The sequence below is a fragment of the Lactuca virosa genome, chromosome 6 (assembly GCF_052849685.1).
Source record: "Lactuca virosa cultivar CGN04683 chromosome 6, Lactuca_virosa_CGN04683_v6, whole genome shotgun sequence".
In the NCBI taxonomy this organism is placed as follows: Eukaryota; Viridiplantae; Streptophyta; class Magnoliopsida; order Asterales; family Asteraceae; genus Lactuca; species Lactuca virosa.
This window is the reverse complement of record NC_136431.1, coordinates 201,747,175-201,819,263: the sequence shown is the minus strand read 5'-3', so window position 1 is coordinate 201,819,263 and position 72,089 is coordinate 201,747,175. Positions and strand designations below refer to the sequence as shown.

At 33.4% G+C, this 72,089-nt stretch overlaps 3 protein-coding genes across 4 annotated transcripts; all 3 read right to left on the bottom strand.

Annotated features, from left to right (window-relative positions):
• Positions 1-4,595: 4,595 nt before the first annotated feature.
• On the bottom strand, positions 4,596-13,449 carry LOC145118776 (puromycin-sensitive aminopeptidase-like). The gene is made up of 30 exons (XM_079054450.1): positions 13,061-13,449; positions 12,874-12,961; positions 11,927-12,073; positions 11,761-11,836; positions 11,517-11,593; positions 11,112-11,225; positions 10,956-11,030; positions 10,750-10,857; positions 10,456-10,668; positions 10,305-10,366; positions 10,193-10,220; positions 10,012-10,098; positions 9,885-9,910; positions 9,740-9,803; positions 9,570-9,650; positions 9,419-9,466; positions 9,299-9,322; positions 9,116-9,184; positions 8,739-8,848; positions 8,575-8,655; positions 7,085-7,268; positions 6,850-6,998; positions 6,490-6,628; positions 6,266-6,412; positions 6,104-6,185; positions 5,837-6,012; positions 5,633-5,743; positions 5,210-5,326; positions 4,916-4,987; positions 4,596-4,809 (listed from the first exon to the last, which is right to left on the bottom strand). Exons 3-30 carry the CDS (start codon positions 11,987-11,989, stop codon positions 4,729-4,731), a joined length of 2,664 nt encoding a protein of 887 aa, XP_078910576.1. The 5' UTR covers positions 11,990-12,073; positions 12,874-12,961; positions 13,061-13,449; the 3' UTR covers positions 4,596-4,728.
• Positions 13,450-27,446: 13,997 nt separating this feature from the next.
• On the bottom strand, positions 27,447-34,480 carry LOC145120064 (puromycin-sensitive aminopeptidase-like). Its single transcript, XM_079055850.1, has 31 exons — positions 34,238-34,480; positions 33,441-33,518; positions 33,300-33,344; positions 33,000-33,140; positions 32,839-32,914; positions 32,599-32,675; positions 32,352-32,465; positions 32,196-32,270; positions 31,990-32,097; positions 31,696-31,908; positions 31,545-31,606; positions 31,428-31,455; positions 31,250-31,336; positions 31,123-31,148; positions 30,978-31,041; positions 30,810-30,890; positions 30,672-30,719; positions 30,545-30,568; positions 30,366-30,434; positions 30,070-30,179; positions 29,908-29,988; positions 29,655-29,838; positions 29,421-29,569; positions 29,203-29,341; positions 28,950-29,096; positions 28,779-28,860; positions 28,509-28,684; positions 28,309-28,419; positions 28,064-28,180; positions 27,769-27,840; positions 27,447-27,666 (listed from the first exon to the last, which is right to left on the bottom strand). Exons 1-31 carry the CDS (start codon positions 34,313-34,315, stop codon positions 27,586-27,588), a joined length of 2,943 nt encoding a protein of 980 aa, XP_078911976.1. The 5' UTR covers positions 34,316-34,480; the 3' UTR covers positions 27,447-27,585.
• A 10,627-nt stretch (positions 34,481-45,107) lies between these two features.
• Positions 45,108-59,710, bottom strand: LOC145122549 (puromycin-sensitive aminopeptidase-like). Of its 2 annotated transcripts, none has more exons than XM_079058138.1 (29): positions 59,581-59,710; positions 58,787-58,933; positions 58,622-58,697; positions 58,413-58,489; positions 57,896-58,006; positions 57,750-57,824; positions 57,543-57,650; positions 51,209-51,421; positions 51,061-51,119; positions 50,961-50,988; positions 50,768-50,854; positions 50,643-50,668; positions 50,503-50,566; positions 50,332-50,412; positions 50,202-50,249; positions 50,079-50,102; positions 49,899-49,967; positions 49,591-49,700; positions 49,429-49,509; positions 48,232-48,415; positions 47,998-48,146; positions 47,463-47,601; positions 47,222-47,368; positions 47,074-47,155; positions 46,817-46,992; positions 46,626-46,736; positions 45,997-46,113; positions 45,439-45,510; positions 45,108-45,347 (listed from the first exon to the last, which is right to left on the bottom strand). In XM_079058138.1, exons 2-29 carry the CDS (start codon positions 58,847-58,849, stop codon positions 45,267-45,269), a joined length of 2,658 nt encoding a protein of 885 aa, XP_078914264.1. In that variant the 5' UTR covers positions 58,850-58,933; positions 59,581-59,710; the 3' UTR covers positions 45,108-45,266. The 2 variants fall into 2 exon arrangements, with proteins under 2 accessions (XP_078914264.1, XP_078914265.1); XM_079058139.1 differs by having other exon boundaries at positions 46,817-46,971.
• Between the last annotated feature and the right edge of the window lie 12,379 nt (positions 59,711-72,089).

The window sequence follows — 72,089 nt, the reverse complement described above, 5'->3', positions numbered from 1 at the left end:
AACCAACCTCGTCCATATGATGTTTATGTACTCGTATCTAATATTAAATATATCTAAATTACAAAAATTGAGTGAAAATACATTGTTTTTGTTTGATATCATAATGCAATCATAGGTAGGGCAACAACCGTCTTTATTGGAAAAAAAGGTTCTTTTTCCAACCAAACTTTTCATCAAGGAGTTCACATAAGGGAATAGCTAAAATTGCTTTATAGTAAGTACTTCCTTTTACGATCCTTATAACAAAATTTACCAAAAGGTTAAAGGATTAAAAGCTTTTTGGATATGGATCCCACAAGACCATAACACATCTTTCACCACATAAATCATGTAGGCAACACCATCTTTCAACACATTGATGACGTATACAACACTTTGTAAAGTAGGATAGATTATGGTATTCTTTTTATAAATTATAAAATTCTTAAACAACCTCACAATAAAGTTAATAAAAATAAAAAAAAAACTCAACACACTTTGATTTATATAAATAAATTACTATCGATAGAACTGATCATCGAACTGTTGATATTTAGTTATGAAAGAGCAAAACATGTTAAACTAGACCCCTAAATTTATAAAAATGTAAAAATTTCTCCACATGGACGTTACCATCCTATGTGCCATGTCATGAAGGCAAATTCTTATCTACCTTCATCTAGGTGCTAGATGATCACACGAAGGATATGTGGATTTATAAAAAAACTAGTTTATAATCCGTGGGAACCACGGTTATAAAATTAATTAAATTTTTATAATAAATATTTATAATTATTAATCAATTATTTTAAATAAGTCATTTTAAATAAATTATTAATAAGAGATATATCAAATTTTTAAAGCTATTATAACTTCAAATTTAACATATAATTAGAAAATGTAAATTTGAAATTTGAAATGAGTTGTTTAATATATCTACATGACACATGGCATAATATTAATGAGGAGTTGTATTAGAGTGACACGTGGCAAAAGTAGATTAAAACTATTCATTTATTAGAATAGAGATATTATTTTATTATATTTATCATTATTATTTAGAGAGTAAATTACAAGAATGGTCACTCTGATTTTGGGCAATATCTTCGTCCATAACTTTTTTTTTTCCATTTGTACGATACAAGTGGTTTGAATTTGTTTTGGTTTTAGTTCCTACTAAATGTAAAAATATCAAATTTCTCTTACTATGTATTTTATTATTATTTATCTATTATTATAATAATAACATAAATTAAAACAAACTAAAAAATAAAATCAAAACAAAACAAAAAGAAAACTTAAACCTAATCAAAAGATTATAAACACTCCATTTGTCTATTTGTCTCACCGTCAATTCCATATAGCATCGTCGGAGATACCCTCATCCATTCTTCCTCAATCTCTTGTCGAAAACTATCATCGACAACTAGCACCAACATTTACTCTGCATCCTTCTAATGCATATGAATCCCTCCAACCTTACATCGTCGCCGATTCACCACCATTTGCATCTTGAAGCATCGATGATGTTGGTCGAGCCAACCATCTTCGGAAACCTTCTAACCCCACATTGTCGTTGCCCCTGAAAATCGATAAGAAAGATATCGAGAGATAGGGTTGTGACTTTGATGAATGTTTTATTTGTGTAGTGGTATCATTATTTTTTTCTACGGGAATCAATGGCTTTTTGGTATATTGGAGTGGTGTTGATAATTTGAGCTACATTGATGGTGGTCTATCCATCCTCTTCTTCCTTTAAGGTTTATTCATCACTCTAGTCGTGTCTTCTTTCAACTATTTTCTATCACTACAATCATGATCTTCATTCAACATTTATCTATTCTTGGAATCTCTTCTAAGGTGCATCTAAGTTGCCTAAACAAAAAATATTAAATCAAATAGTATAAAGATGATTTCTTTTCCTTATTTAGGGTCGTTTCAATTTGATTTTTTCTTATTTGGCTTCCAAATCAATTTGATTTGTAATGAATTCATTCATGTTGTTGATATTGCACCAACCTATGTTATGTCTGTTTGTTTTTCGTTGTAGTTCTCCTACCTAAAAGAACGATACATATTTTATTCAAAAGTGAATATAACATTTGACAAAATCTAATTTGATACACACTATATACATATGTTATTATAACATGTAATGAAAGCAGAAAAAAAAATAGTTTTTATAAAAAAATAAAAAATAATAAAATAATAAAAAAAAACTATATTAAGTGTTATAATCATATGTGAATAAAAAGTGTATCAGATTTTTATTAGAGCACATTCATGATGAGTCACATAAAAAGATAGAGGTGTAGAGAAAGATGGTTCATTCGGGGACAAGAGATAGAAGGTTCCTTCGAGTATGGTTCCTACGGGAACGAGAGTATGGTTCCTTTGGGGATAAAGAGTATGATTCTTATGGGAATAGAGTAGAGGTTCCTTCGGGGACAAGAGTTAGAGGTTCCTTCAAGGACAAGAGATAGAGATTCCTTCATAGAATAGAGTAAAGGGTCCTATAGGGCCAAAGAGTATGATTCCTTCAGGAATGAGATTATGTCCCTACGGGGAAAGAGATAGATGATCCATTTTGGGGATATAGATATATGGTTCCTGTATGAATCCAGATTGGTATGGTTATAGAAGTTAAAGAAAAGTTTCCTTGAGAGGAACACAATAAAAGAGTTCTTTGTAAGAACTTAGAAGTAATCCATGAAGGATTAAGAGTGAGGAATTTGTGAGGGACTCAAGAGTAAGGAATCTGTGAGCGATTCAAGAGTAAGAGAAATATTCAGGATCCACAAGGGATCACAGGAGAGAGAGGTAAGATCAGATGAGTGTGTGCAGTAATGTAGTAGGAAGTTGTTCCTTTAAAGTAGAGTATATGATGTGATTCTTGGGTCTAGATGAGAATAGAGTGTTGAGGCACTAGAGATGAAAATAAAGAGAGATGAAGAGTAAGCAGAGCATGTGAAGGCATGCTAAGAGTTAGAGCATAGATTAGAGAAGAGACATGTGACTGTTAGGTCTAGATGAGAACAGAGTGTTAAGGCACTAGAGATAAGAGTAGAGAATAGATAGAAAAAAGAACATAGCAAGAGATATGGAATAGATGGATTAGAGAAGAGACAAAGTTAGAGTATGGGAAGAGCATGATAAGAGGCTAAGAGAAAGAGATAGATGAATGAGAAGAGTAGCAATGTATGATACTAAGAGAAAGAGATCATATTATAGAGTATAAGATAGATAAGAAAGATGAAAGATAAGAAAAGATAGAATGATAACTCACCAGACACTACGTGTCTGATGTTGTAGATATGTTTATGTTTTGTAGGTTCGGGTGTAGTAACATCTCTAGTACCAGAAGAGAGGGCATGAGCACAAGGAAGATTTAGATAATAGGATGTTATTGATGTATTTCCTTGATGTTCTAATTTGTATGTAGATTTTTATTGTAAACCTGTGATTATTCGTGGGAAGTAAAGTGTTTTAATTTTAGTAGAATTTCATATTTGTAAGAAAACTCTGAAAATTCCCTTTAATTAGATGTATAAAAATTTAATAAAAATTTAGGTCGTTACAACATGTCAGTCGTCCACCTCTAGGTTCTACGTATATCTTGGCGATAATCTTGTATCCTAGTCTTATAAACAACACGTTGTCTCTCGTTCCATTGCCTAAGTTGAGTATCGGGGGATGACTAATGTGGTGACAGAAGTTGGCTTCGTTCTATCGAAGCTTTCTTGTCCACTTCCACGAGCAACTGTTGTCTTTTGGGATAATGTTAGCATCATGTATTTAGCTTCAAACCCAGTACAACACCAACATACGAAGCATGTAGAAATTTATTTACATTTTAGGGAACGTGTTGCAATTGGTCATGTTCATGTTTTGCATGTTCTATTATCTTATCATATGCATATATTTTTACAAAGAGTCTTCCTACATAGTTATTTTTAGACTTTAGAAACAATTTGAGTGTTCAAGAACCTCCTCTTCCAACTGTATGTTCCAACTGTAGGGTCGTGTTAGACTATTATTTGTTTGTTTATTTATATTGAATTCTTGTATGTAATGTAGGGATCCTTGTATAACTTGTACTTTATTTATATTGATATCAATATAAGCATAAATCCTACAAGGGTTTTCTACATCATCAAACAATATTAACTACCAATATTTTTGTTCGATCAGTAACATATTAATTGGTTTTGCTTGGTACAAATAAGAGTCTATTTTATGAATTGTTACATCACATAAAGAGCAAATAATTTTGTTTTATCCTAACTATCGAAGTCTTTCGTCACAAAAGCATTACCCTACCTTTTTTATTGTATCAATCTTTAAATAACTAACAAATAGTAGAAAGTTTTTGTCCATTTTTACACTATACTCAACCAATTAAGATTATCCACCAAACCAAACGGAACTAAAACGTCTTCGTTTACATGGGTTAATGACTTTTGTCATATGCATCCCCTATAACCATGATACATACATCATACATGATGCACTATGTAAAAAAGGACCTTGGTTTTTATTGGACCAAAAAGAACTAGACCAAGAAAAATAGCATTTCTTTTTCACCTGAAGATCTTGAACAAAGTCTAGGACAAAAGTTGTAAAATTATTCATGTTCTTGTCATTTCAGTGCATTTACCAGTACATAGTAACTAAAACATCATTATTTTAATTCAAGTTTTATATGATCACCACTTTGATTCTTTCATAAAAAGAAAGAAATGAAAGATTCTAAACAACCAAAGTCTTTGAGGCGATTTCATATACGTTTTCTGAGAGCCCATTAGAACACACAATCATCTCCAGCTGTGCCTGTTTTCCCAGTTTCATCAAGAATCAACAACAATACTTTCAATTTCTATTTTTTTCTTTTTTTGTTTATTAAAGCATATGATAATTAAAGATCAAGATTCGTTACCTTGGCAAGGTTTTGGCGGGTATCATCATATCGCTTCCATCTAGAAAAGGCTGAAACCATCCTAGACGCCACCTGGAACAAGACAAGGGTAAAATGGTAATTTCAACAACCCCAGAAGATTCGTATTGTAGAAGGGTTAGATACAAGAATGCAGCAATAGAAAGAAATGAAAGTAGATTGCAACATCTTGCATCCAGCCCTATTGTAAAATGCTTTACAAGGGTGTTTTAAAAATCTGATTTTGGTCTGACTCAAATGAAGAAAGATAAAGAAGGGTAATTAAGTCATTTTCACCTGAGGGTTCAGTTTGTCAAGCTGCACCACAAGGTCTCCCAAGAATTTGTAGCCTGAACCATCTTTAGCATGGAAGTTAACAGGTGATGCACAAAATCCTCCAATCAGTGAATGCACCTGTCCAAAATCAAAGTTCAAGAAAATACTTAATATATAATTAATATGTCAAATCCACATAAAAAGTCATTGCATTCCTACACGCCAACCAACAGGATCAAAGAATGTAATTACTCATTCCATTACCCTATCCATTCCATTCCTTCTATCATTCCATTTCATCCAACTAAACACACCATTAGTATGTTTTGACTTCTAAACCATTTGACCCATTTCTCTTTTTGCTTTTTTTTTTAATTCTACCTAATTGGCCCGTTATCATTCCTATATAAACTCAAGTCAACTCAATAAGACTAAAGTTGTGACCTTGTTGGGATTCCTTAGGTCAAATGCAGGATGATCCAAAAGTTTCTTAACATTCTCAACATTCCCAGGAATATCCGATGCAGATTGAAGCAAAAACCACTTGTTAACCACCTAAAAATCAAGAAAACAAAACAAACATATAAAAAAGATCCCTTTTTTTTTCTTTAATATATCCAAATTAAATTACATAAATCAACAATTTACCAAGTAATCATGCTGCCATTTGTCATAAAAGTCAGCCAAAGCATCTTCACGGGCTTTACCCGGTTTTTGAGCAATGGCTGCAAGAGCTGAGAATTGATCTGTCATATTTGTTGCACTTTTGTATTCATTCAACACAAGCTCATTGATTTCTTCATCTTCAAGAGACGCAAGATACCCTTTTTTTCCAAAAAAAAAAAGTCAAAATCAAAAACATCAACACTTGTCGATATAAAAAAAGGGTACTTAAGAGCAAAAATATAAATATACCAAGGGCAGTGTTCTTAAGAGCACGTCTTGCCATATTAACATGGTCAAACTCATACTTCCCTGAGCTCCTATTTTCTTTCACCTGTCAAAGTCAAACATGTCAACATTAATTCACACAATGTTTATATGTGGGGTGGGGTGGGTAGGAGGCATATTTTTTACCAGGTTTATGAATTCTTGCTTCAACTCCAAAGCAAGTTGTTTTCTAATAAAAGATTGAACAACATGAACAGCATCAGGGTCTGCTGCTTCCATCATGTCCATAATCTCACCTTCACCAGGGAGTGTTATTGTTTGTGCAATAAATTCCTAAATATAAATGAATTGATTTAGTGTTGAGTTACCTCAAATCTAGAAAACTACAAGAACTTCAAAAGAAACAATACCTTGTCTAGGCTCGAATCCAAAAGAATACATTTGATACCATGAACAAATTGTGGATCAAGAACCAATTTATTATCTTTTTGAAAGTTAACAACTTGGCTTAGCATCAGTTTCCTTGCCAATATTTGTCCAGCTTCCCAACTGACAATAATAATAATAATAACGGTTCAATGGCTAAATCAACAAAATGGTGAAAGTAATATTGTGTCTTTCTTACCGATTAAATAATAATAATAATAATAATAATAATAATAATAATAATAATAATAGTTTAATAAGAAAAACCTGAAAGTATAATGATGTAATAGAAAGAAATGAAAGTATAACACGCAAATATATGAAAGTAGATTGCCATTTATTACCGATTAAATTCATCTGAATCATGAGCAAGAAGGAAAAACAGATCGTTTTCTGTAAGATCAGAGTGTAGGTGAATAGGAGCACTATAACCCCTTAACAGTGATGGAATTGGTTTTTCAGCCACATCTGTGAATACAAATTCTTCTTTGGCCTAAATTTAAGACACGAAAAATGATTTAGTTAGTAGATGGATAACCTGTAAAAGTTTTTTTGGGGCCCTACGAAGTGTAAAATTACCTTTGTAACCCTGAGAACAGTAGTGTAGACAGGCTGACCACCAGATGTGATGGACACTAACTTCCCATCTTGATAGAAAGATGATAATGGCATATCTTTGCCACTCGAATCAAGAAGCCCCATAGCCACAGGAATGAACATTGCCTCTTTTGTGGGCTGACATGGCGTAGGTGGCACCGTTTGACTGAAAGAAAATAAAAATATAAATACAAGCTTTCTAAGATATTTTTTAGGAAAGTTATTATATTAGGAAAGTATAATTGATTTACAACTTTTTTCCCTATTTTTAAGAATCTGAATTAGACAGCCCACTTTTGTATCCAAGGTTATCGATAGCGATAGCGAGGAAATAGCAACAACCCACCTATACGCTACGTAGCGATAGCGATGAAATAGCGACAGCTATTTCATGTTTTGTGATTTCTTATAAAATTAAACACTATATTTACTTGCAACTATGCAGCAATCAAAAATAACATAGAACTAACAAGTACCAGTTCTATTAAGCTAACATTAAGTTCCAAAAGATGTTTACCATAAAAGATTGGTTAGTTTTAGACTCTAAAGTCTAAAATTAAGTTCTAATACCACAAAAGAATCGTTATTTTTAGACTCTAAAGTCTAAAACTATGTTTCAATACCACAAATCGATTTTGGTGAGGTGTGCTATTGTCGCTACTGTCGCAGAAGTGAGAAATAACCCGCCAAAATCGATTTTGGTGATTTTGGCGCCGATCATACAATCTTAGTCGATTAGAGGGGAAGACACGAAATTGACTGTACGATTGCCCGCCTAAACCTATTCCGAGCCTAATTGCTACGTTTCTTACCGATTTAAACAAAAAAAAAAAAAAAAAAAAAAAAATTTGCCGGACATCGCTACACACGCTATTGCCTCGCTACAGGCATCGTAACGACCCATCACAGCTACACTACGCTATTCGCTATAGCGAGTGTAGCGATCGCTATTAACAACCTTGTTTGTATCTAGCCCATTGTACTCATTTGTAGCCCATTTGTATTTTGTGGTATATATACTACATGAAAAGCATAATGCCATTTTATGGGAAAATGTTTTCATAACAAGTTGTAGATATTATGTAATATGATAAGTCGGACCAAGCCTTGTTTTCTTGTTTCATGTGTTGTTTTTATTTTTAATGAAAAAAAATTCAAGCATCGAATTACAGTTACGAATATAGCAACAATCTTTTCTAAGACATAAGATTTATTGTTGTTTTTAAAAAATCAATAAAAGATTTTTAAAAAAGTTCATAAAGCTCGTTAAAGCACTAATCTTGCTAGCTTTTTAAATAACCGGCTTACAAGCTACTTTTTGGTTTATCAAACATGTTAAACTAAAAAAGATTGAAAAAAAGCTAGTTGTGGCATGCCAAACATAACCTTAGTCACAGCTAGGATTTTTATGGGAGGGACAAAAATGTACTTTTGTCCCATTGACATCATCCCCACTCAAAGAAAAAACTTACCTAAACTTCAAAGAAAAGGTATGAGCTTCAACGTTGTAAGAAGATGTAACCTTCACAATAGGGGTACCAGCTTGTGAATACCTAAACACAAGTCATGATTGTTAACATAATAAATCTTTAAATAAAAACCATAAAAAATATATATATGGTAAAAAGTAAAATACCATAATAAGAAATTAGCAAAATCCACATTGTTAGCATCTCTCATAGCAGCAAAGAAATCTTCACAAGTTACTGCTTGTCCATCGTGCCTTTCAAAGTACAGATCTGTCCCCTAAAACAACAAACATTAATTCTACAACACAACTAAGTGCTAAAAGCAAAAAATAATAGTATACTTTCATTTGTTTCAGTATTATAGCATCCTACTTTTGTTTTTTCTATTATAGCATTGTACTTTGTAAGTAAAAAGACTTTCAAACTACAATGCTTTAATAGAAATAAATGAAAGTAGGATGCTAATTGAAGCACATTGCTATTTTCTACATTTAACCCCAAAAATTATCAGACTTGGTTCAGTCATTTAGCCATCTCTACTTACCTTCCGGAACCCTTCACTTTCTAATAAAGTTTTGTACATACGGACAACTTCAGCACCTTTTTGGTACACCTGTGAATATAAAATATATATACATAATAAAAAAAACAGAATTCAAGGTCTTTTTGTTTTTCATGTCAAAACAGAACAAATAGTAAACCAAGGGTGAGCATATCAGAAGCATACCGTTACTGTATAGAAATTGTCCATCTGGAGGAAAAAAGAAAAACAATTGAAAGTTTAGGGTAAATTTTGAAACTTTAATAGACAAAAGAGAGATTACAAAAACGGAAATAAGCTCCAGACCTTAATGTAAGAGTGAGGCCTAACAGGGTGAGCCATGGGTCCCGCATCCTAGAAAAGACAATGATCATTACATATCCAAAATCTGATAACAAAAAAAAAGAAAAAATAAAACAATATTTAATTGATGTCCAATTAGATTAAAGATACCAACCTGTGAAAATTGGTATATACGGAGCTTTGAAACATCACCAATTCTCTTAACTGTTCGACTGCCTAAATCAGATGAAAATTCCTACAAAACATGTTATAATCATTAAACACGTATTAATGATAAAAACATAATGATTTTTTTAAAAAAAAAAATCTGCAACAAGATCTTACTTGATCACGAAAAATGGTAAGACCTTCCTTCAAACTCAACTGGAACCAGTCACGACATGTCACTCTATAAAGATTTATAAAAAAATCAGAAAGATATTTCATGTTTTTTTTTGAATATGATCAATAAAAGTTTATATAAGCGAACCTGTTGCCAGTCCAGTTATGGAAGTACTGCAATATATAAAAAGGGTATATGTACACGTTATTATTTAAGCAATTAAAGAATATAAAACCTTTTTTTTAAAACACAAAATGAATTAAAAATCTCAAACCTCGTGACCAATACAACTCAAAATTGCAGCATAATCCGCATCTGAAGCCGTCTCCGGTGATGCCAAAATAAGCTTAGAATTGAAAATCTATTCAAGAATGAAAAAAAGATAAATAAAAAACATTTTTTATGCCGAAAAGAGATTAGTTATATAATTTACTACTAAATGTCTATACACATACATTCAAGCTCTTGTTTTCCATGGCTCCCCTGCCAATTTAAAACCACAAAAAAAATGTAAGTAAAGAAATTAAATCCGGATAACAAAACAAAATAAAAAGGGATTTTGCCTACAAGTTGAAATCAGGAACAACCACGATGTTGAAGAGATCAAGATCGTACTCTCGACCGAAAACCTAGAATAAGAGATGAAAAGACGAAAACACCCTTGAGTCAAGATGTTAAAAAAAGGTGGAAATGAGAGTAGGGAAGAAGAAAAACTAACATCTTCATCCCATTTCATGGCTGCTTTGAGAGAATACATGGCATGTTTGGTTTTTGGGAGATCTTGTGGTGGGGTCCATATTCTTAAAGCAACTTTTCGACCCGAGCATGTTATGAAAGTGTCATCTCTGCTCTCTAATTGACCTGCAACCAATGCAAAAAGATAACAAGGTTTCTTGAATGGATCCTCCCAAACAGCAAAATGCTTCCCACCCTGCAATCAAGAGCTTTTACTTCATGCAAAAAAAAAAAGAATGACTTAATTTGGTAAGATATATAAGAAGACAAGTTTCACCTCTAAATCTCCTTGATCAATGAGGTTTCCATTTGACAATAACACAGGGTAAAGTGACTTGTCAGCCTCAATACGAACAGTATATTTTGCCATAATATCAGGGCGATCCTGAAACCAAAATAATAATAATATTAATAAAATATAAAAAAGGGAGAAAGAATAACTAGAAAACAAATCAATATCAATAATCACTTGATATAAAGAACCTGAAAATAAGTTATCTTTCTGAAACCTTCCGCTTCACATTGCGTGCAGAAATTACCAGATGACTTGTAAAGACCCTACAATACAAAGTACAAACATTAATCAAATTTTAGCAAATCCCTAAAGAGAACAGAATTAAATACTAGTATCTTTTTTACCTCTAATGATGTGTTATGTTGTGGTGAGATTTCAGTAACAGTTTCCAAGGTAAAACTCCCACTTGGAGGTGCTTTGAGAATTAGATGCCGAGCATCTACATCATAATCTTCCTCCTGAAGTTTTAAAAAAAAATGTAAGCTTTAGCCTTGGGTGTTGTTTATTTCTTTTTTACTTAATGAACTTAATGTGGACATGACTTAATCTGGAAAAGAACGACTTAATAAAGAAGCTCAAGGAAATGAGGCTTTCAATATTAAGTACAACTTTTCAGAAATTCGTTGTATTTATCTTTTCGTAGCATTTCCAAAGTCTATCATCATTTTCTCAAATAAATAAATAAATAAACATCATTTATCAAGACAGGACTTAATGGGAAATCAAATGTAAACTTTAGTGTTCCATACCTTCAGTTCAATGGCATTAATCTTAACCGAAATCAGCTTGATATCAACCCCATCCAAAGCCAATGGAGCAGCGACACCTGTCAAAAGTCAAAACAACATCCATTCACTAAACAATCAAGAAAAGAATGTAACTTTGACTCTATTAAAGGTCTTTTCATTTAATTAATATATGTTATTAGAAGTTAATAGACTTATTTTGGAAAGAAAAAAGTGTATGTCAATGAAAATCACAAAGCATATATACCATCAACTCTAGGGACAACACTGATTTTTGCACACACAATTGTCTTTTCTTCACCCAATGAAAAGCTTAGATCCACCTGAATTAACAATTCATTAACAAAAAGACCATAAAGATGCAAACTTTAAAAAAAAAAATAACATGCATTTTAGTTGAACAAAGTACAAACCGTATCAAAGTAGTAATCTGGTAATTTGTAATCTTTTAGGAAAATCTCTTTAGGACCCTCCATTTTCGATTCTTCAACTGATTTTGACAAGGATCCGGTTGCACAGATGACAGAACAAGCGAATCTCCTACTCGTTTAATTAGTTCTCTAAATATCAAACATGAATTATTTATTAAAAAAATGTACTCATTTAATAACAAGAATCTTATGAGTTATGACTTATTTTATGTGGAGTCCTAGATCATATATAGTATATACAGGGTCAGTCCAAACAAATATTGGGCCCGGGGAGAGAAGAAAAAAAGGGTCCCAAATATCTCAATGCCAAATATAATAAAATTTTGAAAAAAAATATCATTTATAATAATAATCAATAATATCATCCAAACCAGAAATATAGTCATAGTATTTACAAAAACACCACCAATATTTACAAAAGACAATAAATTTCTAGCTTTATTAGATACAAAAATAACAAGATCAATTTAATCTAACATTTTTTTTCTCTATACATAATATTGCCAATATCTTTCTCTATCCATATATACATAACTTTCACCTAAAGTAATTCTTCAATAACTTTAGCTAGCTTTGAACAACTTCAAGGTAAACTTCTCTCTATAGATGCCTATTGACCTTAGGTAATTTTAAGTTCTTGAAAACTTCTAACTTCTTTAAACTTCTTTATACAGTTGTAGAGATGCCTCTACAAATGCAAGCTGTCAAATAAAACCACTATGTAACAAAAGTCATAAAAATGATAACTAAACTAAAATAAAAAATCTGATAAACAACTCCTCAAATTACAATATTAGCTTGTTAGGTGAAATATATGATACTGAGAAGTGGAACTCTGAAAGAATAAAGTCATAATAAAAACAGTAGAAAAATTGGAAGATAAAACTTTTCTTTAGATAATTATATACAAATATCTAGAAACATAATACCTGATTGAGTGGAAATTCTTAAACCTAAAACATTGATTATCAAAATTTTCTGAATAAGTCGACTTCAGAAATCTGAGAAACAAAAAATCTGATAACATAGAATGAGAAGCAAAAATCAGGAAAAAAAAAATCTGATACACAAACCTATAAGCTTTCAGAAACGAAAAATCTAAAAGAAAAATCATACCTTCTTAAATTCTTATCTGATATCACGCAAGTCGCAAAGATTCGAAATCAGCATAGAGAATCGAGAGTACGAATCATAATGAAAATGCGTGAGTTTGTGAGAAATAGGGGTTAGAAGCGGGGAAGTCGATTGTGACTGTAAGAGAGAACAGAGCGAGTTGGAAAGATGCGTGCGATTCATTTGATTAATTCTTGAATCCCCTTATCAGAGGTATGTCGATTCACGACGTCGAGGTGGAGATGTCGATTTAGTTATCAAGTATGTCGATTCGATTAATAATTCATAAGGCGCCCTGATTAGCTAATTCTTGCCTCCTTCGGTCTTTTCCTCCACAGACGCATTCAAATAGAAGCAGATAATTGTTTTTTTTTCTTTTTGCTAAATTGAGTTTGGACAACATTGGCCCCTAATAACATGTACATAAATTAAATTTATATATATACTATACATACCTAGAAATTTTAGGCCTCTTAGAGGTGTGGGTCCTGTACGGTTGTCCGAATCGCTCACTGTCTGGACCGACCTACATATATATAAAGATAGATGAGACTTCTAGCTTATGTGGGGCGCTAATAGAAGAAAAGATAAATATAGTCCCTCTACTATCAATATGTACAATGTAAGATAAATATAATCCCTCTACTATCAATATGTACAATGTAGGCTAATAGTAATATTAAACTAGTTATGTGTAAAGACTAACAGATGAGTAACGGTATGGGAATCGGCAACTTTTGTGTATATTTTGCAAAACAAAATACAATTACTGTAACGACCCAAAAATCAGAGATAAAAATTTCATTTTTATTATAGCTAAAACATTAATACCATTTATTCCAAACATGTCAAATCCTCATTAAGTAAAACATTTATCAGAGTTCGTCCCAAAATCATTCATTGCGGAATCATAGGTGTGTGCACTGCGATCAATCCGAGCTCTTCTTTTCCAAAACCATGATACCTGAAACCATAAACAAAACTATAAGCACGAAGCTTAGTGAGTTCCCCAGAGCATACCCCACACAATCCACATAACCACATAATCCATATCAGCTATAACAGCTACATAAACTATAACAATCGCATAAGCATGCATATACACATATAAAGATGTCATGGAAACCCTCCAAGGTCTTATTCACATACTCACATAAATCATATCAACTACACAAGCCATACATATAAACATATAGGGAAGCCATGGAAACCCTCCAAGGTCTTACACCGGGTGCCACTGGAACCCTCACGTGGTCTTAGCCCACTGCCATGGGAACCCCTGCATGGTCTTAACTAGGAAAGCCATGGGAACCCCCACATGGTCTTATTTCACTGCCATGGGAACCCCTACATGGTCTTAGCCTGGGATGCCATGGGAACCCCCACATGGTCTTATATCCCACTGCCTCGGGAACCCCCCGAGGTCTTCCATGCAAGCAGCACAGAGTCAACTAGCACACCGCATATCACAGAAATATCTAGCATACCACATATCACATAATAGCTAGCATACCGCATAACACATATAACTAATTGCCATGGGAACCCCCACATGGTCTTAGTCTACTGCCTCGGGAACCCCCCCCCCCCCCCCCCCCCGAGGTCTTCTATGCAAATGTCATATTAACATAACACATATTCAGCTAGCATATCACATATCATAAAATGGGTCGGCCTTGGTGCCTTAGACCCATTGGTATGGTGAGGAGACTCACATCTCAACTGCTGAACTGATAAGCTGAAATCAGACATATCCCACACGCTACTCCTTCTCAACTGCCCATAATCATCAGGTGATTAGCTTAACACAATCCCATAAATACCCTCAGGTCAACTCTGGTCAAAGTCTATGTCTGTAGTCAAGTTCAACAATCCATATTCACCTTGACTCATCGAGTGCAATTAGCCGCTCGTAGGGTCCCTTGCTTAACTCGTCAACTCGTCGAGTCACCCGAGAGACTCGTCGAGTTCCTTGATGTTTACAGCCGTAAACTCCCAACCGTACACTCTTGACCGTGAACCCTTGGTCGTAAACCCTTGGCCGTGAACGAGAAAACCCCCTCGACTCGCCGAGTCTCTAGCACGACTCGCCGAGTCCCCTTAGTCCATTATGTTTACGGCCTTTTTCAGTGGGACTCAAGGTCCCAAACTTCAGATCTATCCTCTACCAGTGATAATACCACGTAAAGTTGCCAACTTTACGTTCATACTAAGTCTCATAATGCCAAAACCACATCAACAAGCTTCTTACAAGTTCCAATGCATGAATAAGAATTGGGGTGCACCAAGAAGACAACTTTATGACATTTGGGACCTAAGAAGATCCAGATCTGGAACCATATCCATGTGATAGGTCCAGATCCAAACTTGGTCCCATTTTCCCCCAATAATGACCATAATCATCCAAATGGAGATCTAAGACTTCAAGGCTTGAGATGACGAACTAATACCTCAGAAAAGTGCCCAAAACGAAGTAGATGTTGGATCTGATGTTTCTCCCTTGCTCCTTCTTCCTTCAACTTGAAGTCCTTCCCAAGATTCACCAATTTATCTCATTAAAGCTCTCACTTCTCTCACAAGAGGGTGTGCGGCCGTGAACAACTTCTAGGGTGCAAATGGGAGGCTATGGAGGCTGTTAATAATGTTTATATAGGGGGCAAACCCTAAAATTGGGATTTTCCTTAAACAGCCCTGACTCGCCGAGTCGGCCTTCCGAATCGCCGAGTCTCTCCCAACCCGTGTCCAAAATACCTCGACCCTACTCGACCCGTGTCCAAAATACCTCGACCCTACTCGACGAGTTGGACTCCCAACTCGCCGAGTCCATGCATAACATTTCCCCCAAATGGTACTTTCTAACTGATACTCGAAACAGACGTTACAATTACGCCATGAAAACGGAGAAAGATTATTTAATTATTATTGATGCGAACCTGTGACTTATGATAATATATGTATTTAGAGATGGTGTTTGAGCATTTTACTAATGGGATATGACACATAGGTTGAAGCTACAATGTTTTCAATAAAAAAAATGTAAACCTTGCGTGAAACGTTTTAAAAATCATTAAAATATAGGTCGAGAAAATAAGCACGAAAACATAAAAAAAAATAATAATAAATAAATAAATAAATAAATACGTCGAAACGTAGACAAACTCAAAGGTTTCTGGTGTCTTTGTCCTCTCCGGTCACCTTCTTCGGCAACTCTCTGGTCACCTTCTCCGGTGAAACATGAATATTCCGACGAGTTCTTGGCAAAGGTCGCACAAATATGAAGCAATTCATGTCGGGTAAGAGAGTTTTAATGAAATTTTTACACATACACAAACACAAAAATTTGATTCAAACTCGAAATCAGAAAATCAAAACACCTAAAATCTAGGGTCTGTTCGTTCTTGAAGCTCCTACCTATAATTAGGTAAGAGAATTTTAGATGTGTGAATTTTAGATGTATGTTGTGTGGAACAAATCGATTTCAAACCCTTTGATTTCAAGGGTTTCGTTTCTGGGTTTTCAAAAACAAAGAAGAAACCCTTCGATTTGTGTGGAGTGTTTTCTTCATATGTGTTCTTTAAATCTGGTAACAATATGTAGAAAATGTTCTTCGTTAAGATCGATTTTGAGTCTCGATTTTGCCATCTTGTTCAAATGAAAACCCTAGAAAACGATTTCAGTTTTTGATTTCTCACACACAAACAAGATTTCAGTTTTTAGTTTTCGCGTTTCTGGGTTTTCAAAAACAAAGAAGAAACCATTTATTTCTCCATTAACAAGAACAATGAAGCTTCCATTTGCGATTTTCGACCTCGATCTTGGATTTTGAAGCTCGATTTTGGATATGAAGTGTGTTCTTCGTGTATGTTCTTCAAATCTGAACACTATATGTCAAAAATGTTCATCGTTAAGCTTGATTTTGAGGCTCGATTTTGCCATCTTGTTCATGAAAACCCTAAAAAATGATTTTAGTTTTTGCTTTTTCACACACAAACACGATTTCAGTTTTCAATTTTCAAAGATTTCAGATTTGACAAACAATAACACATATTTGATTTGCCAAGAACTCGTCGGAATATTCATGTTTCATCGGAGAAGGTGACCGGAGAGTTTCCGGAGAGAACATAGTAACCAGAAACCTTGAGTAACAGGTGATAGCCGGTCAAAAGGGTTATTGTGAACACAACCAATAAGTTCGATGGTATATTGGATACAAAAAAAAGGACTAAGGCTATGTTTGGCGTACAAGCTGAAAAACTAGTTGTTAGCTGAAAAGCTAGTTGATAGCTGAAAAATTAGTTGTTAAATAAAAAGCTAGCTGATAATTGAAAACTTATCTGATAAAATATAACCTTTGGTAAAACTAGCTGAAAAGCTAGCTGAAATATATAAAATTACATAAAATGACATGTAAGAGTATGTGTTTATATAATTAATTAATGGGTGTATTTGAAATTTTTTTAAAAAAACTCCTAAAAAACTAGTCTAAGTAGCTTTTCAAAAAGCTAGCTTATAAGCCACTTTTTGGCTTACCAAACACGACAACATAAAAAGGCTCAAAAAAATAAGCTAGCTATCAACTAGTTTTGCCCAACACATCCTTATCGACAATAAATTTTCTATCAACTAAATGTAATAATAATTATTTTATAGTTAATATAAATGACATAAATATTTTCAATAACATATAATTACCAAAAATGATTACCAAAAGTTTAATTGTATAATTTTATTCCGAGCAACGTATGAATATTCATCTAGTATTTATATATACATTTATAGGTTTTTATGATAAAAACGTTATAAGTTATAAACTGTTATTTATAACGTCATTAATACTCTTTTTATATAAAAATGATATCAATATCATTTTTATGGCAAAATATATAATTTTCTTATTAAGTTATAAGCGTAGAAAATCTATATAAAATTTAATACACTATATAACTTCAAATACACAAAAATTCTATTTTGTGATAAATACTTTGCTGTATATTATTCATTTGGAAGAATACCAACTTGTATATAAATATACCTTTATGTAAAAATCCATTTTTACAGAAAACAAAAAGTTTCATTATATACTCAAAATCACTTAAGTACTCTTTTTCATGCATGCAAAAACTACATACGGGTTTTGAAGTAAATGAGCAACTATTGACTCTTTCTCTTACTTGTAATCAACTAATGACTCAAGTAGATGTAATAATGCAGCCAATCTCACCTTTTTCCTTTCTGTTTCTCTAGTTGACACCTATGGAATTCAAACTCAAGTTTGCTTGACTTAATGGTTAAAGACAAGAAGAAAGGAGTCATTGTGGAGGAGCCCAAGTGCAACCATTGTGGAAAAATGAAGCAAGAAGAAATTATGGGACTCTCCCATGCATTAAATGCAAAAGAAAAAGACAAAGATGGCTTAATCATTTATATTAACTACTAGTTTATAAATTTCCTCTTGAGTTTTATATATTTATTAAGATCTCCATAAATTATGTGTCTTAATTCACAATCGCTGTTTCCTTTTATGAATTTTTGAATGTATATATATCATTTCCGGCATGCATAAAACGAACAAGAAAAAAAGGCTTAATCAATTAAGCACTTAAAAATTGACTTAATCTCAATGCTGAAAAGGAACACACATCCTCTGTCACATTTTGCAGAGGAAACCTTTCATGTTTTTCTCATCAGGATGACAATGGTTGGGAAGAACACTAACTAATGTCTCACCTTAAGGATTGTAGAAGCCCTATAAAGCTCTTCCTTTCTAACGTCACCAATACCATCCACATTACCTGCAAACCAAATTGAGGGTAGTAAAGAGAAATGAGTGAATCTAAGAAAGTAAACCAGAGGCTACAATCTTTCATTTGATGCCTCATCATCATGAGTCCCTAAACTACAATCACATAGTCCATCAATCATCCTGATATTCGTGCCCAAATTACATAATTTCCCCCAAATAGAAACATTGAAAACACCATTAAAAGAGTAGAAATGTCTTAATCTCATCCACAAATGCTTCACACTCAATTCGTACAAAAAAAAACTAACATTTTCTTCTAAAGCCGATTCACACTCAATTCGTATTGATCCCCGAACTTATTTTTTTGGCTTTATAGGGGCACAATGTGAGTTTTTGGTCTAAAAGGTCACTGAACCGACTATTACAGGTTGACAAGGACTAAAAGAGCAGGTCATATCCTAGTTTAGGGACCCATAAAGCCCGACAAAAACTTTAGGGACTCAACGGGTAAACCCTATAAATTTTATAGGGCATTTGTATCGTTTCCCCATAACATATATAAAGTAATACAAATAGCCAATCACAACAACCCTTCATATTTTCTTTTTCCTCTCTCCTCCATAGCAACTTCTTTTTAACACTCTCTTTAGCACAAGGTAAGGAGTGGTGTAGCATCCTTAACACCTCCATTAACACCTTCTTTAGCACCTCTCACTCCCTATATCCTAATCAAATACAGAAGGAGGCGACAAATAACACCACAATGTGTTCTTGTATGTCTTAATGGTTATTAATGGTGTTAAGAATCCCATCGTCATTGTACCAATGTGTATTATGGGAAGCCTTTGGTTTAGAATTGGTATGGATTAAGTATATTAAAAACCTAAAGTGGTATTATGTTTGTAACATCTGTTCCAGGTATTATTTAATTTAATTAAGATTTAGGGTTTCGGTGTGTGGACTTGGCGAGTTGGGAGTCCAACTCGTCGAGTAGAGGGCATTTCAAGGACGCGGAATCTACACCCTACTCGACGAGTTGGAAGGCCGACTCGACAAGTAGGCGCTGTAATGATAAAACCCTAATTTTAGGGTTTGCACCCTATATAATCTCCTTATGAGCCTTGAGGCTGACCTCCCATCAGCCTCCAAACCCTAAGAATGTTTGTGCTAACCCTAATCCCCATTCTCTTCCATTTTGTGAGTTAGAGTGACCTTTGAAGCTTAAGAAGAAGGAGATAGTGAGAAGATCCAACAAACCAAGCACCCATCCTTGAGCTTAATCATCTTGTGGACTGTTGTAAGTCTTCAAGACTCGATTTTTATTAAAGAATATGGCTAGATCTTGTGTTTACCCTTCATTTCCTACCCTTTCTTGTTGAATGCATGCATGGGATTCATAAAGTTTGCAACTTTATGAATCTCCAGAGAAAAATGGTCCCAAGGTGGGCTAGATCTGGTCTTTGGTTGAGCAAGGACCCCATGCAAGGGTTTTAGGGCATGTTTCCCTCTTTTGGCCATTTTGGATCTAGGGACATGTATTGGACATGCATGTCCATAAAGCCTCCATCTTTGGAACGTTTTGAGGAATAGAAACCTTTCTGGGAAGGAGGGATTTCAGATCCCTAGGGTTTTGGACCATATGGCAAAGCCTTGGAACTTTCCAACCTTTGTTAAGGGCCTTGGAGAATTTGGAACTGTTCTAGAGGGTAAAGTTGGAAACTTTATCCTTCTAGACACCTTAGGGTTTTAGATCTAAGCCCTAGAGTCCCTGGATTCGGTGTATCATCACAACAAGCAAAAGGAAGGGGGACTTGACGAGTTGCTCTAGGAACTCGACGAGTCGGGTTGGGTTTCCCCGCCTTCTAGATATCAAGTGAACTCGGCGAGTTGATGAAACAACTCGGCAAGTTGGCTAGGGTTTGACCAGGTCTTCTTGACTTGGTAGGAACTCGACGAGTTGCTAGATGCACTCGACGAGTTGAGGTCAACATGGAATGTTGACTTCGACTTTGACCAAGGTGGACCAGGGTTGACTTTGAGGGTAATTGTGGGGTTTTGACAAGTCTGTCTTATGATGCTCGTATGAAGTTGAGTTGGAGCAGCAGGTGGGACATATCTGATTCTAGTTTATCAGCACAACATTCGTGAGAGGTGAGTCTCCTCACCATACCAATGGGTCTAAGGCACCAAGGCCGGCCCATTATATGATGTGTAGTATCCTAGCTGAGTTTGTATTATGTGACATGATAGTTGGTATGAGCTAGGAAGTATGTTATTGGTATATGTGGTATGTTGTATGGAAGACCATGGGAGAGCCCATGACACTTGGATGTAAGACCATGTGGAGAGCCCATGGCTTTCCTATCAAAGACCATGGGAGAGCCCATGGCACTTAGGTGTAAGACCATGCGGAGAGCCCATGGCATCCTGGAGTAAGACCCTGGGGACGAGCCCACGGCATCCCTATCTGTTGTATGCATGGCTTATGTGATATGTGTAGCTGTTATAGCTAGTATGATATGTTGTATGTGATTTGTGTGTGGGTATGCTCTGGGGAACTCACTAAGCATTAGCTTACAGTTTGTGGATTTGTTTCAGGTACATCTGAGCCCAAGGGCAAGGGCAAGGCTTGATGGCGCGGCGTGCACTCTCTCACCAACATTTTCTGGGACACTCTGATGTTTTTAAATAAAGTTGTAACGAATGTGGATTTGAAAATAATTGTTTTGGGATTTCATGGTTTATGGAAATGGTTTGATTAATTAAAAATAAAAATTTCTTTTGAAAATTTGGGTCGTTACAATGTTGTATAGAACGTGGTGCGTACATGTGTAGTACGCGACGCGTACCATAAGTTCATTGTCCAAAAATAGGAAGTCGCTTCGAAACGCAACACGTCCCATGTCCATACGCGACGCGTAAACACATTTTATTAAGGGGCATTTTTAGTTCGTGTGGTTTGACTCCTCCATTTGACCGATTTCAATTGCATTACTCCTAGTTAGATAAATAACAAATAATTGGAGAGTTTGGGAGTATTCCGAAACTAGGGGTATTATAGTCATTTTTAGTAATATGTCTTGTATTGTATAAGTAGAGTTTAAGGTGGACTTTCATTGATGAAATGAGTGACCTGGAAAGTTTTGGACTAAAGTGAGTTACTGAGAGTACATATGCATATACCTTAGTTTATGTGTTTTGATGAGTTTTTTTTTTATAGTTTTCATTATATGATATTATATGTAAACCTTGATTGCAATATGGATTATATGTGTTATAACACCAAGATGTTTCGGTAAGCATTTCCATTCTTTAAATCCCTTATTCCAATATTAAGTAAGATTTATATTGTGACAAAATGGTTATATAATATATAAGAAATATTATAAATGTTTGAAAAATAATAAAATGAATATTATGATTACAAATAATATTTGAGTTAATATTATAAGAGAATACATGATATTAGCTAATATTATGAATTTTAATTAATTAAAAATAGTTTAAAATGACATTAAATTACCATAAGGGTTTCAAATGTAATAAACATAATATTATAAGAGAATACACTTAATAAAAAAACTCATGGAAACAAGATTTTTGGGGCCAAGATCATCTTGTGGACTTACTATGACTCAATCTCCAATGAAAATTTGACTATTCTGAAAAATCTCTATATTTTTTTGTCCTGATTTCACAAACACCAAACTTTTTCATCCATTGATTGGAGATTGATTCATAACAACTCCATAAGATGATCTTGGCCCCAAAAATCTCATTTCCATGATTTTTTTTATTAAGTACTTATTATGTCGAGTTAAAAATTCAAGATGGGGAGATGTCTTAGTCACTTTTTGGTCTCTAATGCTCCAAATATAGCACCGTAGCATTATTTATAAACATCCCTTTAGTCATACCGTAGAGTTACTTGTGTATTGGTGGAGTATTAGATCCATTAATGCTCTATTTCTACTAAATTCCGAGTGTAGATTTTGAGAGTAAACATAGAGAAATTGATGAGTTAGAGCCAAGATATCTGCGAGAGACTTAGGCACTTAATTTTGAATAAGTATACCTACATTTATGGAGTTTTGTAGTCGACTGAAGTGAATAAAAACACAAAGAGACGTTTTTGAGAGATAAAATATACAGAGAGATAAAAGCAAAAAAAAAAAAGATAGAAAAGAAAAAGTAAATGAAGTTCTTAAATGCTTGGGTTATGAAGCTTCAAACTTCTATGATTTTAACATCATAACGTAAGTTTATGAATAAAGTCATCTCTTCAATTCTTGTTGTTTTGGATACAAGAATCAAACTCATATTGAAAATATGTTTGATTTTCGATATAGAATTTATCAAGTATTCAATAATCATCAAAGTCATGTTCTAACTGGATTTTATTATATCGGACAGGTACTAAACTTACTTTTATGTTTTTAGTTCAAGTACGGATGTATAATACCTTATGGTAGCTTCATACTTGCTCAAACACTTTCGTATGATCAAAACCTAAAAACTAACATTTTAGTTAGTTTATGACCATTATACTTTGTTTTGATTTCCTACAAAGTATCTTATACTGAATTGTAAATGTATAAATATGCTTATGTTATTCCATGAAAGAACACATACATACATGTTGTCGCTAAAAGACCAAAAATAATAATACACTAAAACCGTCATTAAACCCTAAAAATGAGAAAATAATATATACACAATATATTATATGATATTGATGTTTTAAAGCATATTACATATAGTTACTTATATAAAATTTGAAATGGTTTGGGGTTGAATTAGTTTTATAAAACCTAAAATATCAAATTTCAGTTTTGTGTGTGTTTTTTAAAATGTATTAGAGTATGTTGTGTATAAATGGTTTATGTGAGATTTGTAAAAGTATTTTTGTATAAATGAATTTCATACAGTAAGAAATAGTAACATATTAGTTCAAGTTCATATGGTGATGAAAATCAAACCAAACCAAAGTATAGTACGGTTTTTATACTTTTAACGACACTTTGAATGTATTTTATGTATAAATGTTTTGGGAGTGTTATGTATAAGTATTTATATATCAAAATGAAGTTTATACAGAATGAAATACTTACATATGAGTTTGGGTTAATATGAATGAAGTAAATAACTCAAAATATGATTTTCCTATACATACACATATTTTTAAGACGTATCGAAACACTCTACAAATGAGTTGGGTATTTATGAAATAAATACATATTTTTTCTGTAAAAATGTGTAAAACCCGAGTTCTGATTGTGTTTTTCATTCTTTGATTAGTGTTTTTAAAGCCCAAGGAAAGGTAGAATTAAGGAGCGAAGCATGAAGGAATTAATCGCAAAGGAAGCTGAGTTTGGACTGAGGCGTAGAGCGCCCCTATAGTTTGGGCTTAGGCTTTAGGCCTCGGGATTTGGGCCTATTTAAGAGCACTAACCCTAAGGTTTCATCATTTTCACCCCGTCTTCTCTAGAACGCCTCTAATGAAACCTTAGCCTCTGTTGGAGTGTTTGGAGTTCATCATCTCCCCTAAATCCATTTTGGTGCTCATTTGGTGATTCTTTGTGCACTAGAGTGAAGGAAACAAAAAAGATTGATCAATGAAGCTTTGTATTTGAAGTATTCAACCTTCTTATCAATTATGACCCTTTGTAAGTCATAAATATCTAAACTTTATTGCATTTCATCCATAGATCAAAGAGTTGGTTGGGTTTTTTGGTCCTTTTTAGCACGTTTTGGTCCCTTGGTTTTACTCCATGAAGTTTGAAGAACTCCAGAGCTTGAGGATGATGTTTGGATCCAAATATGAGATATGAGCTTTTGGTGGAGTAAAGAGTGCATGAAAGAGTTCTTTTTGCTCCATGCATGAAGAAAAGTGAGTTTTTGGACTTTTCATAATCTAAGGTTTTAGATCTTGGTTGTTTGGAGCATCCTAATGATAAAGATGGAAACTTTATCCATTTAGACACTTGTGGGAATCAGATTGGAAGTTAGATCAACTATTGTCTTTTTTTTTATCATGTTGTTAGCGCCATATATTTAGTTTCAAACCCTATACAGCACCAACGTACCACTATGTGTAAAAATAAAATAAAATGGCAATGCAAAAATATGATATGCATGGTATGACTACCACCAGTCTTAAATATAACATCTAGTAAAAGGTTTTGTACATTTTTACAATATCTATATAGTTTTCACCTAGGCATGAGCAAACGGACCGAACCGACCAGAACCGGCCCGACCCGGGAACCGGCTTCGGCCAAAATCAAGAACTGAACCGGCCCGGTGGTTCTACCGGTTTCGGTTCCGGTTTTTGCTGGGTTTTCGATTTTGGAACCGGTCTGGTTTGACACGCTTCCTTGCGGGGCTTGTAACGCATTCAATTTTTAACCAAATCAAGCGTTTTTATAGTCTAAACTTAACTACAAAACCTAAACTACGTGTAGGAAAAAGATTCAGGTCAAAAAAACTTAAATTGGGTGAGTTATGCACATTTGAACAACAAAGTCAGATTACATTTAATTGCTGTAACATAAAAAAATTCTGATTTGACATCCTTTTTTGCGGGGCTTGTAACTCATTCAATTTTTAACCAAATCAAGCGTTTTTATAGTCTAAACTTAACTACAAATCTTAATCTACATGTAGGAAAAAAGATTCAGGTCAAAACAAGTTAAATTGAGTGAGTTATGCACATTTGAACAACAAAGTCAGATTACATTTAATTGCTGAAACATAAAAAATATTCTGATTTGACACCTTCCTTGCGGGGCTTGTAAATCATTCAATTTTTAACCAAATCAAGCGTTTTTATAGTCTAATCTTAACTACAAATCATAATCTACATGTAGGAAAAAGATTCAGGTCAAAAAAGGTTAAATTGAGTGAGTTATGCAACTTTCAAAATTTGAGTGAGTTATCCGGTCCGGTTCCCGGTTTTGGGCCGGTTCCAACGACCGGTTCTTACCGGGTCCCGGTTCCAAAAATTGACGAAATTATAGTATTGGTCCCGGCCTAACCGATTCCATCGGGTTCCGGTACCGGTTCTGGGACCGGTTCCGGGACCGGTTCTGGCCGGTTCCCCGGTCCATATGCTCATCCCTATTTTCACCAGATACATCATACATGATGCAATGATGCATTTAGTAAAACAGGTGACCTTGTTTTTTATGTTAAAGTGATCAAATACAATAAGTATAAAATGTATTGGGCTAATGCCATAAAAACCATCAAATTGTCCATAAAAACCGCACATTTGGGCAAAAATTGTCATAATTGCCCTCTTTTCCGATTTTACCCTTCTATGGCATTAGAGCATGTTTGGTTACAGACTAAGCTCAAATCCGGATATCTGATTGTAGCTCAAATCCAACATAACTAAGCTCCCAAGCTTCAACAAACCACAAGAAACTAAAGATCTAGTAATCGATTTCAGCTAAGATTCAAGTATTTTACAATTTCAGAAATCCCAGGTAAGAACTTCACATCTTGATTTGAAGAAGTTAAGAGATTCCCACTAAGATCAACATGAATGAAGTTGTAAAGGCATGAATTCAAGATCGAAATCACCTTCGAGCATATTTCCATGGAGATCAAGAACTTCAAGTGCTATCATGTCTTGAAAACCTTTCGGGATTTTCTTTGTGAGCGTGTTCATGGAGAGATTTAGATAAACAAGGTTGTTTAGCGTTTTAATGGATGGTTGAATTGGTCTAGAGAATAGGTTCCAACTTAAATCAAGAGATTTTAGGTTGCTCAGTTCTGAAATCCAATCGGGAATGGACCCTGAGAAGCTGTTTCCGGCTAAAGACAGATTCATTAAACTATTGACATTACTGATATTAGGTGGGAGAGACGAATTGAAGAGATTATCGGAAATGTCGAGAAATGCAAGCATTTCACCTAATTTGTTTGGGAATTTTCCGATAATGGAGTTGTTGGATATCGAAAGGGTTACCAATTTTGTGAGATTTGTGAATACATTCAAATCGATGGCAGCTGTTAGAGACAATGATGGAGGACCACGCCAGCAACATTACCATCATTGCACATGATTCCATTCCAGGAAGATGGGCAGCCATTGAAGTCGATTAACGCTTCATTCCAGGAATTAAGAACAAACCCAATTGGGTCATGCTTGATTTCTTTTTCAAACTCAAGTAATGCTAAAATATCCTGGGAAGGAAGCTAACTCATAGCAGGAACAATACACAAAACCAGTAATACAACCCCAACCCTAATCATCGTCTTCATCAAAAAAAAACCGAATGTAGCTCTGAACTTTTCTGAAAATTCATATTAACAGCATTCACAAGCACAATACGCTTTGAAAGTAGGTTTTATTTCCTTCCTCAAATGGGTAGACCTGTAACCAAACATCCTCTAATGTCATAGAAGGGTAAAATCGGAAAAGATGGCAATTATGACAATTTTTGCCCAAATGTGCGGTTTTTGTGGACATAAGAATGGACTTACGATATAACCGACCATTTCTTGAAAATTTGAGGGCTTTTATGGCATTAGCCCAAAATGTATTATATTTGTTGAAAAATTCGGACCATAAGGACTAGACCAAGAAAAATAGCATTTCTTTCACCTGATGATTTTCAACAAACTCAAAGGAAAAAGTTGTAAAATTATTCATGTTCTTACCATTTCAGGGGATTTTACCAGTACATAAGTAACTAAAAAACATCATTATTCTAATTCGAGTTTTATATGATCACCACTTTGATTCTTTCATAAAAAGAAGGAAAAGAAAAAGATTCTAAACAGCCAAACTCTTTGAGGCGATTTCAAATACGTTCTCCGAGAGCCCGTTAGAACACACAATCATCTCCAGCTGTGCCTGTTTTTCCAATTTCATCAAGAATTAGCAAAACATACTTTCAATTTCTATTTGTTTCTTTTTTTGTTTATAATAGCATATATGATAATTAAGGATCGTTACCTTGGCAAGGTTTTGGCGAGTATCATCATATCGCTTCCATCTAGAAAAGGCTGAAACCATCCTAGACGCCACCTGGATCAAGACAAGGGTAAAATGGTAATTTCAACCAACCCCAGAAGATTCGTATTGTAAAAGAGTTAGATACAAGAATGCAGCAATAGAAAGAAATGAAAGTAGATTGCAACATCTTGCATCCAGCCCTATTGTAAAATGCTTTACAAGGGTGTTTTAAAAATCTGATTTTGGTCCGACTCAAATGAAGAAAGATAAAGAAGGGTAATTAAGTCATTTTAACCTGAGGGTTCAGTTTGTCAAGCTGCACCACAAGGTCTCCCAAGAATTTGTAGCCTGAACCATCTTTAGCATGGAAGTTAACAGGTGATGCACAAAATCCTCCAATTAGTGAATAAACCTGTCCAAAATCAAAGTTCAAGAAAATACATAATAAATCATTTGATTTCTAAACCATTTTGACCCATTTCTCTTTTTGCTTTTTTTTTCCATATAAAATGATGAGTAATTTAAGACTAAAGTTGTGACCTTGTTGGGATTCCTTAGGTCAAATGCAGGATGATTCAAAAGTTTCTTAACATTCTCAACATTCCCAGGAATATCCGATGCAGATTGAAGTGAAAACCACTTGTTAACCACCTAAAAATCAAGAAATGAAACAAACATATAAAAAAGATCCCTTTTTTACTTCAACAAATCTAAATAAATTACATAAAACAGCAATTTACCAAGTAATCATGCTGCCATTTGTCATAAAAGTCAGCCAAAGCTTCTTCACGGGCTTTACCCGGTTTTTGAGCAATGGCTGCAAGAGCTGAGAATTGATCTGTCATATTTGTTGCACTTTTGTATTCATTCAACACAAGCTCACTGATTTCTTCATCTTCAAGAGATGCAAGATACCCTTTTTTTTCCAAAAAAAAAAAGTCAAAATCATAAACATCAACACTCACCAATATAAAAAAAAAGGGTACTTAAGAGCAAAAATATATATATACCAAGCGCAGTGTTCTTAAGAGCACGTCTTGCCATATTAACATGGTCAAACTCATAGTTCTCTGAGCTCCTATTTTCTTTCACCTGTCAAACATGTCAACATTAATTCACAAAATGTTCATATGTGGGGTGGGGTGGGGTAGGGTAGGGTGGGTAGTAGGCATATTTTTTACCTTGTTTATGAATTCTTGTTTCAACTCCAAAGCAAGCTGCTTTCTGATAAAAGATCGAACAGCATGAACAGCATCAGGGTCTGCTACTTCCATCATGTCCATAATCTCACCTTCACCAGGGAGTGTTATTGCTTTTGCAATAAATTCCTAAATATAAACCAATCAATTTAGTGTTCAATCACCTCAAATCTTGGAAACTATAACAACAAAAAAAAAAAAAAAAAAAAAAAAAAAAAACTTCAAATAAAAATACCTTGTCTAGACTCGAATCCAAAAGAATACATTTGATACCATGCACAAACTGTGGATCAAGAACCAATTTATCATCTTTTTGAAAGTTAACAACTTGGTTGAGCATCAGTTTCCTTGCCAATATTTGTCCAGCTTCCCAACTTCAATAATAAAAATAATAACAGTTGAATGGCTAAATCAACAAAATGGTAAAACTACATAACATTTTGTCTTTCTTACCGATTAAATCCATCTGAATCATGAGCAAGAAGGAAAAACAAATCGTTTTCTGTGAGATCAGAGTGTAGGCGAATAGGAGCACTATATCCCCTTAACAGTGATGGAATCGGTTTTTCATCCAAATCATGGAATACAAATTCTTCTTCACCCTAAATTTAAGACACAAGAATGATTTAGTTTGTAAGATGAATAACTTATAAAAGTTTTCAGGGGCCCTACAAAGTGTAAAATTACCTTTGTAACCCTGAGAACAGTAGTGTAGACAGGCTGACCACCAGATGTGATGGATACTAACTTCCCATCTTGATAGAAAGATGATAATGGCATGTCTTTTCCACTTGAATCAAGAAGCCCCATAGCTACAGGAATGAACATTGGCTCTTTTGTAGGCTGACCTGGCGTAGGTGGCACTGTTTGACTGGAAAAAAATAAAAATTACAACGGTAATTTATAAAAATAAAATGGAAATAGTGTCTTAAAAACTCACCTAAACTTCAAAGAAAAGGTACGAGCTTCAGCATTGTAAGAAGATGTAACTTTCACAATAGGGGTACCAGCTTGTGAATACCTAAACACAAGTCATGATTGTTGACACTATAAATCTTTAAATAAAAACCATAAAAAAAAATATATGGTAAAAGTAAAATACCATAATAAAAAATTTGCAAAATCCACATTGTTAGCATCTCTCATAGCAGCAAAGAAATCTTCACAAGTTACTGCTTGCCCATCATGCCTTTTAAAGTACAAATCCGTTCCCTAAAACAACAAACATCAATTCTTCATCACAATCAAGTGCTAAATGCAATAAATAGCAACATATTTTCATTTAATTCCTACTTTTAAAGCTACAATGCTTTAATATGAAGAAATGAAAATAGGAAACATTGTTATTTCTTGCATTTAACCCTAAAAATAACCACTAAATCTCTCCTTTCTCCTTACCTTTCGGAACCCTTCACTTCCCAATAAAGTTTTGTACATACGGACAACTTCAGCACCCTTTTCGTACACCTGTCAATATAAAATATATATAATAATAAATTAAATTCATTGACTTTTTGTGTTTTCATGTCAAAAAAAGAACAAATGGTAAACCGAGGGTGAACATATCAGAAGCATACCGTTACTGTATAGAAATTGTCCATCTGGAGTGAAGGGGAGGAAAAGAAAAACAGTTGAAAGTTGAGGGTAAGTTTTGAAACTTTAATAGACAAAAGAGAGATTGAAAAACAGAAATGAGTTCCAGACCTTAATGTAAGAGTGAGGCCTAACAGGGTGAGCCATGGGTCCCGCATCCTACAAAAGACAACGATTACTACAATTATTATAAAAAGGAAAAAACAAAACAACATTTAATTGATGTCCAATTAGATTAAAGATGAAAACCTGTGAAAATTGGTATATACGAAGCTTTGAAACATCACCAATTCTCTTAACTGTTCGACTGCCTAAATCAGATGAAAATTCCTGCAAAACATGTTATAATCATTAATGTTTATTAATGAAAAAGATGCAATGATTTTTTTTTTAAAAAAATCTGCAACATGCTCTTACTTGATCACGAAAAACAGTAAGACCTTCCTTCAAACTCAATTGGAACCAGTCACGACATGTCACTCTACAAAGATTTATAAAAAAATCAGAAAGATACTTCATATTTTTTTTAGAATATGATCAATAAAAGTTTATATAATCAAACCTGTTGCCAGTCCAGTTATGGAAATACTGCAATATAAAGAAGGGGTATATATACAAATTATTATTTAAGCAAATTAAGTAATATAATTTTTCTTAAAAAAAGACCAAATGAATAAAGAATCTCAAACCTCGTGACCAATAACACCTAAAATTGCAGCATAATCTGCATCTGATGCAGTCTCAGGTGATGCCAAAACAAGCTTAGAATTGAAAATCTATTCAAGAACGAAAAAAAGAATAATAAAAAACATTTTTTTATGCGGAAAAAAGATTATATAATTTACTACTATATGTCTATTCACATACATTCAAGCTCTTGTTTTCCATGGCTCCCCTGCCAATTTAAAACCAAAAAAAAAAATGTAACAAAATTAAATCCAGACAACAAAACAAAATAGAAAAAAGTTTTGCCAATTTGCCTACATGTTGAAATCGGGAACAGCAACGATGTTGAAGAGATCAAGATCATACTCTCGACCGAAAACCTAGAATAAGAGATGAAAAGACGAAAACACCCTTGAGTCAAGATGTTAAAAAAAGGTGGAAATGAGAGTAGGGAAGAAGAAAAACTAACATCTTCATCCCATTTCATGGCTGCTTTGAGAGAATACATGGCATGTTTGGTTTTTGGGAGATCTTGTGGTGGGGTCCATATTCTTAAAGCAACTTTTCGACCCGAGCATGTTATGAAAGTGTCATCTCTGCTCTCTAATTGACCTGCAACCAATGCAAAAAGATAACAAGGTTTCTTGAATGGATCCTCCCAAACAGCAAAATGCTTCCCACCCTGCAATCAAGAGCTTTTACTTCATGCAAAAAAAAAAAGAATGACTTAATTTGGTAAGATATATAAGAAGACAAGTTTCACCTCTAAATCTCCTTGATCAATGAGGTTTCCATTTGACAATAACACAGGGTAAAGTGACTTGTCAGCCTCAATACGAACAGTATATTTTGCCATAATATCAGGGCGATCCTGAAACCAAAATAATAATAATATTAATAAAATATAAAAAAGGGAGAAAGAATAACTAGAAAACAAATCAATATCAATAATCACTTGATATAAAGAACCTGAAAATAAGTTATCTTTCTGAAACCTTCCGCTTCACATTGCGTGCAGAAATTACCAGATGACTTGTAAAGACCCTACAATACAAAGTACAAACATTAATCAAATTTTAGCAAATCCCTAAAGAGAACAGAATTAAATACTAGTATCTTTTTTACCTCTAATGATGTGTTATGTTGTGGTGAGATTTCAGTAACAGTTTCCAAGGTAAAACTCCCACTTGGAGGTGCTTTGAGAATTAGATGCCGAGCATCTACATCATAATCTTCCTCCTGAAGTTTTAAAAAAAAAAAATGTAAGCTTTAGCCTTGGGTGTTGTTTATTTCTTTTTTACTTGATGAACTTAATGTGGACATGACTTAATCTGGAAAAAGTGACTTAATAGGAAGCTTTAGTGTTCCATACCTTCAGTTCAATGCCATTAATCTTAACCGAAATCAGCTTGAGATCAACCCCATCCAAAGCCAATGGAGCAGCGACACCTGTCAAAAGTCAAAATAGCATCCATTCACTAAACAATCAAGAAAAGAACGTAACTTTGACTCTATTAAAGGTCTTTTCATTTAATTAATATATGTTATCAGAAGTTAATAGACTTATTTTGGAAAGAAAAAAGTGTATGTCAAGGAAAATGACAAGGAATACCATTGACTCTAGGAACAACATTGATTTTTGCACACACGATTGTCTTTTCTTCACCCAATGAAAAACTTAAATCCACCTGAATTAACAATTCATTAACAAAAAAACCATAAAAATGTAAACTTTAAAAAAAAACATGCATTTTAGTTGAACAAAGTACAAACCGTATCAAAGTAGTAATCTGGTAATTTGTAATCTTTTAGGAAAATCTCTTTAGGACCCTCCATTTTCGATTCTTCAACTGATTCTGACACGGATTCGGTTGCCACAGAACAAATGAGTCTCCTACTTGTTTGATTAGTTCTCTAAAAAACAAACATGAATCATTATTAAACAAAATATACTCATTTAATAACAAGAATCTTATATGTTTGTTAGATATGTGGAGTCCTATACTATCAATATATACAATGTAGGCTAACATTAGTTGATATTTATTAAAATAGTTGTGTGTAAAAACTAACCGGTGAATAAAGGTATGGAAATCGGCAACTTTTGCGTATAATTTGCTAAACAAAATACAATTATGCCATGAAAACGGATCAATATCAGATTTTAAACACAAATGGAAAGACTTTTAACTATTATTGATATGAATAACGAACCTGTGAATTATGATAAAGCCTGTATTTAGAGATGGTGTTGGAGTATTTTACTGATGGGATACGACATGTAGGTTGAAGCTGCAATGTTTTCAATCAAAAAATGTAAAAAAACTCGTGTGAAACGTTTTAAAAACCATTAAAGTATAGGTCGAGTGAATTAGAAAAATATAATATAAACGTTTTATCGCACACTTTATGGGAACTTTTAATTATATAGATGAAAAAGTGTTGCATTTCTTCGGCTCCAAAGAACATGGTTGACTTGGAAAAATTAGCCAACACATGTAATCTAGCACACTTAAATTTGACACCAAATGACATAAAAATCTTATAAATGAATCCTGGAGGGGAAAAAGATTAAATTACGAAGAAAATCAACTTATAAAGATGTAAATAGATCAAAAGGGTAAAAGAAACATAAAGACGAACTTAAACTACCAGATATTGCATTTATGGGGTGTTTCAATGTGAGTTTAAACTAATTCTTGTAATTTGAAGCCACGATAATCAGTTACATTTCTTTAGGTAAACTAAATATTATTCTGAATTGCTGATAATTAATTGCCAAAAAGTAAGATTTTTTGCAAGAATACTGCTCCAAATAATAGTCAAATTAATGTAAAATTACACGATGCTCAAAATTTTCACCACTGAGAGTAACACACTAACACGTATCCTTAATCTTCACGGATCTTGAAAACAAAACGCTAGCTGTGGAAAACTTTTATTAAGTTAATTATATAACAATCAAGAACACAAACGAACATAAAAATTAATGAATGGTATTCGGTAATCACATGTGCAGACGAAATCAAACCCAAGAGACAAGTCCTCGGCAAGCTCGAACCTTTGCAGGGAATAATCAATCGAGCCATCGTCAACTAATTAAGATTCCAGTAGATTCGCAAAAAAAGGTATAAATTATTTCAAAAAAAGATATCCAGAAAAACAAAACCCCATAAAAAAAGCTAGCCCTTTTAAACCCTAGTCCCTAATTGATACAATCGACTGTGAAGTGAGCTACCAGTTGGATGTTTCTTATACGGCTTGTATACAAGATAGGGTTAATTTGAAATAATGGACAAGAAAAATCTGATTAAAAACACGAAATGAAAAATGAAATTACCTTTCTTTGATCTGAGTGATCAGTGATGAAGTGGGAATCTGATAGCCTCGATAAAACCTACGATGAAACAAGGATAAAAAGAATCGGCCCAATGAAGGGGTATTTATATAAAGTTTTGATGATGATAACGTATAGATGGGTATGGCCAGCGAGATAGATTCTTAGTTGGATTTGTAACGTTTTACAAATTAATTACATAACTTTTTTCTTAATTAAAACTTAAAAGATTTATTTTGTAAATTGTAATAATGTATAATCCCTAAAATAGTATCGGGCATCTTTGGAAAGCAAGGGGTGTAAAATGGTCCGGAACCTGGAATTTACATTTTAGTAGAATTAAGAATCGGATCGATATAAGGAAATTGGTTTCGGGTAGGGACCGAGTATACCAAGTTATAAAATCACTTTAGTACGTTTAAAACTTATTTGGATTTGGAACCGAAATTGGGTTTTGGGCATACCATGTCTCTTTTCCAATTTAAGGTAAAAAGTTAACTCTTAATTCATTATTTTGTAGTTTTTATCCATCTTTTTCAACCAAATTGTGTTTATTGTGTTTTATTCAATTTGCAGTTTTATTTTGGGTTGTTGGTGTTTGATGGATCAAATCATACGTTCGGACATCGCATTTTGTTGGGAGGTATGAGGACAAGATAAGCGGAATTCAATTATGTGTTAACAAATGATGTGGAAGTCATGGTTGTCAAGTTCGTTGACATGGTCATATCGAAAGGATTTGATATCACACTTGAATTGATTTTGAACATATTCACCAAAGTGAAGAAATTTGGTAAAAACACCATACTTGTTGCGTAAAGGATACACCTGCAAAAAAAAGATAAAAATATTGGTTTAAAAACATGATATAATAGTATATACCGGTCCATTTCCAACTTTTCAAAGATTCAAACCATAAGGAATCATTACAAATCTTGATAATTGAAAAAGTTTTCTACCTCAACATCATTATTTGAGTCAAGTTTTACTTTTACAGTAAAGCATATATTTGATTATAATAAGAAATAATAATCTTTGTTTCTTTCAAATAGAATTGTAAATGGTTTAAAGCAAATAAGCTAACTAGATCGAACAATAATAAGAAATATCATTGTTAAATATTTAAATTTGAATATTTTAGGATTAATTGCAAATTCTTTCTCACAAAAATAGAAAGATTATTGTTACTGAAATAGGATATCAATACATAGCCATAGGTTAAGCACTTTCTTCTTTTATATGTATTTTCATATTTTGTTTAACCTAAGGTTAAATAATCTTTCTACAATTGTGCTATATACCACATCTTATCGTTATCTGGATCACAAAAGGATTCAAATGTCACTGAGACTAGTAATAGGTGAATTTCAAATATCATAATGAACCACATCAAACATAGAAGAAACATTTATATTTAAACTAATAAAAGGTAAATGAATGTGTTTTCTAAAATGGCTTGCATGACATGATAGACTAGCGTTGTTTTTTTATTACAATAAATAAGATGACTTTACATTAATGACTTAAGGGCATGAGCATTGAGGTGGACCAAACTTTGATGCGCAACTGGAGACCGAGACTTAGTGGTCGGATATAGGTCACATGAGCTTACACATCGAAGAAGGATTTGGCGGGTGCGGAAAGCCTTCATAGAAAATCCAAATTTGTCAAATTCAAAGGTAATTTATTGTCTCTAGTAAACTATCTGAGATTTTCGAAGGTTTATGGGATTTTGTAAGTTTGGATTGCACGACATGGGTGACTGTTATGGACGACCATTACCCACTAATATCATCCTTACTATGTAACATCAAGTTCCAAGTAAATAATACCTTTGAGTTTTGGTAATTCAAGTCTTAAATAAAGAATTTTGTGGTGACCACAACGTGGCAAATGATGCACCACGACATGGTCAAGGCCAGATGAAACGCCCATTCATTTGGGTCCCCACGATGTGGCATGATCTTAGCCACGACATGGCGACGACCAGGTCATAAAAACCTAATTTTCGGGCTTTAAGGCCTATTTAAGGGATGTGATGGTTAGGGCTTGCACACCCTCAGCCTCCATCACCTCCCTTTCGACCTAAAAGCACCCATAGTCACCATTGTTGAGTTTTTGAAGTTTTTTGGTGGTGTTTGGTGAAAAAAAGAATAATAACGCATCCATTGTGTGAATATTCAGCAAGCAAGCCCTTCGTCCACTTTCTAGCTCATTTTCTGGACCATTATGAGTCTTCAAGTTTCAACCTTTATGTTTCATGCTTCTAGATCTAGGTTTCTTTGCATTGTTCTTCAAGATTGGTATAGTTTGAATGGTTGGACTCCATAAAGTTGGCAACTTTATGGATCATGGGGTCCACTTCCAGATTCGAAGTTTAATAGAGTATTGATGTTATGCATGGATTTTTGGGTCTCATTTCCTCCATTGTTGACATAGTTGGAGTTCAATACATACATTGGACATGCATGTCTATAAAATACCGATTTTTATGACTTATTGGGTGAGGAAAAACCTGTAAACACAAGGATTATTAGATAAAGTCAAATAATAAATAGATAATTATATCCGATTTCTTGTATATATCTACTAGTTGTTGTATAACTCCACGTCCTATTCTTTAGGATATATCCATTGTAATTGTGATATATATATATATATATATATATATATATATATATATATATATATATATATATATATATATATATATATATATATACTAGGTTATAGCCCGTGGAAACCACGGGTAAAAAGTTTATAATTTTTTATTAAATTAATAGGATTTAAGATTTATAAAACAGATTATAATTAGGTTGTATGCTCGTATTAATAAAATTAAATAAAATTACTTCTACTTTTCCTTTTTTCCAATCGGGTTGTTCTTCATTGATGAAGTCTTTTGGTTTGAAACCTTGCTGATATGTTCTTACTTTATCATCATCAAAATCAAATAAAATATCATAAAATTTTAAATAAGATCAAAATGGTAAATTCATCAAAACATGTATAAAAAAAGAATGTAATATCCTGCAATTGGTAAACATTTCCTATTAGGGAACCAACTTAAATATAATATCGACAACTTTCACGTAATTTGTAACAAATTTTAACTAAAAAAGTTTTATAACTATCGTAATAGTTATAAAGTTAATAAATATCAAGTGATGCAAAAAACAAACATTGTATAAAAATAAAATCTAAGCAATTGCAAAACTGGCACTAAATAAATATATGACACAAAAAGAATATCTTATTAAAAATTCCACTTGATACAAATACAAATACTTTATTAAAGCATTTAGCTTGAAGCAATAAAAATTTATCTCAAATTCTTGCTCACAAACTTCTTTGATTTAGCGCTTTGAAAAAATGAATAGATACCCTTTCTGGTATGGAAATAAACGTAATTAAGCAAATAGCATTAATATGGTAAGCCTTAATTGGATTGAAATCTTATTTAAAATAGATAATTAGATCCGATTTCTTGTATATATCTAATAGTTGTTGTATAACTCCAGGTCCTATTCTTTAGGATATATCCATTGTAATTGTGATATATATATATATATATATATATATATATATATATATATAACTGAATATACTCATGTGAGGGTCATTAAGCCAATTCAATCTCGTTATATTTTTTATTGGTATCAGAGCCAATTTCTGGGTCTTTCATTCAGTTCTCTCACAATACGTCATTCATCATGACTACCCCCACACTGATCAACTCTTCAAAAATAGCTACAGCAATAACTTGCAAGCTTACTCGCACGAATTTTCTACTCTGGAAAGCACAGGTGGTACCAATCCTACGAGGTGTCAAACTATTTGGCTACCTTGATGGAACTACAGATGTTCCAGCGCCAAAGATTACTATCTGCACAGGAGATGCAGCAAAGCAAGAAGACAACCATGTGTATGAGTTATGGGTTACTCAAGATCAAGCAATTCTTGGAGGCTTGTTATCTTCCATGACCGAAGAAGTCGTCTCTCAACTCACTCATTGCACAGACACGTCCAGTCAACTATGAACCTCTCTCCAAACTATGTTTTCAGCCCAACACAAAGGTAATTCTATCCAAATCCGTACACAACTTGCAACTACAAAGAAAGGTGACATGACAGCCTCCGAATACTATCAGAAAATGACTTCGTTGGCTGACACTATGGCCAATATCGGTCACCCAATGGTTGATGAAGAAGTCATTGGCTACATTCTAGCCGGATTAGGACCTGGTCATGGGGACTTATTTACAGCCATAACAGTGCTAAGTAACAGCCAAGACGTGAAGTTATCAGAATTTTATTCCTATCTTATCGCTCATGAAGCTCAGACAATAGCGATAAATGGGCCAACTGAGTTTACATCCTCTGCCAATACTGCTACAAAACAGGGAACAAGCAACCCTCGAAAATCCCAAAGCAACAATGGATATAATAACTTCAACAATAGCAACAATCAGCGAAATAATTATCGCAACAATGGTAACCGTGGTCGAGGGCGTGGCAGAGGAAGACAATATGGTGGAGGCCCGAGGTGTCAAGTATGTGGCATACCCGGTCACATAGCTTTAAACTGTAGAAATTGGTTTAATCATGCATACCAGACTGAAGAATATCGAGGCGGGAATAGTGCCACATATGGAAGCTACAACAATGATCCAAACTGGTACCTCGACATCAGAGCAACAGATCACCTCATGAGTGATCTTGATCGTTTGTCCATACCTGAACGCTACCAAGGAAAAGATCAAGTCCAAGTAGCTAATGGCACAGGTTTGCATATCTCTCATGTTGGTCAGTCTAAAATTCAAAGCCTTGGGCGACCTCTTGTTCTTAAAAATATATTACGTGTCCCACATATCAACAAACACCTTCTTTCAGTCGATAAACTTGTTACTGATAATCATGTTTTCATTGAAATTTACCCTAATGTGTTCTTTGTTAAGGACATACACACGAAGAAAACGCTTCTAATCGGTAGAAGCAAATGAGGTCTCTTTCCGGTGCCCATCCATCATGCTCCTGATATGTTGGGTCAAGCACCAAAGTTTCGTCTTCTCAATGGCATCATCGTCTTGGTCATCAAACTTCAGCAATTGTCAAGTCTATCTTGAAGTCTAATAATCTAGGTTTTTCTTTTAACGAGTCATCTGTTTGTGATGCATGTCAACGTGCAAAGAGTCATCAACTTCCTTATAACACTTCGAGTCATATTACTTCATCACCACTTGAGCTTGTTCATACGGATGTTTGGGACCAGCTCAAGTGTCTAGTGGTGGTTTTCGATATTATGTCAGTTTTTTTGGATGATTTTAGTCGTTACACTTGGATTTATTGCATTAAACACAAATCTGACGTTGAACAAGTTTTCTATAATTTCCAAAATCATGTTGAGCGTTTACTTAACACCAAAATTCGTACCATACAATCCGATTGGGGTGGTGAATATCATAAACTTCACAAATATTTTCAACAATGTGGTATATCTCATCGGGTGTCGTGTCCTCATACATCACAACAAAATGGCATGGCTAAACGAAAACATCACCATATTGTTGAAACAGGCTTAGCCCTGTTAGCTCATTCTTCTCTTCCTCTTCGATATTGGGATGAAACATTTCTCACTGCTTGTTACCTTATAAACTGTATGCTGATTCGTACAATTCAAAATTCTACCCCCATCACGCGTCTTTTGAACATCATACCCGACTACACCTTCTTACGCACCTTTGGGTGTGCTTGTTGGCCAAGTTTACGTAAATATAATCCACATAAACTCTCTTTTAGATCCACCTTATGTGTTTTCTTGGGTTATAGTTCTATGCATAAAGGGTACAAGTGCCTAGATAAACAAACACGTAGAATTTACATTTCTCGTGATGTGGTTTTTGATGAGTCTTGGTTTCTGTTTGCAACACCTTTGTCGTCGTTATCACCACCACCTTTCCCAAGTGTGTCGTTTCCTCTAAACGAGCCACATGATATAGATGACCACATGAGAAAATATGATATATCTTTGTTATTAGCTAACCCTATTTATGCAGCTACAGCTCCCTCGATGAAAAGCACCATGACCATTCCACCTCCCAGTTCGTCCACGATGCCCATTCCAAATATTTCACCGCCAGTGCCCTTCAACACTGTCGATGTTCAGTTCTCCCCTGATGTGCTAACTACAACTCCTATTTCCACAAACGAATCAACTCCAGCAACTACCGATACAACTCCTCCATCACCGTCTCCTGTTCCAGCAAGTCCATCGGTAACTTCAACCAGTTCCTCGAACACTCCATCAGGTGTTACGACACGAGGACAGGTAGGAAAATTCTTTCCTAAACGGTTCTCTGATGGAACAATTCTTTACAATCCAAATAGGAGAGCTTTCTTTGCTGAACCTGCATCCCATCAGCTTGCTCTTGCTAACCTTCAATGGAGACGTGCAATGGAAGATGAGTTTACTGCACTAAAGAAAAACAACACCTGGTCGCTAGTTCCCAAACCACAAGGGGAAAACATAGTCGGGTAATGGATTTTTAAAACCAAACTGAAACCTGATGGTTCTCTTGACAAACATAAGGCACGATTAGTTGTTCGTGGGTTTACTCAACAATATGGTATTGATTATCAAGATACTTTTAGTCCGGTGGTCAAACCTACCACGGTCCGCTTGGTTTTAGCTCTTGTTGTCTCCAAAAGTTGGCATCTTAGGCAAATTGATGTTAGCAATGCCTTCTTACATGGATTCTTAAATGAGGAGGTTTACATGAAACAACCTCCTGGTTTTAAAGATTCTCAACATCCTGATTATGTGTGCAAACTTCAGAAAGCTATCTATGGTCTGAAACAATCACCGCGTGCCTGGTTTTCTCGTCTTAGTGACAAATTGCATCATCTTGGCTTCTGCTCGTCTAAGGCTGACACTTTTTTGTTTGTATTTCATCATGGCCAACATACCATCCACATGTTGGTTTATGTAGATGATATAGTTATTGCTGGTTCTTCTAAAGGTATTGTGGATCAACTTGTGAAAAATATTTCCCTGTCGTTTCCAATCAAAGATCTTGGTTGTCTCAATTATATTCTTGGGATTTAAGTCACTCACAATTCAGGGGGAATTACATTATTTCAGCACAAGTATGCGTCTGATCTTATTCATCGAGCTCACATGGAGAATTGTAAGAGTGTTTCAACCCCCATGTCCGTCACAGATAAACTTACTAAGGATTATGGTAAATTATTAAGTAGTGATGATGTCTTCAAGTATAGGAGTATGGTTGGGGGTTTACAATATCTTACCTTAACTAGACCAGACATTTCATTTGCAGTCAACAAGGTTTGCCAGTATCTCTCCAAACCTACATATATGCATTAGGAGGCGGTAAAACGTATACTTAGGTATATAAAAGGCACTATTAATACAGGTCTAAGTATTCAAAAAGCTAGTTCCACTCTACTTAGTGTCTTTACAGATGCAGATTGGGCTGGTTGCTTAGATTATCGTAGGTCTACTGGTGGATTTGATGTGTTCTTGGGTCCGAATTTGATCTCATGGAGTTCTCGTAAACAACCTACGGTATCCCGCTCAAGTACAGAAGCAGAATATAAGGCTTTGGCTAATGGTACGGCTGAAGTAATATGGGTGCAATCATTACTCAAAGAGCTTGGAGTTTGTCAGTTGAGACCACCGGTTTTATGGTGCGACAACTTAGGTGCTACCTATCTAACAGCAAATCCTGTGTTTCATGCAAGAACTAAACACATTGAAGTCGATTTCCATTTTGTCAGAGAGAGGGTAGCAATGGGTGTACTTGACGTTCGTTTCATCTCTACTAAGGATCAGATAGCTGATGGATTTACTAAACCAATTACTCATCATATGTTGAATCAGCTGAAGTACAATCTTAATCTTGTAACAGTTAAGATTGAGGAGGAATGTAAACAGAAGGATTATTAGATAAAGTCAAATAATAAATAGATAATTAGATTCGATTTCTTGTATATATCTAATAGTTGCTGTATAAATCCAGGTCCTATTCTTTAGGATATATCCATTGTAATTGTGATCTCTCTCTCTCTCTCTCTCTCTCTCTATATATATATATATATATATATATATATATATATATATATATATATATATATATATATATATATATATATATAAACTGAATATACTCTTGTGAGGGTCATTAAGCCAATTCAATCTCGTTATATTTTTTCTAAGCCTTCTGAAAAGTATGGATGGGTAACTTGAAGGATTAAGAGTTTAATGCATTAAGTTGGCCAGAACAGTTCCCATGACGTGGAGGTTTAGTTCCTACAACGTGGCATTAGGTGGTCCTCGCGACTGTTTTGTCGTGAGGTCACCACTGCGTGGAAAATGCTTGGCCACGACATGGTGACCAACTGATGGACTTTTTATCGTTGAATTTTTTACTAAGTTCGCTTTCGGTCAACTTGAGGGGTTTGGGCTTTGGACTGAGAATTGGTCCCTGGTTGTTGTATATGTGACTCGTAGTACCAGTTCTTGGATTGTGGGAGTTGTACTCTTATCTGCTAGGTTGCAAGGTGAGTTCTCTCACTATACTTTGTACTACAATATGTATCTTTGTGTGTAGGATGTTGGTATGTTGTAGTGATATAGTAGATTGGTAGATATGTTATGATTAACTTTATTGTTGGTTATTATTTGTTTGTTTGTTTGTATATGTCAACATATTGTGGTTGGATTGAGGCGTACCTGCTTTGTGTTGTAGGCCAAGATAATCGGGCGGTCCAGGTGTACTGTAGGCCTTGCGAGGCGGTCCAGTCAGACTGTAGGCCTAAGGGAGTGGTCCAGCTTCCGTAGGCCTTGCGAGGCGGTCCAGTGACTGTATGCTCAGTAGAGCGATCCAGTCTCCTGTAGGCCTTACGAGGCGGTCCAAGCAGACTGAAGGCTCATGTGTGCATGTGTTGTATGTGTATTGTTGTGTGGGGTATTTCGGGGGAACTCACTAAGCTTTGGCTTACAGTTGTGGGTTTAAATGTTTCAGGTACTTCGGATGATCGGAGAAAGGCGAAGGCGTGATCGTACAGACCATCATATGAATTTATGTTGAGAGATGTTATTGAATACTCTAATTTTTATGACTATGTTTTGGAAACAATGTTTTGGAAACAATGTTTTGTATGACTTATGGTTTTTATGAAAATGACTTTTGAAAAATCAAAATTTTTACTATGTTTTTTGGGACGTTACATACTACCTCGTGTCCTTTTCTCATCAATATAGTCATATTGCGCCTATCTTTATCATTTCCTATGTGTGATTTTGGTCCATTATCCTAGTCCATGACATTTCTGCCTCTCACAGCTCCAAGGGAAATTTTTTGTCCCGTGTTGCTTTTGCTTAAGAGATTCTTGTATGTGTTGACATAACCACGTGTAACCCCTGTAGTACCCCCACTGACATGAAACCCAAGCTTTCCACTGTTGGATATCTGATCTCTAACCCCAAGCGCGGAGCCTTTTCGGAGCTTTATAATATTTGGCATTCACTCATCCGGATATATCTTATGTTGTCTAAGAAGTCTGTCCTCCGTGTTATGCACTTCATCACTCTCAAACGCATCCTATGGTACCTCAAAGGCACTTTGATGCACGACATTTACATTCTTCTGCTAGTCATCGACCACTTGGTCTCATATTCTGATGTTGATTTCGTTGGCAGCTCCATGACATTTCAGTCCACATCTAGGTTGTACATATATCTTGATGATAAGCTTTCTGGTCCTCCAAATGACAACATGTTTTTTCCCGTTCCAGTGTCGAGTTTGAGTAACGGGGGTAGCTAATGTTGTGCCAAAAGTTGGTTGCCTTCAAAATCTTCTACTCAAGCTTTCTTGTTCACTTTTCTGAGCCACTGTTGTTTTTTGTGATAATGTTAGTACCATGAATTTAGATTCAAACCCAATACAACACCAACATACTAAGCATGTAGAAATTGATTCACAGTTTTTTATATTGAGATCAATACAAGCATAAACCATACAAGGGTTTTCTACAATATCAAGCAATAATACAATACTAACTACCAATTTTTTTGTTCAGTTGATAACATGTTGATTGGTTTTTCTTAGTACAAATAAGAGCCCTAACTCGTATTGTATGAATTGTTACATCACACATGAAGAACAAATACTTTTGTTCTATCCAAACTATCATAGTCTTTCATCACAAAAGCATTACACTACCTTCTCTTATTGTATCCATCTTTAAATATGTAAGAACTAGTAGAAGGTTTTGTCCATTTTTACACTATACTCGACCAATTATGATATCGATCAAAACCAAACCAAGCAAAACCGTCTCCATTTACAAGGTTTGATGACTTTTTTCATATGTATCCCCTCTGACCATGATACATAATTCATCACATATATTATACATGACACACTTTGTAAAACAATATACCTTGTTTTTTATTGTTAAAGTGATCAATTCAATAAGATTATAATGTATTATAATTATTTTAAAAATAAGAACAAAAGGACTAAACCAAGAAAATAGCATTTTTTTTTACCTAAAGATCTTGAACAAAATCTAGGGAAAATTTTGTAAAATTATTCACGTTCTTGTCATTTACCATTATTCTAATTCATGTTTATATGATTACCACTTTGATTCTTGATAAAAAAATATATATATAGATTCTAAACAGCCAAACTCTTTAAGGCGATTTCATATACGTTCTCTGAGACCCCATTAGCCGACACAATCATCTCCAGTTGTGCCTGATTTTCCATTTTTGTCAAGAATTAGCAACATACTTTAAAAAAAAATTATTATTATATCATATGATAATTAAAGGTCAAGACTCATTACCTTGGCAAGATTTTGGCGGGTATCGTCATAGCGATTCCATCTAGAAAAGGATGAAACCACCCCAGATGCCATCTGGATCAAGACAAGGGTAAAATGGTAACTTCAACGACCCCATAAGTTTTGTATTGTTAAAGGGTTAGATGCAGGAGATGGCAACATAGTTTTTTTTTTGTTCATTCTATAGCATCCTACTTTCAGTTCTCCCTACTATAACATTGTACTTTATACAATCTACCTAATTATAGCAATTTACTTTCAATTTTGTTTTCTTATCAAGACATTGTACTTTGAAAATCCACCCAATATAACAATGTCATCAAAATACAAAGCAATTTTCAGAGTATAATGTTCTAATAAGAAAAAAAACTAAAATACAATGTTGCAATATAAAGAAAAGTAAGCAAATAACCACAACAAAGAAAGTACGTTGCAATTTGTTTTTTCTTGCATCTATCCTTATTCTAAAATGTTGTATAGAATTTAAGGGTGTCTTAAAATTCTGATTTTGGTCTGACCCAAAAGAAGAAAAATAAAGAAAGGTAATTAAGTTATTTTCACCTGAGGGTTTAGTTTGTCAAGCAGCAGCACAAGGTCTCCCACGAATTTGTAACCTGAACCATCTTTAGCATGAAAGTTAACATATGATGCACGAAATCCTCCAATAACCGAAAACATCTGTCCAAAATCAAAGTTCAAGAAAATACATAATCACATTTAATATATTAAATGCGATTACAAAGGCTATCATCAAAACAGTGAGATTCAATTTTAATATTTCTTATTGTAGCCTTAATTGGGATTGGGTTTTAATCATTTTTTATTATGAATTTATTTAGTTTATAATTACAACATGTATAAAGTAGATTTGAGATAATATGTCATGTTTAAATATAATAAAAAATTCATATAAAAAACCATTCCATTCCTACACGCCAACCAACAGGAGCACTGAATATTTGAAAGTAATTCCTCATTCCATTACCCTGTCCATTCCATTCCTTCCAACTAAACACACGATTACAATATGCTTCAACTTCTAAACCATTGAAACCCATTTATCTTTTTCAGTAATTGTTTTCTTTTTCTTCAAATTCTACCCAATTGGTCCTTATCATTCATATATAAACTCAAACCAAATCATATTCCCATATAAAAAATGGTGACCAAAATGAGACTAGAGTTCTGACCTTGTTGGCATTTGTTAGGTCAAACGATGGATGATCCAAAAGTTTCTTAACATTCTCAACATTCCCAGGAATATCCGATGCAGATTGAAGCGAAAGCCACTTGTTAACAACCTAAAAAAAACAAACATAAAAAATATCCATTTTTTTTTAATTTAATAAATCTAAATAAATTACATAAAGTAACAATTTACCAAGAAGTCATGTTTCCATTTGTTATAAAAGTCAGCCAAAGCATCTTCACGGGCTTTACCCGGTTTTTGAGCAATGGCTGCAAGAGCTGAGAATTGATCTGTCATATTTGTTGCACTTTTGTACTCATTCAACACAAGCTCACTGTTTTCTTCATCTTCAAGAGTCGCAAGATACCCTTTTTTTCAAAATCATAAACATCGATACGCACCAATATTAAAAAAAAAGGGTACTTAAGAGCAAAAATATATATATATACCAAGGGCAGTGTTCTTAAGAGCACGTCTTGCCATATTAACATGGTCAAACTCATACTTCTCTGAGCTCCTGTTTTCTTTCACCTGTCAAAATGAATTCACAAAATGTTCATATGTGGAGCGGGGTGGGTAGTAGGCATATTTTTTTACCTTGTTTATGAATTCTTGCTTCAACTCCAAAGCAAGTTGCTTTCTGATAAAAGATCGAACAGCATGAACAGCATCAGGGTCTGCTACTTCCATCATGTCCATAATCTCACCTTCACCAGGGAGAGTTATTGCTTTTGCAATAAATTCCTAAATAAAAAGAAATAAACCTAGTGTTCAATTACCTCAAATCTTGAAAACTATAAGAAACAAAAAAAAAAAAAAAACCGTTCAAGAAAAATACCTTGTCTAGACTCGAATCCAAAAGTATACATTTGATACCATGAACAAATTGTGGATCAAGTACCAATTTATCATCTTTTTGAAAGTTAACAACTTGAGTGAGCACCAGTTTCCTTGCCAATATTTGTCCAGCTTCCCAACTGCAATATTAATAATAGTTCAATAGCTAAATCAATAAATTGGTGAAACTACATAACATTATATTTTTTTGTGTTTTGTCCTTTCTCAAAAGTGGATAACTGGAACAAATTGTTTCTTTAAAGTGTCACATAAACGTATGATGGTCTATTACTAATTTACTACAGAAAATAGTAAAGAGGCTACAATGATAATACTAGTTAAATGCAACAAAATAACTTGTTTATTATAGCATCATTCTTTCATTTCTTCCTATTACAACATTGTAATTTTAAAAAATCACCATATTTTACAATGCCTTAGTAAGAAAAACCTGAAAGTACAATGATGTAACATAAAGAAATGAAAGTAGGATGCTATAATACACAATTATATGAATGTACATTGCAATTTCTTACCGATTAAATCCATCTGAATCATGAGCAAGAAGGAAAAACAAATTGTTTTCTGTAAGATCAGAGTGTAGGCGAATAGGAGCACTATAACCCCTTAGCAGAGATGGTATCGGTTTTTCATCCAAATCATGGAATACAAATTCTTCTTCACCCTAAATTTAAGACACAAAAATGATTTAGTTTGTAAGATGAATAACTAATAAAAGTTTTCAGGGCCCCTACAAAGTGTAAAATTACCTTTGTAACCCTGAGAACAGTAGTGTAGACAGGCTGACCACCAGATATGATGGACTCTAACTTCCCATCATGATAGAAAGATGATAATGGCATATCTTTGCCATTTGAATCAAGAAGCCCCATAGCCACAGGAATGAACATTGGCTCTTTTATCGGCTGACCTGGCGTAGGTGGCACCGTTTGACTGAAAAAAAAAAATTACAACGGTAATTTATAAAAAAAAAAAAAAATCAAAATAATGATCAGAAAGATGCTAGCTGAAAAGTTAGCTGCAAGTTGATAAAAAAAATGATGCTTGATAAAAACTAGTTGATAAATGTAAAATGAAATAGGACATGTACAAAAATGATTCAATGCCATAAGAGAAATACGTAATACATTTCATTGAATTAAAATAGGTAATACATAACACTTCTCTAGTTATTTGTGTTTAATTGAAATTTTGTGCATCACATATCATATTCACAATATTATCACGAATTTCTAAAGGCCCCAATCTTTTTCCATTGTATCATAGTTGTTCTTTACTTTTTTTAATGACATCTTTTACCAACCTTTTTAGATAAATCTTTTTTCATTATATCATATATTTTCTAATTTAGATAACACCTTAATTTGATTATCAACTTTAAAAACAAATTTTTAAAGTTATTGAATGTTTTCTAAAATTAATAAGAAAAATGATAAGTATGTCTAATTTGTCGGTAATCATCAATGTTTCGTTGTAGATATCATGTATTAAAATAAGTCAAACAAAACCTTGTTTTCATGTTTCATTGCGTTGTTTTTATTTTTAAATGACAAATTCATCATCAAATAACTAATACATAACATTTATTGTGGTTTTCAAAAACTAATAAAGGGTATATTCAGAAGAATTTAGAAAAAGCTCCATAAGCTCTTTAAAACGATGGTCTGGGTAGTTTTTTTAGAAAAAGTAGTTTATAAGCTACTTTTTAGTTTGCAAATATGACAACCCAAAAAGCTTGAAAATAAGTCAGTTGTGGCATGTCAAACATAACCTTAGTCTCACATGATTTCTTTTTAGGTCAGACAAAAAAAAAATGTAATTTTGTCTCATTGAAATCGGTTATGCTCAACCTTTTTAGGTGGATAGGACAAAAACTTATACTTTTTGTCCCACTATATCAGTCTCAGTCTCAAGACTCCAATGCACACAGTGCCTTAAAAACTTACCTAAATTTCAAAGAGAAGGTACGAGCTTCGACATTGTAAGAAGATTTAACCTCCACGATAGGGGTACCGGCTTGTGAATACCTAAACATGAGTCATGTTTGTTAACATAATAAATATTTTAACAAAAACCGTAAAAATAAAGGTGGTAAAAATGAAATATACCATAATAAGAAATTAGCAAAATCCGCATTGTTAGCATCTCGCATAGCAGCAAAGAAATCTTCACAAGTTACTGCTTGCCCATCATGCCTTTTAAAGTACAGATCTGTCCCCTAAAACAACAAACATTAATTCTACAATAAAACTAAGTGCTAAACGCAAAAAAATAGCAGCATGCTTTCATTTGTTTCAGTATTATAGCATCCTACTTTTGTTTTTTCTATTATAACATTGTTTTTTGTAAAAATCTACCAAATAATAGCGTTGCACTTCACTACTTCCAACTTTTTTCCTTATAAAAAATCTATTACCTTCCGAAACCCTTCACTTCCCAATAAAGTTTTGTACATGCGGACAATTTCAGCACCCTTTTCGTACACCTGTAAATATAAATTATACAGAAAAAGGAATTCCTGATTTATCATCTTTTTGTTTATTCATGTCGAAATTGAACAAAGAGTAAACCAAGGGTGAATATATCAGAACCATACCGTTGATGTATAGAAATTGTCCACCTGGAGGAGGGAAAAGAAAAATAGTTGAAAGTAGAGGGTAAGTTTTGAAGCTTTAATAGAAAAAAGAGAGATTTAAAAAAACGAAAATGAGTTCCAGACCTTAATATAAGAGTGAGGCCTAACAGGGTGAGCCATGGGTCCCGCATCCTAAAAAAGACAACGATTATTACAATTATGAAAAGGAAAAAACAATATTTAATTCATGTCCAGTTAGATTAAAGATGAAAACCCGTGAAAATTGGTATGTACGAAGCTTTGAAACATCACCAATTCTCTTAACTGTACGACTGCCTAAATCAGATGAAAATTCCTGCAAAACATGTTATAATCATTAAACGCTTATTAATGCAAAGGATATAATATAATGATTTTTTTTTTAAATTCTGCAACAAGATCTTACTTGATCACGAAAAACGGTAAGACCTTCCTTCAAACTCAATTGGAACCAATCACGACATGTCACTCTATAAAGGTATATAAAAATCAGAAAGATATTTCATATTTTTTAGAATATAATCAATAAAAGTTATATAAGCGAACCTGTTGCCAGTCCAGTTATGGAAATACTACAATATATAGAAGGGTATACATACACGTTATTATTTAAGCAATTAAGTGATATAATTTTTCTTAAAAAAAGATCAAATGAATAAAAAATCTCAAACCTCGTGACCAATAACACCCAAAATTGCAGCATAATCTGCATCTGATGCAGTCTCCGGTGATGCCAAAACAAGCTTAGAATTGAATATCTATTAAAAATGAAAAAAAGATTAATAAAAAACATTTTTTTTATTCAGAAAAAAGATTATATACTTTATAGCTATATAATTTACTACTACATGTCTATACACATACATTCAAGCTCTTGTTTTCCATGGCTCCCCTGTCAATTTAGAACCAATTAAAATGTAAGTATGGAAAGAAAATCCAGACAAATAAAAAAACTTTTGCTTACAAGAAATCGGGAACAACTACGATGTTGAAGAGATCAAGATCATACTCTCGCCCAAAAACCTAAAGTAAGAGATGAAAAGACGAAAACGCCCTTGAGTAAATATGTAAGAAAAAAAGGTGGAAATGAGTATATGGAGAGAAGAACGAACATCTTCATCCCATTTCATGGCGGCTTTGAGAGAATACATGGCGTGTTCGGATTTTGGGAGATCATGTGGTGAGGTCCATATTCTTAAAGCAACTTCACGACCCGAGCATGTTGTGAAAGTGTCATCTCTGCTCTCTAATTGACCTGCAACCAATGCAAAAAGATAGCAAGGTTTCTTGAACGGGTCCTCCCAAACAGCAAAATGCTTCCCACCCTGAAATCAAGAACTCAATCTGGTAAGCTATATATGGATGTTTCTTTTTTACTTAATGCAAAAAGAATGACTTAATTTGGTAAGACATATATGAGTGTTTTTCTTTTTACTTTGTGAAGAAAGAATGAATGACAAGATTTTGTAAGGTATATATAGATGTTTCTTTTTTTACTTAATGTAGACAAAATTTTATAAAATGTATATGGATGTTTCTTTTTCAATTAATAAAGAACGATAAATCTTGGTAAGGTTTTATATGAGTGTTTCTTTGACTTAATGCACAACCAGCGACTTAATTTGATAATCTATATATGGGTGTTTCCTTTTAAACTACATATTGGTGTAATTATAACAAGATGATACCTAATCAACAATTTAATATTGGTTTCATTTAGGTTGTCAAAATGAAACCAATTGCCCCTGCTGCAACGTGCAAACATTTTACTAGAATATATATATATATATATATATATATATATATATATATATATATATATATATTGTTAGGAAGTAAAGTAGATAACTAGCAAATAACAAAAGCACACAAGACACGGTATTTACATGGTTCGGTGAAGGTGACTTACGTTTACAGGCAGGATGTGAGTATTTTTTATTTTATAGTTCTTAAACAGATGTTACAAGTACAAATTCACAGAGATTCACCTATCACTCTAAAATACAAGACACTTTAAAATGACTAGCATGCATCCCTATTTATACTGAAGGGATCAGACTTAAAGCCCTAATGGGTCAAACCCATTGGCCCGTAGGCCTATGAAAGGTGTCAACCAATCATAATCCGTCATGCAGAAGCTTCTGGAACAGTCATCCATGACATACAACACATGAGTATCAATAACGCACATTATGGAGCACCATGAGCCATAATGGAGCATCATGATGCACATGTGGCGCATCATGAACACTAGTTGCCCAAAATCCATCATGGTGGCACATCATGGTGTACTCCTTAAGCATCACCAACTTCTAGAGCATCCTTGAACAATCTTAAGCATCATAGAGGACTTCATAGCATACATGACTCATCAGGGATACCATGGCGCATCTTGCATGATGATGGCCCATCTTGTGCAAGGATGGCGCAACATCCTTCAAGCTTGGCACAACCTCCTTCCAAGGTGGCGCAGTTGCAACTTCCTTCCAAGGTGGCACAAGATATTCCAGCTTGGCGCAACTTCTTCCACTTTGGTGAAACATCTACCAGAGTCGCGCAACATGGTCCAAAGTGGTGCAACATGCTTCCTAAATGGCGCAACATGTTTTCCACTTAGCCCAACACCTAATCAAATGGAGCAACTATGCATCAAGTTGTCCCATTCCACTCCCAAGTGCTCCAAACCTCTTCCAGGTGCTCCATACCCCCCTTTTAGACGATCTGTTCCTTTGGAACTTGATCCGTTTATTTGTTAGATGATTCGTTCCCTTCTCAGATGATCCATTCCTTTGTTACATGCTCCATGAACCCCAAGTGTTCCATTGAGTTGCAACTTGCAAGTGGTCCATTGAATTCAAATGTTCCATGAGAATGCTCCAAATGCTCAAGTCACATACATACATGCATGTTTGCCTGCCCCCTCCCCTCACCCACTCACACACACATACACAAAAAAAACTAGTTATTTTTTTACCATAACGTGTTTGTTCAACTTTATGATGCATTGAACCCGATTCAAAGTTACAAATTGATAATGCCCGCTAGTTTTGCCTTAACCATCCTTTAACCTCGACTCCACAATCCCTACCACGTTTCTCTTCCCACGTTCTTTGCTCTCACTCCCACATTCTGCAACCACCACAATCTCTCAACCTCTCGTTATATACTCGATCTAAACCATATCTCTCAAGTTAGACTCTCGATCTCCTGCTTTGAATCCCTCTTTCACTCGATTTTCTTTTGTTTCATTTGATTTAAATACATCCGGTATACATTTCTAATTTGATTTGATTTTTTTACAAGTTATTTGAAGAAAAAAAAATGGACATTAATTATAAATATAAATATACTGAGGGTTCAAATATGTAATTTACTCTATTTTAATTATTTGGTAGACTTAATATAAAGAAATGACAAATATGATTATACATGATAAACGTTTTCAACCGGTACAAATTGTTTGTTATAAAATTATAATAAATGAATTTATATATAAATGCTTACTTAAATTATTATGTTCGACGTAAACTTAATGTCATGAATAAATAAATAAAATAAAAAAGAGGAAGTTGGCATCACGGTTTTGATTGGTTGGAGATTCTTTCATATTCCTATTTGCAAATGTGTGTTTGGGAGTGCTTTTCACTCAACTTATTGACTTTTTGGAAAAACCAAGAATTTATGGTCTTTTAAAAAAATCACCTTTCCCCCCAAAAAATTAATGTTTATCAACAAAATTTTAACTTATTAACTCTTTAAAAAGAATTCCAAAACACCCACTCACACCCTATTCGATTGCTGCTGATAATTATATTTATTAAAATTCAGGTTTCATCCTAAGAGAGTTGGGTATGGGCAACACAATATGGCGTTATGGGTTAGGTGACACCTCTTAACCTAGTTATAACATGAGGAACACCACCCCCCTTTCATGTTAATAGTGTTATGTTATAAGATGTGGTAACGACAACATACCTCAACGGGAGAAATCAACCGATCACCATTTTCTTCTTCTTCTTCACTCTCTTTTCTTTCTAACTATTAACATGTTATAGCATTTCAACACCAACCCCACTTCTAGTTATGGTATTAGTAGTGTGATGTGGTATGTGATGTGACAATTTTGTGGTGTTATACCTATACCTACTAGTCTAAGCCGTGAACAAAGAAGACAAAGATGTGAATGACTCAATCAAAGAGGAATTCACATTCTTACCTTTGAAATGTATTTGGTAGATTTTCGTGCACGCTAAAATTTCAAATCTTTGCTTATAGATACAATCTCTACTTTTCAATCAAATAGTTTTGAAGAAGAGTTATTGCTCAGGTGATTGAACTTGGGCTTTTCAGTGACCCGTATCTCATTTCTCTCAGAGATGTTCATTTGAGCCTCCTTTTTTTTATTCCATAATCAGTTTTAGCTGATAAAAACATTTTTTTTTTCCAATTTCTTGCTTTTACTATGGGAATAAAAAGGTAACACCCTTTTCAATGTGATGCAAATTATTCTGGAACAAGTTTTTGATGCCCATCTGAATCAGTAGTCTACAATTCCAATCACCAATCCATCTAAAATCAAGAGAGTTATATTTATTAACTTGTGATATATTTCTCTCATTTTTCTTGTTCTTTTATGCATCCCCTGTTTGCAACATTTATTAAACCATATTAATATTCCAATTTTCGATTATAAATTTGGATTTTTACCTCATTTCCTTTATTTGTAATGCTAATAGAACTAAAGTTTGAAAGATAAGTAGGTGTTTAAGGGAATTATTTTTTTTTGTTTGATTGAATACCCAACCCCATGATAGATGGAAGAAGAGGTAACTGTAATATAGCATCTCTTTTTCTCAGATGTCTTTGATTCAAAAAAAATATCAAAGACGTGTACGTGTAAGTGCAACTGCCAACACAAAAAAGTTAGGGTGGATGTATGTACAACTTTCTTTCTTCTTTGGTAAATTTCAAGCTTCCATCCTTTTCAGCACCTATTGATGGCCAGTCATTCTTGCAGAAAAAATAATAATCATCTATACAAAAATATACATTTTTCAATGTTGAATAACAATATTTCTGTGGTGATTGTGTGTTACATAATTGATATTTTAATTCATATCTTCAATTATTTTAATTTATTTTTAAAAACTATATATATATATATATATATATATATATATATATATATATAGAGAGAGAGAGAGAGAGAGAGAGAGATTCCATGTACAATGATGTTTCTTTTTTACTTAATGACTTTATAGATTAGACATTTAATGTGGACAGTTATACATGATTGTTTCTTTTTTACTTTGTTTATTACGGGTTAAGCTAAAAAAAATTGCTCTTAATGTATTAGGATACCAACCAATTGTCTTTTTTCTTCACAATTACTCTCTTTCATGTTAAAATTGATGAATATTGTGAAAAAATAGTTGTTGGATTGTAAGGATAAAATGGTATTTACTTTTAGAAACAAATATGCAGCAATTATTTGTAAGGATAATAATAATAATAATAATAAATACCACAATCCAATCCCCCTTTGACTATAATAATACCACAATCCAAAACTCCCTTTCACCATACATGCCTTGATTTGTCATGTCTTAAAAGACCAAGTGACGATATTTCCATTTCAAACGTTCATAATTCCATTTTCCAATTTTACCCTAAATTTAAATGTACCCTTTTCAACATTGGGTGGAATGTTCAATGTGTGTCTAATATCATCATTTGATATTTATTGTTGGTCATATCTATCTTTTCTAATATTTTAAATGATTTTTTTTTCTAATATTTTAAATGATTTTTTTTTCACACGTTTGATGTGGTTTCCACGATGCTTAGAGAAGTTATGGATTTTAAATGCATTAGTTCGTAATAAAATAAAACTGACTTTCGGGGGTCCATAAGTATAAAATATAAAGATGTATTTCAGATGGAGAAAAAAGTAAAAGATATGAAAGGAACTTTGACGGGTGATTGATGAGTAGTGAGGGCAAATGTATATGGGAAAGGAATAGGGGGTGTGGGGTTGCTTATTCATTTTAGGTCAAACAAACATTGAAGACGCTCTATGTCCAAATTAAAAACTTTGGACTTAATTCAAAAAAATATAACCATACGGACAATTTCTATAATTTACCTTGATTTTAATGATAAAATTAAAGTAAGACAAAATTATATAAATAGTCCACTTGACAAAAAATCACATGTTCCTCCCTAACCCATGTAAAATATATGTACTACCATTTTTTACTATCTTGTACTTATTTCTGATTATATTAATGCTATATTAGAAGGCCCAACATAACGGTACCCACCTCATCCCGCCCCTTTTCTCCTTTCCCTTCCACCACCACTATACACCACCAAAAATTTGGATATTTGGGTTTCGGATTTGGATAATAAAAATTACAATTTTTAATATTCGGATTATCTGAAATATATAATAAAATATACAATTATCGGATATTCAAATTAGTTATGGTAGTTAAAGAGTCTAAAAGTTGGGGCATCATATGATTTTGAACATATATAAATTGCTAACTAATATAACACATGCATTTGTTTTAACCAAAATAACACTGTACTTATGATTGGTGTACCAAAACTACTTAGTCATTAAATGAAAACAATTCATTGAAATTAAACTAATCGTCGTCGTTGCAACACGCATGAATTTTGCATATATATATATATATATATATATATATATATATATATATATATATATATATATATATAGAGAGAGAGAGAGAGTGTGTGTGTGTGTGTGTGTGTGAAAGAAAAGTAGGTTTCGTTGAGATTCCGAAAAAATAGAGATATTGAGAGATATTGACATTCAACCTCAGTTATATATTTCTCATTTGCCGTTCTAGTGCTCCGGCGTACCGGCGCGACGGGAGAATTATAATCATAAATGATTATTCAACGACGTCCATTCCTTTTTCCCCACCACCATAACCGCCATCACCACCACCATTACCACCACCTACCGACCCACCACCACCACCTTCGTCGCCTATACCACCGCCATCTCTGCCATCAACCACCATAATCATATATGATTAATCAATCTGTGAACAAACATATATATAATCATTTATGATTAGACATAGATGTATAAACATGTATAATCATATATGATTATACCTCTCTGTTATATAATCATTTATGATTAGGCATATCCCGCTGATGCCGGTACGGTGGAGCGTTAGAGCGGTCAATGAGAAATATGTGGCTGATGTTGAATCTCAATATCTCTATTTTTTTTAGAATGTCAAAGTGATATATATATATATATATATATATATATATATATATATATAGAGAGAGAGAGAGAGAGAGAGAGATGCACAAACATATATATGGGTGTCGTTTTTTAATTTAATGAAGAAAGAACGACCTAATTTGGTAAACTTTTTATACGGAAATAATTTTCACCTCTAGGTCTCCTTGCTCAATGAGTTTTCCATTGGACAACAACACAGGGTATAATAACTTGTCAGCCTCAATACGACAAGTATATTTTGCCATAATATCAGGGCGATCCTAAAAGCAAAATAATAATGATAATAATAATAATAAAAGAAAAAGAAAAAATATAACTAGAAAACAAATCAATATCAATAATCACTTGATATAAGGAACCTGAAAATAAGTTATCTTTCTGAAACCTTCCGCTTCACATTGTGTGCAGAAATTACCAGACGACTTGTAAAGACCCTACAATACAACATTAATCAAATTTTATTAATTTTTATAAAGAAAAAACTTGCATAGTAAAAAAAATTTACCTCAAATGATGAGTTCTTTTGTAAAACTTCGGTTACGGTTTCCAAGATAAAACTCCCTCTTGGAGGTGCTTTGAGAATTAGATGTCGAGCATCTAAATCATAATCTCCCTCCTGAAGAAAAAAAATGTAAGATTTAGGTGTTGTTGTTTTTACTGTTTTTTTTTTTTTGAATCAACAAATACAAATAGTATAATCTACTCCTAAACTAACACCTAATTACACTTATGTCCACCACGAGACATGAACTCTCGACCTCAAGGAAGGAGGACACCACCTGATACCGCTGGGCTAAAAGCCCTTTGGTTGTTGTTTTTACTTGATGAACTTAATGTGGACATAACTTAATTTGAAAAAGAACGACTTAATAAATAAGCTCAAGGAAACGTGGATTTCCACATTAAGTACTTTTCTCTTTATTTTCTCGTTCCATTTCCAAGATGCATCGTCATTTTCTCAAAATACAAATAATTAACATCATTTATCAAGAAACTTAATGGGAAATTTAGTGTTTCCATACCTTCAATTCATTTCCATTAATCTTAACCGAAATCAGCTTGAGATCAATCCCATCCAAAACCAATGGAGCAGCAATACCTGTCGAAATAATATCCATTCACTAAACAATCAAGAAAATAACATAACTTTAACTCTGTTACACATCTTTTCATTTGATTAAGATATGTTATTAGAAATTATGTGTATCTCAATGAAAATCACAAAGCAGACCATCGACTCTAGGGACAACACTGATTTTTGCACACACGATTGTCTTTTCTTCACCCAATGAAAAACTTAAATCCACCTGGATTAAAAATTCATTAACTCAAAACAAAAACCATAAAGATGCAAACCCAAATAAAAACATGAATTTTAGTTGAACAAAGTACAAACCGTATCAAAGTAGTAATCAGGTAATTTGTAATCTTTGAGGAAAATCTCTTTAGGACCCTCCATTTTCGATTCTTCAACTGATTTTGACAAGGATCCGGTTGCACAGATGACAGAACAAGCGAATCTCCTACTCGTTTAATTAGTTCTCTAAATATCAAACATGAATCATTATTAATAAAGAATCTTATCTGTTATATGTGGAGTCCTAGATTATATATAAAGGTAACACTAATAAGAAAAACACAAATATAGTCCCTATACTATCAATATGTACAATGTAGGGTAATAGTATCTAACTGTTTATTAAACTAGTTTAAGTAAAAAAGACTAATATGGGAATCGGCAACTTTTGTGAAAATTTTATTAAGTCAAGCAGATAACAATCAAGAACACAAACGAACATAACGATTAAGAAATGGTATTGGGTAATCACATGTGCAGACGAAATCAAACCCAAGAGACATGTCCTCGGCAAGCTCGAACCTTTGCAGGGAATAATCAATCGAACCATGGTCAACTAATCGAGATTCCAGTAAATTCGCAAAAAAAAAAAAAAAAAAAAAAAAAAAAAGGTATAATTTATTTCAAAAAAGATATCCAGATAAACAAAACCCCATAAAAAAAAATCTGACCCTTTTAAACCCTAAGTCCCTATTGATACAATCGACTGTGAAGTGACTAGTGAGCTACCAGTTGGGTGTTTCTTATACGGCTTGTATACAACATACGGTTAATTTGAAATAATGGTAAAGAAAAATCTGATTTAAAACCTCGAAAATGAAAAATTAAATTACCTTTCTTTGATCTGAGTGGTCAGTGATGGTGTGGGAATCTGAGAGCCTTGAGATGAAACAAAGATAAAAAAGAATCAACCCAAAGAGAAAGAGAAAGAGGGGATATTTAGATAAAGTTTTGATGATGATAACGTATAGATGGGTATTGCCAGCGTGGATTTGTAACTTTTTACAAACTAGCTACATGAATTTTTCTTAATCAAAAGATTTATTTCGTAAGGGGGTGTAAACAGGACCTGACACAACCCGAATGATCCAGAAACAGGAATTGACATTTTACTAGAATCGGGAACTGGATCGATATAAGGAAACTGGTTCCGGCTACATCGAGTTAACGCTATAAACAAACAAACATAAACAAACAAACATGAACAATGTAATTTGTTAAATGAACGAACATAAAAAAGAAAAATCGTTTGTTTATCCGTTTGTTTGTTCGAGTATATGAACGAACAAACATAAACAAGCATTTGTTCGTGTTTGTTCGGTTTGTTTACAACCATATATCGAGTTATAGAACCACTTTGGACCGTTTGGAACCAGATTTGGAGTTGGAACAGGATTTGGATTTGGAATCGGAATTGGTTTAGAACTGGAATTAGGGTATATCACGACTTTTGAAAAGGGGATGATTTATCAAATAAAAAAATAGCTTTTATAAAATAAAATAAAAAATCAAATTTGATACCTCTTGTTTGTGGGTATGTAAGTCGGTCGATACATATCTAAATAGAGTGTTTTTGGAGTCTAAAAATAAAATAAAATAAAACATTGAACTATATTTTATAAAAGTTTAACCAAATGTCAAATTTGTCAAAAAGTCAACGGTTAAAATATTGCAACTGGTCTACACAATCCCCGACAGCGAACCGAAAAGGGGGCACACAAAGACTGTGAAACCAGGCACAAAGGAGCAGTCCAGAAAAAAAAAATTGGATCATCTGAGACTGGTCTTAAAAAGACTGAACATACGAGATCGGTATGGGGCCTCCAATGTCCATCTCTAGTTCTGTCACGGTGCATCTCTAGTTTTAAGAGGTATACCAAATTTTTTGTTGGATGATCTATGCATTTGGGCCTCTGATTTTCCTCGATTTTTATTTGAATTCATTATTTATATTATGAAATTAAACAATTTCCCACAAAGAGATATAAATCAACATATTTTTAGCTTCAAATATCGGTGTGTTTAGGTAAATTTATTCCTCATGCATATCATATTGGTTTCCTAAAAAATCCATCTGAATTATAAGAAATAAATATTCCGCAAATTTGATGGAGTTGATATCATTATTCTAAGAAACAAATATACATTAAATTCTTAAGTTAGATAAAATTTATGATTTGGATTCATACGATTGTTACATGAAATAATCACAACTATGAGTCATTGTCATAGAACTTTGTTATGATAGAGCTTTTGTAATGTTCACTAGAAATGTTATTTTCGTTTATTTAGGAATCTAAAATCCATACATGATGTTGGGTATAACTTGTTATCAATTGATTAATGTAACATGACATATCATTCTTATAAGCATTATTATTATTTCAATATTATTGGGTATTGACCCCAGTAGATAAAGCAATTTGGGTCAAGAACTGACGATGTAAATTGTTTGTTGAATTGTTAGTGTTTTTTAGTATATCTGTAAGCCCACTATCAAGTAAATGGAGTGAATTACCTAATAGCCCAATGCACATTCCTGTCAAATAGTTAATGAGGATATTTTAGTGTGTGTATATATATATATATATATATATATATATATATATATATATATATATATTTATGAGTTATAATTTTAATACATTTGTGAGTAAATGGCTTGAGTTATTTTTTATGATGTAGTTAAAATAGTAAAATGGAAAAATATCTATGATGAAAGGATCAAATGAGTTATATATACCAAATGCCTCATAAGTTTATATGCATATAATCCTTTTTATCATTTTATTCAAAAAGGTTAAATTATCAATTTAAATAGTTTTGTAATTGTGTTTAATGTATTTAATATCATAAATTTATTTAATTATAACTTAATACTCAAGGTTCCTATATATATCGAACCAATTATTGAACAGGGACGATTTATAAAGTAAAATTGGTTGATTTCATTTTTATAGCGGTATTTTTAAGAAAAAAAAAATTCCAATATTTTGAATTTTTTTTTTCTGAATAAAATCTAATTCTTTTTTAATAAATCAAATAAAAAACTTGATCATTTTTTTTAAATCCAATATTTTGATCTGTTTTTCCGAATAAAATCTGATTCCTTTTTTATAAATCAAATCAAAAACCTATCAATTTTTTTCTTTCTACAAGGTTTTCAAGATCACTATCCAGTAAAGAGAATCAATTTTATGCAAATAAGAATCAATTTCAAGAGTGGTCCATGGGTTATAATAAAGTTGAAGGTTTATTTTAACAAGCTTTTTTGTAACAATATTGTCTAAAGTATAACCCATCTAAAATGATATTTTTATCAATTTTCTAATATATTTTGAGTATCACCTTTTTTTGACTTTGGATCACATTTTTCTAACAAGAGTAAATTCCGAAGGGAATAATAAGACCGTGTATTACATGTTTGTGGGATGTAATGTTGCGATATTTTATGGCGTTTTAATTGGTATTTGATGAAATATTCAAGTCTTGTATTTTGTTATTGCTAAAGATTTTGTTGGTTGGGTTGAGCATTTAACACTATCTTTCTCTAAAAATAAATGTTTCAATGTGGCTTTTCTCGCAGATTTGAACCATTTCGTCTTTTCGCAATACATTCATTTTCAACACTCAAAAACCGAGAAAGGAAGACATGTTGAATAATATTGTGCATCATCAGTCGTTTTGTTGAATCTCTAGTACATTTCCTATAACGAAGTTGGATCTGATTGGTTGGATTAAAGATCCAATAACATTTTTATATTAATTTGATTTTGAAGCAGTGAAAAAATTAATAAGTCAATATATCTCCTGTTGTTCAATCCGTATAGCTTGGCTCTCTTGAGTTGCTCAACTAACAAAGACTTCTTTTAAATTTGGACTTATAATTGGAAGCACTTACTTCAACTCTTGAGCCAATTTGCTTTTGTTTATTGTTATAGCAATGATTAATGATTATTGGTTTATATATTTAACAATTTCCTTTTATGTCTTTGTTTGTCTGTATGCAATCTGGTTATTTGTAATTGGCAAATTATTTGATTTTTTATTGATTTCTATGTTTAGTTACTTTAAATGGTTTTCTCTTAGGAAGTCTATGTCCAATGACTTTTTTTTTTTTTGAAAAGATTTAGTAGAAGACTAACCACAATATTTCAATGGTGACCCCGAGTTCGAATTCGTTTACAAGGCAAACTCAGACCCCAAGAAATTTCCAGGGAAAAACTTGACATACATGAGACATAATTGCAAGAGACAAATTTTAACAAACAATATAGTCCCAAAGGGATAACTAATGAGTGTTGTCCATGAGTTTTCTGTTTCATATATTAAATATTTTTTTATTTTAATATAAAATTGTTATTTATTAATAGGAATAAAATGGTTATTTATTTTGGTTTTTTAATGTTTCTTTGATTGGTTCTTCAAAGTCTGCAAGTGTGAGTCTTATGACGGATATCAGGCTTATTTTGTTTGGTTTTTTATATAGGTCTTTGCTAACAGTATTAACCCATTATGTATGGCTTTTTTTACTTTTAGAGTTAAATGTATCAATCACTATTCAAATTAATATTTGTTTTGTTGTTATTTTTAGATTATTTCTTTCAGAAAGTTCCAACTGTTATCACTTATTTCAAATTTTATCTTTTTTTAGCTTGTATATTATTGTATATATAATATTTGTGTTAATTATCGAAGGCATTAAGTTGCAGAAAGTTTTTCTCAATTTTAAAGTTGTTTGAAGTCAGTATTCGCGGACTTGACTCAAGAAAAAGGGAAAATGACTCTTGAGGGTAACTAACTGTTGCGTTTGTTTTCATTTGATCAATTTCTTTTTTTTTGTATTCAATATACCATCGAACTTGTTATGTTCATCATAACCCTTTTGACCTGTGATAGTCGGTCAAAGGGTTATGGTGAACACAAACAACAAGTTCGATGGTATATTGAGTAAAAAAAAAATAGACCAAATGAGAACAAATTCAACAGTTGTTTACCCCCCCGAGTCATTTTCTCCGAAAAGTTAAATGAAATTAAAGTTGCAAAATTATCAAAGATTGCAATCTTCTTTGGCCATAACGTATATGAAGAGTGTTTCGGAGGGGTGACTTCGTTAAAACATGGTCTCTGTTATCTTACTGTGGTTAGCTGTCAACACCTCTCTGCAAAGGATATGACTGTTTATGAGAGATATATTTATCAGCATAAACGTTTACCTCAATGTATATTATGGTGATGTGTCTGCAAAAGTTGCATGATATTGTACATATTAATGTTGTATCTTATCCCATGAATTCGATCTTAAAGCTAAGTAAACTCAAAAATCACAGCACTTGTGATCCCACTCGTTTGTAGACTTGTCTAGAATCCATGATACGATAAATCATTTTATTGAAATGTAAATGTAGTCATGAAATGCACCTGCTTAGTCAAGATTCCCCTAATAAATATTCAAGTGCATTACAAAGTTGTACATGTATGAATATTATTCTTTCGTAGGTTATGTTTTGAAGATAAGCAAAAATAAATCTCATAAAGTCATTAATATCAGCAGGAGATGACGTGAAATTTGCTGTAAATGAGTAAAGGAAAAATGAATCAGGAGGGTAACCAACTGTTGCATTTGTTCCTCATTTGGTCCCTTTTCTTTATTTTGTACTCAATATATCATCGAACTTGTTGTTTGTGTTCACCATAACCCTTTGACCGGCTATCACGGGTCAAAAGTCGGTCAAAAGAGTTATGGTGAACACAAACAACAAGTTCGATAGTATATTGAGTACAAAAAAAATGATATTGACTAAATGAAAACTAACTCAACAGTTAGTTATCCTTAAGAGTTATTTCCCCCAAGAAAAAATTATACTTTTAGTATTGAAAATCATTTTTTAACAAATGTAAGTTATGATAGGTTAATTGATCTATGCAACATTTAGTTTGTATGGATATAAATTTATTTTCAATAAAAATGAGTTGTATTTTTGTTTCATAGATTTATGTTATATGTGAGATTATACATAAAAAGTGCATTATTATCATTTTTTATATGGGGTATTAAAAACCAATAATTGAACTTTTAGAACAAAATGATTGATGTAGTCGCTGAGTTATATATATATATATATATATATATATATATATATATATATATATATATATATATATATATATATATATTTGGTGTATTGGAGGGTATAATACTATATAATAACACTCATTTTTAATTTCACTATAAATTAATTTATTAAGTAATCTAATTAGTTTAAATACATAATAATAACCAAAAGATATAACCTGAAAGTTCGCGCCAAAACCATATCCATATGGAGGGAAAATAACAAAAGGAAGATCATAAAAAGGAGAAACACACACACGAGATAAGCTTTGGCTCTTTTCCCCCTTTCAGTTTTATTGGATCTCCTATTTAAACCTACCATTTATACCTTGTGTCAAATTTTGTATACTCTTTTTTGTTTTATCAAATAGAACAATGAATATTTTTATTCCATTTCGCTAATTAAGATACCTGAAAGTCCGTTTTTTGTCCATATGTTTCATCTTTCGTATGTTCGAGCATATTTTTCAGAAATTTTAGTTTTTAGCATTTAAAAAAAAATGTATTTAGTAGGAGCTTCTAGTTTTTTTTTTTTTTTTTTTTTTTTATAACAAAAAACTTCAAACTCAATAACTATTTCAAATAGTATTTAACAAAAAGTTTTTTCGTAATTTTATAATTTTTTTTTAAATGACGTGTTTTAGACAAGTTATTTATGTAATTTTATATGTTTTAAAAGTTTTCAGTTATTTTTATCGAACACTCGTATACAAATAAAATCTACAACTTTCAGGTTTCAACTAGTTTTGTAGAACACATATTATGTAATTAAAGAAACCACATGTACTTTATTCGACCTCATATGTTGGATAAACAAAATCCATACATGTTTCGTTTTTACATACTACATATAAGTTTAATGAGATATGTGCTTGGACTATAGTTCCACATTATTTTTCCATATATAGATACACTACAACACAAGTATAAACTGTCAATAATTAATAAACAATTATTTCCAAGCATATGTATATGATTTGCTTACATTTCTATAACTTTTATATAATGAAACTTTGCCATTTGGTTTCAATTACACTTTGTTTTACAATGTTTATTGTGCTAAAAGCATACTCAACTACAAAAGAATTAATTTAAAATTTAGTAATGTTGTCTAAGTGATGGAATATGTGCATACAAAACAAGACCCGCAAACGCAGCGGAAACATACTATCAAAATAACAAAAACATATATCCCATGAGAGGATCACATGTTCAAACAATATAATGCAACATAACATAAAAGAAAGATCAATATCGCATACCCTTGTAGTCTTTATTTTCCTTGTTCTAGCTAGTGGAGCGGATGTATAAAATCCAAACCATGATCCTTCTCTCCAAGTCGCACCCAAGAAGCGTAACAATAATCACTTGGCAACTTTGGATCTTCTGATCACTAAACCCTAAACGATTAGGGTTTCTGTTCTTCCGACGCACCATGTAGAATGGTGGGACGTGACACGTTCTTCGAGATATAGAGAAAATAGGAGAGATTGGAAACCGAATGAGTTATTATATACCCCTAGATTCGATTTCAGCACTCCTATTTATAGGGCGGGGTTTATCAAGATGATTTAATGTAATGCCTATTTTTGTCAGGTATGATTGTTTTCAGATATTTTTATTTATGTTTAAGTGTTAGTGTCACAACTAGCAAAATTAGTGTCACACCCCCGAACCAGACGGCGGAAACGTCTGAGGGCTCGTGTGACTATAAATTAAAATATCATCACAATGAATATACATGAAACATAACACATTCATCACCAAACATTACATATTACAGCTGGTATTGTTCACATCAAGTACATTGTCATAGGTTACATAAATCCAAAGTATTAATAGTACGATGAGTGATGTTACACAAAATAATTCCATACACACTTGAAAATCCTTCTGCTTAACGATTACCTGATAATACAAGTTATTTTGAAAACGGTCAACATATATAATGTTGGTGAGTTCATAAGCATGTTTGAATAAAAGTCTTTGTATCTTTTGTAAACCCAGAAAATCCGATATTTTCTGTAAAATGTCTGAGAATGATGTGAAAACCGAGTATAAATGCATGTGTGAATTTCATAGTAGTAACACATAGGAATGCAGTTTAAATTTCTTTGTATTCTTTCTGTTGTAAGTAAGTGGTAATTGAATAATAGTATTTCCCCAGAAAATCCGATATTTTCTGATTTATAAAAATGTCGCGATCCTTGCACTGTAGAAATGTTTTGTATCATTATGACTTACGAGTTTTTAATTTTCCGTAATGTCTTAATGGGAATGGATCTCTATATGAGTCGTTATAACCATACATGATAATGACTGATTTGCCTGTCTTGGCATTTTTCCAAATGCCGGATTTTCGTTCAAGGTTTTGTCATCCTAGACTGACCTAGTCTAACAGTAGCGAACAGCTCAGGTATGGGGGAGTCACCCCCGTATAGATCTATACACAAACTCTCGCTCTCCCTCCAGGAGACTCTGATTATAACTACAAGCTACGGCCATACACTCGGTGGCGTCAACCGACACGTCTCACTAGATCCCATTTGTCTTCACATGAATTTGTATAATGTTATATGTATTTAGAAGTTCGAACACTAGATGATGTATGAAATGAAAAGATAAGGCCCAACAAACATGAAGAAAAGGCAACAATGGCACATTAGACGTGTAAGTTATTTCCGGGCTAGATTAGCATGTAAAAGGGCCACTAAGGCCCAATAACATGTAAATTGCTAAATTAGGCCCATTTAGCATGTAATTGGGTCACTTAGGCCCAATAGACATGTGATGAATACATTGGGCCCAATAAACGTGTAGTTGGACCACGGAGGCCCAATAAACATGTATAGCAATTACTAGGCCCAATAATCGCACCATTGTTGTATTTCGTTTGTTTGTTATAGTATAGTTTGTTATGTCATAATTCTATAATTTGAACTTATTTTTAATAAAACTTGTGCTTTAAACCTCTTAAGAACTAATTTGAGACATTTAAAGGCTTATTTCACAAAAATGTCATTTTTGGTCTATTTTAGTTAAAAATAACATTTTAGCCCATTAATTTATAAAAGTTCTATATTTTCGGCCCAAATGTTTAATAATTGACCGATTTGACCCAAAAATACATGTATTGGCGTTTTCAGCCCATTTATGCATAAAATTACATTTTTGACCCATTTTCCGTGAATTTTACATTTTCGGCCCAAATTCCAAAAACTTTGCATTTTTAGTCCAATTTAGAAATAAATGTTATTTTCACCCCTAAATTCGGTTTATTTACATTTATTGCTCAAACTTTGATCAAATGACATTTTCAACTCCAAAACTCTATTTTTTTCGCAAATTTGGGCCCAAAACCGTGAGGCCCAAATATTAAGCCCATTAGGCTAAAATTTACACTTTTGGCCCTTTGAAAAGTAGGGTTTTCATAAAAACCCATTTTTATATAAGTATGACCTGTTTGATCCTTATAAAACCGTAAATGTCACTTTTTCCCCTTATCTTTTGTTTTCTTGACAAATATGACCCTTAACAAGATTTTTGCTTTAAATTTTCATATCTTAAACATGTAAATACTTTTAACTTGATAATATGATGTATAAGGTGTCTTAGTTCATGGATTTTTACTCAATGTTGCTTAAGATGTCGAGATGTGTTAAGATCTAACACATTTTTACAAAATAAACTAAGAAATCACACATGACATGCATAAAACACATAGATCTACACATTTTACTTGTATTCTCCCCCAAAAATCATGTAAAAACCGAAAACAAGGGGGTATGAACTCACCTTTGCTTTGATGTTTCGGTTTTGAAGAAGAAATGAAGAGATATTTGGTCCTAGTAACACCTTGAAGTAGTTTTCGGGCTTAGATGATTTCTAGGGAGTTAGATCATGAAAAATTGTTTAGAAGGAGTGTTCTAATATAAAAATGAAGTTATGAAACTTGGATATGTAAAAACTTACCAAGGAATGATGATTTTCTTGTGAAAATCCTCTTGAAACACAAGCAAAATTTGGAGATTCTTGATGAAAGAAGGAGGATGATCTTGAAAGTGTTTTGGAGAGAATTTGAAAATGTGTGTGTGTGTTGTGGGCTTATCTTCGGCCGAGAGGAAGAAGAGAGATGAAGATGTGATAGGTGCATAGATGTATGGGATTTGTTATTTGTTTAGGGGGTAATTTGCATGGATTACCTCCATGTATTAGTGAGGTGGCACCATAATATCTTCCCTTGTTTTCTCTTTTTTTTATCATGGGCCGAGAATTGGGCTTAAGATGGATGAAATTGAATTAGTTTGGCCCACTCTTGGTTTTGCTCGATTTTGTGAAGCCCAATAAATATGTTTCGGCCCATTGGGTCCCCATTAGTGCTTACGGCCCAATGAAGTTCAATTAAAGAGGTTTAAGGTCCATTAAGGCTATTGGAATTACTTATGGCCGAACAAGACCCATTAGTGGTAAACCAATCCATTCTAGGCCCATTATGCCCCAAAATGTTAAGTTTTATGAATGTGGGACCATTTAGAACCCCATTAGGGTTTCTAGGCCCACAATAGTCCACTTGGATACTTATTGGTCCATTGGGCCCAACAAGAAAATCCTAGACCATATTAGACTTAAACCAGGATTCTTAGGGTTTCCAGTCCTTAATTGACTATTTGAAGTGTTTTGTATAGAGTTTTGATCTTTACTTGGTGTTATTGAATGAACATAGTGCATGGAGTCAAGTTAGGGTTACAAGTATTATCATAGATGATGTTTACATGATCACAAAATTTCTTGGCTAAAAATGCCAGTTGTGACAATTAGGGTCAGGATTGTATTCATGTACAAACAATTCCTCTATGTAACCCTGTTGCATTAGATTATTGAATTTCAAAAATGGCAATGTTATATCAATACATATATGCATACACTAAGAATCAAGTTGTAATATCCTCTTATAAGCCCAAGTTGTAACATCCCAATTTTCAAGGCCAAAAATTTCATTTTTACATTAAGTACCTCATGAATTAGTGTACCAAAACATTGTCAAGGTTACATCAACTTATAAAAACCATAACGTCATGTTTCAAAATCACAATATCAAGAGTTATGAAAATCAGAGTACAATCCCAGAAACTCCATGCAGAAATCATGTGTGTGTGTGATGCGCTGCTACACCGCCGGCTCCTTCCCCTTGGGCGAAGAGGTACCTAAAACCAAAACTGAAACTGTAAGCACAAAGCTTAGTGAGTTCCCCCATCATACCACATACCAAAACCACATACATATTGTCACACAATTCTGGGGTGCCCGACCTACCCATGTCAAGCCATTCTGGGGTGTTGACCTACCCATGTCAAGCCATTCTAGGGTGCTGACCTACCCGTGTCAGGCTATTCTGGGGTGCCGACCTACCCTTCGGTCTATCTCAACTGAATACGGGGACTATTTCACCCCCTACTGCTAGCATATAATATCATATCATAATCATGTTGTCAGACATATTTGGGGTGTCCGACCTACCCATTGGTCCTAGCGACCGAATCGGGGACTAGTCCCCTCCTACTGATACTATCTCACATAACATAGCATACTAGAATACACATATATCAAGCACAAGTAACCCATATGATTATCACAAAGACAATCAGCACAACTAAACAATTACCAGTGGGTCGGCCTTGGTGCCTTAGACCCACTTCTACTGGAAGGTAACTCACCTCGATGTCGTGTAGTGTCAGAAATTGTTAGGTTATGAGCATTCTAACACTCCTAAGTGTACATGCAACCCTAAATACCTTGGATCTATGTTTTCTCTATTATACATACAATTATGAACATCCAATGTATTATCCTAATCTAGCATACAAAATAATAAATATAACAAGATAGAATACATACCTCTTTGATGTAGAATGTCTTCATGAAGCTTGAGTGCCTAGTGCCCCAAGTGTGACACCTCAAATGGTTCACACAACACCAAATACACTTGGAATAACTTGAGAGAAACTTGAACACTCCTTGAAATCGTCTAGCCCTCACACTCACACATTAGTGCACGATTTCTTGAGCCATGGGATTCTTTTATATGTTGGCTATTAGGGTTACACCATGTAACTCATAACTTTACCCATTCCTTATGCTCCATGGATTTTAACCTCCATGGAGTATCCATGGGTCACCCCATGGACTTAGTCCAACATAAGGAATCTTGGATCACAAGCCCACATATATAAGAATGAATGATTTACACAATCAAACCATATATTTAATTAGTCTCCTTTTGATCACTTAATTAATTCCAAATTAATTCTTGATCAATACTAATTAAATAACCTTATTAATATATTAGAACTTATAATATATTAACCAACCTTAAGTGTTATTTCTCTCATTATAGTCTATCCAAATGCATGATGCCATGCAACCCAAATGGACCATGCCGGGTCGGGTCAAGTCTTACCAATTATAGTTATGGACTTAGGCATTAATCCAACAGTCTCCCACTTGGATAAGTCTAAAACTATTATTGCGTATGACTTCAGGAACCGATCAGCAATCGTAGCTCTCAAAAGCTTCTGTCGAACTCTGACCTTGTCGATGAACTCTGACCTTTGTCAATGACTTGTCCATTAGATAAGGGATCATATATTCCTCCATTCTAGATATCATATGGACTGAGACATGGATTATCAATCATTCTCTCTGTCCATTTGTTGTCTCCCGATTTCCGATTCATGATGACTGACTGATTGAACAAATCAAATCAGTCCTGGCTTGGCCAAGCACTCACATGTATCATCTTTAAATCATCGAGGGGCCCACATATATCGCTTTTATCCCAAAGGTAAAAGGAATGGATAAACTTCGACTCATATGGCTTGTTCTACTACTTGTTGAATCATACACAAAGACACGTTTTATAACATCGAGTTACCAATGCGTTTTCGTGCAATAAATGTATAACCAACTCATAGTAACAACTCATATCTCTAGGTTTGAAGAATATAAGATATTATCGTCTCAAGATCACTCGTGATAAAATCCATGAAGTGATTCAAATGAGCGCGGGTTGAATCCAATACTCAGAACTTATGAGCACTCATGAGTGTTGTAGCACCACTTTGTCCACCAACTTGGACCTCTACAAACCAACCCATGACAGTCTTGATTCATATCTACTTCCAACATATGACCGACTATGGATGGTTTGAATAACTTAATCATTCAGGA

Bases quoted from the DNA above. Each gene is read 5' to 3' on its own strand.
- LOC145118776 (XM_079054450.1), bottom strand. From the start codon at position 11,989: ATGGAGGGTCCTAAAGAGATTTTCCTAAAAGATTACAAATTACCAGAT. The intron at 9,651-9,739 runs GTAAGATCTTGT...CATGTTTTGTAG, and splicing joins TTACCATTTTTCGTGATCAA to GAATTTTCATCTGATTTAGG. The intron at 9,185-9,298 runs GTATGCTTCTGA...TTATATTCACAG, and splicing joins ACAATTTCTATACAGTAACG to GTGTACCAAAAAGGTGCTGA.
- LOC145120064 (XM_079055850.1), bottom strand. From the start codon at position 34,315: ATGGCTCGATTGATTATTCCCTGCAAAGGTTCGAGCTTGCCGAGGACT. The intron at 30,569-30,671 runs GTCTGGAACTCA...CCTTCACTCCAG, and splicing joins GGCCTCACTCTTACATTAAG to ATGGACAATTTCTATACAGT. The intron at 29,097-29,202 runs GTATTTTTATTT...GTTTATATTTAG, and splicing joins TGGATTCGAGTCTAGACAAG to GAATTTATTGCAAAAGCAAT.
- LOC145122549 (XM_079058138.1), bottom strand. From the start codon at position 58,849: ATGGAGGGTCCTAAAGAGATTTTCCTCAAAGATTACAAATTACCTGAT. The intron at 57,651-57,749 runs GTTCCTTATATC...TTTTGCTTTTAG, and splicing joins GAAAGATAACTTATTTTCAG to GATCGCCCTGATATTATGGC. The intron at 48,416-49,428 runs GTAAGTTTTTAA...TTTTTTTTTCAG, and splicing joins ACCTTCTCTTTGAAATTTAG to TCAAACGGTGCCACCTACGC.